General features: G+C 38.7%; 1 protein-coding gene across 2 annotated transcripts; it reads right to left on the reverse strand.

Annotated features, from left to right (window-relative positions):
- Positions 1–31,395: 31,395 nt before the first annotated feature.
- Positions 31,396–33,648, reverse strand: LOC148022967 (uncharacterized). Of its 2 annotated transcripts, none has more exons than XM_087695910.1 (3): positions 33,343–33,648; positions 31,939–32,044; positions 31,396–31,545 (listed from the first exon to the last, which is right to left on the reverse strand). In XM_087695910.1, the coding sequence occupies exons 1-3, from the start codon at positions 33,638–33,640 to the stop codon at positions 31,482–31,484; spliced, it is 468 nt and encodes a 155-aa protein (XP_087552036.1). In that variant the 5' UTR covers positions 33,641–33,648; the 3' UTR covers positions 31,396–31,481. The 2 variants fall into 2 exon arrangements, with proteins under 2 accessions (XP_087552036.1, XP_087552035.1); XM_087695909.1 differs by lacking the exon at positions 31,396–31,545 and adding an exon at positions 31,607–31,855 and having other exon boundaries at positions 33,343–33,642.
- Between the last annotated feature and the right edge of the window lie 38,441 nt (positions 33,649–72,089).

Below are 72,089 nucleotides of genomic sequence, written 5' to 3' on the forward strand. Positions count from 1 at the left end.
AAAACATCAATGTACAAGTGCAAAATCAATCCTTATATTTTCCATGCATACATCTACACGTAATGCTTTGTTGTTGATACACATACTTAAGGTATCGAGACCTCTTGTCTTGTGTTAAGTGAAATTAAATCACATACATGTCCTAATTATACCAAAATACAATAAATTATAGCATTTTAGCATGCAAACAATGATTGTTATTATGATCCTTTTTTACCTTATATACACAATGGATGACATTAAGGCTACCCTTATGCTATTGAACTATCATTTTATGGTATATATTGAAATTTTTTTCACATATCTAGTGTTTAGTGAATGAAATATGATATGTTTGATGTTCAAAGATAATTTTTAATTATTTATTATCTATTGGAAATTTATTAGTTTTCTATATTCATTAAGTATTTTTCATTATTTTTAGCTATTTTCATATGAAAAAAATAATATTGAGAATAATAAAAATTTGATATGAAATTAGAGAACTTAATCATAATCTTTCCATGGAAATGCAACAAATCAACACATACAAAAACTATGTGCAAAATAATAAGTTCTTACATGAAAAACAAATAAATGTCATAAAATGCTTGTTGATCTCGACTCTCCAAGGCCATTGATGCTATGAATAGCCACTGACATAGTTGGGAAGCCTCCATTATCATTCAACATCATGTATCAATGATCAATTTTCACCCTTTGTAACTCCCTTCCTCACAACTCCCCATCCCCCTTCTCTCATATAAACAAACATTTGTGGTTATGGGAGGAGGAGAGAGAAAGAGTGATTTTTAAGGAAAGAGAAAGACTAAATGTTGAATTCTCATTTTCCCATTTCATCAAGATCAAAATATATAGATGCATAGAGCTTTTAAAGGGAACTTTGTTTCATTTATCATATGTGGCAGATAACACATATCACAAAACAATGATCATCAAAAGTCCTCAAAATGTGAACTACTTTGAATTTGGGTTGAAACAAAGGATGAAGAAGATCCTCAGATGGTTGGATTTGATACTAGGGGGTGATCTTGGACTAGCAGCACACCAATGGAAGCAAGAGCTATGGAGAGAGAGAGAGAGAGAGAGAGAGAGAGAGAGAGAGAGAGAGAGAGAGAGAGAGAGAGAGAGAGAGAGAGAGAGAGGACGCGGGAACTCCAATAGTCACAATGTGTGATGGGCCTTCCCTTTATTTAAATGTCACTGAAAGAATAAAGAATGAAGTGATAATGATGGGCACCTGCCACCTATAGTGTACAGGTGTGCCGGAACTATTAGTGTAGTGATATACAAATGGCTAGGCACATGTGCCTTCACCCCCAACATTTTTTTATTTATCTTTTGTTATTTTTTTACTATATTGTATGTACATATAGACATGCTTTTGTTTACTAACTTTTATTACGGTCTCTCTATAGAAAATAAATTTGTATGGAGGATGAGAGATGAGTTTTCTTGTTGTGTGACTTTTTTTTTGGTTTTGCACTATCTAAAATCACTCCCATTTAGACTTCTTTAAAGAAAATATATACCCTTGTATTCTATGAAGAGTCAAAGAATTTAAAATGCTATGTGTAATGAAGATCCATCTTTCTTTTGAAGCCCCTATCACTATAGTGCACACCATTTAGGTGTTTGTTCAAACTTAACAAAGATATCATGCTAATATGATTTCCTAATTAGTGAATTATTGAGCATGTTCCCTCCAATGCCTCTATGAGCACAATGCAGACCATTAGTGAAGTGTTAAGCATTTTTCTTCCAAATACTCTATGTTAGTGATGAACACCATTTAGATATTTGTGCAACCAAAAAAAGGGTATTACATAAGTATGACTTTGTTTAAATCAATTTACACTTATTCAGCTCAAAGTTAATATAACATTAGCTTAGAAAATATAAATAATTTGCATTAGATATCATTGAGTTTGTTAGAGAAATGTCTTGCTACTCTGTAGTCCTTAAAGGGTTACTTTCACATTATTACGATATACAAAGTGACAATACATTCAATACTTATTGGTCACTCTGGGTTGCTTGTTTCCTTACTCTAATTGGAAAGGGGGTTCAAACTTGACTTCCTTTATATAAGGTAAAAGTTTAAATTTACAAGAAAACAACCAATTGAATGACAATAATTATCCCAATGAAAGAAAAGTGGCATTATTGCTTGGGAAGTGGGTTGCTTGTTTCCTTACTCTAATTGGAAAGGGGGTTCAAACTTGACTTCCTTTATATAAGGTAAAAGTTTAAATTTACAAGAAAACAACCAATTGAATGACAACAATTCTCCTAATGAAAGAAAAGTGGCATTATTTCTTGGGAAGTCGGTGAAAGTAGAGAATCTTTGGTAAAGGGAGTAACATCATGATGGTTGTGTCTTTACTACTATGTCTTAAAGGCACATGGTTATCATAATAGAGGCTATGCAATTTTTCATGACCTAGCTTGAACATTCCTTCATTTTTTAAGTTTATGTTATTGCATCATAAGAAATGATGCTCACCTTAAATCTTTGACATTCCCTTCAAATGTTGTGTTTCTTGTTAATTTTTAGTAATTGAAGTATATCATGGTATTTGAAATTCCACATAGAAAAAGCAACAAGATATATAGGTAGAGGAGTCAACAACTTTGAACTACAAGCTTTGGCCAAATAGTAACAACCTTTTAAAAGTGAACAATTGATTATATTGGTGTAGGTTGTTAGTTTGATCACATAGATGCTTCTCAATGCTCACAAAAATGTGAAGTGAGAAAGGCATAGAGCTTGGCAATGATGCTAGCCATGCAAAGCATAGCTAATGATTCTAGTCAACAATGCTATCTAGGCTAGCTTGTAGCATTTAAACATAAATATGTGAAAAAGGTCGACGTAGGAATAACTTGATAGCTAGGCTAAGAGATCGATGAATTGAGATATAAAGGGTCGGTGCACATATGCGCTGCACAAAGACACACATATGTAGATACATAGATACACACATAATAATAATATGTATGTATGTAGTATCACACACACACACACAAAACAAATATATGAATGGTTGCATGTATAATACATAACCAAACATATAACAAGAAATCTAAATTATATATAACTTAGGCTAAATGTTGCTTCTTTTGATGGTTCCAAATGGAATATTAAATGGTTAGCATTACCTTTTTTTATAAAAACAATAACAATTAGCATTCCTTTAGGTCAAAGTACTAAGGTCACACTACAATAATGTGGTAATAGTAAGTATTCTAGCTTCCTTTAGGGAAGGGGGTCACACAATAAAATATGTGCCTATTGCATGAGTTCAATAAAAGGGAAATTTTACTTTATGAACACTAGAAAATGTACTTGTTTCTAAAAGGGATGACAAGTCTCTAAAGAGAATGGGTGCATTTTATGTTTATAGATGGTGCACTTAATAAATATTCCTAAAATGTATGTGAACCATGGGGTTTATGTGTAATGAAGCCCCTAATGTTTCTCCTTATACCTATCAATCCATTTCTATGTTTCAATTTCTTATGGAATGGGTATTGATTTGAGATTGTGTTCTACCTCTAATTGTTCAATAATGACTAACAACTAAGTCTAAGATTGGGAATGACTATTCAAAGATGAAATAATTCCACTATGAATCATGGTTTTTAATGAAAGAAGAACCCTAACCTAGAAGCCCAACCCAAACTCAACATTGTGCTATTGTAGCAAGCTTTGTTTTTTTGGCATCTCTTTTCTCATATCACTCTCATCAAAGGATAATTGTTAGTAGACACATATGCACAATGTCATTTGCAAAGCCATAACTAAGGTCCCACAACCATTCTAGGCACTCATTATGGCACTCTTCTTCATATGTGAGTTTTTAGGTATTACAATATATTTTATTTTTCATGTTACCTATTTCTTGCATGCTTTTTTTTTGTGCTTGTTGATTCATGCAAATAATCATCAATAGTAGGCCTAGCCCCCTAGGGTTGTTAGGCCATTGCATGACACATTCACTTTACTTTGTACAAGAACACATTTTCGATTTTTACATTTTATGTTACATTTTGGAGTTTGGGACATGCGCATGTAACAAGTTTGTCTTTTGCTAATGCGATTGACACTTCACTTGGCGCATCTCTCCATCGTCGACACAAATCCTTATGCTCTTCTTGAAATTGTGGTTTGATACAAACTCGTGTATGTTCCAACATACTCTTTTCCCAGTGAAAAGAACATGAGCGTTCCTAGAACATCATCACATTCCTTTTACCTTTATTGAAAACAGTATGCACTGCAAGCCAATTTGCTTGTGCCTCAGAAACCTACAAACTCTGCACTCTCAAATCCACATTGCTGCAACCTTTCATTCATCAAAGTCCAAAATAAAACCTGTGCATTTTTATTCGCCACCTTGAACTCACCTACTACAATTGTAAGCAATTCTCTGACAAAAGGGTGATAAACATGTGCACTCATTGTGGTCCAGCCACTCGTCATGTGCACATGATCAAAGTGGACAAATTGTTTCTCTAATGGTCCACCTGGCCTCATTTGATTAACCAAGTTCCAGGACGACCCAGATAGGACATCTTAAATACATGAGGCTCCACATTGCTTGCCAACTGGTTTGGAAATAAGAGGCTATGAAAGAAGGGTATCACCTATTTGTTTTCTCCTTAAGATCCAGTAATGCTTCAAGCCCAAGAACCGATCCCTTCACATTTTGATGGACAATATCCATGGATCTTTGAATCCTAATCAAATACCAAAAGTCAACCATTGCAACATGTGAGTTTCAAAAAAATGTAAACAAAGTTTAAACCTAACCTTTTTCTTTGTACAAGAGTTGTAACTCTTTCCAAAAGCTGCTCGACCCCCAAATCTCCCATATCAGGAGTGATATTAGTGTCATCAAAGAGCATGTCCATAATTATATCTTGAGCTACACCTATCTCAACCTTTTTACACTTTGCATAAAGGTCATGGGAAGCTCTATCTTGAACCAAAGTATGCACAAAAGTCTCATTTATTTTCGACACCCCAATTGCCACTAGATGCCTGTGACTACCTTGATGTATGACACATCTTGTTGTAGTAGTTCTATCTATAGGGTAGCAATAATAAATAGAAGACTCACACACAGCCAAGCATTCCGGTAAAATAGAGCAATGTTGACAAACTAAAGTGCCAGTTTTTGAACTTAAAAACCCAATTATGGGCACATGTTTAAGTTTTTCCTTCCATTGAGATTGATTACTTCCCTTCATCCACTCATAATATGGGCACTCCACATTACAACATCTTAGATGCCCCCCACAAGAACTACGCCTAACAACACCATCAAAACATTCCTTTGTACATGTGTTATACTCCACCCACACATGACCATCATATCTTTGATCCATCCTAGCCATTGGCTTACCTTGTGGCACAATAGGGAGCTCAAAAACAATATCCCCATCATTCTATGATGGAAGTTCATCAACTTTGCTAACTTTAGATGCATTCATTAAAGCATTGAGAAGAGTGTTGTTAACAAGCAATCATCTAATCAGAGACAAGATACTGAGAACTTTATTTTCTATGGGTGTCCCTAAACTAGATAGACAGGGTTCAAGGATTGATGGAGTTCTCGAATAGGAAAAAGAGGGATTTTTTACTGATGGAGTTCCCAAATAGGAAAAAGAGGGATTTTTTACTGATGAGAATATATGCCCACCAACATCTCTACCATGCACAACATCCTTGGAATGTAGAGATAAAGTAGACAGTGCATTCCCTTGGTATTGTTGCAGTAAAGTTTAAATGCATAAACACCATCAGCTAGCTTTATCCTAGGCACTACACTGCTTTGATTCTCCATTGATAAGTTATTATTACCTAAGGAGAAGTACTCTTGAAGCTCTCTCTCTGTCAAAATAACATCTTCTGAATCAAAACAGACGGATAAAATTTTCAAAGAGCCAAAGCAAAGAATATCAATAACGTGCACCATTTTGCTTGTGAGATGTAGCTATTGACAAATGTCTAAAAATATATCAAGCAGGCCAAAATCATTCTCCCTTTTTGAGATATGAGTATTGATATTTTCTAGATATGATTGCATTTAAAACCGAATATTTGCACCACTATTTTATGCATTTAGTGACTATATTCACCACTAATATACCAATCTCTATCCATAGCTCTCACTCTAACTCTATATATATCCTTTTCAAATAGCTGATTAATGAGTACGATGCATTTATTGAATATATTCGCCACTAACTAAAAGCATTATTTCACATGAGATGTTTGTTGTACACAGTCGCCCTTAGGCCCTATACTCTCTCTCTCTCTCTCTCTCTCTCTCTCTCTTTGTGCACCCTCCCCTCCCCCCCACCTGCAACGTGGTTAAGCACTGGTTATTCAAGCCAATCACCTCAAGTTCCCATGTGGCTCTAGGTGATCATGCACACGCACTCGACGCAATCCACCTGACACGATGCACTCGAGGAGATCACTATTTGTGATGGCGGTCAATCATAGGGCGGAAATCGATCTCTCGAAGCTTCATGCGGTCACGAAGGGATGGCTGCAGGTAGGATACTCGCAGTGGAGATGGTGAGGCGATCAAGTGCTCATATTGGAGCTCAAGGAGGCCAAGAGTTTGAGAGGGGTGGGGTGGCTTGGTGATAATTGTTTAAGCTCTGAATGACAGTCTGGTCAGAAGCAAGCCTAAGCCTAAGCACCAAGTGTGAAGCTGCCTTTAAGCACTTATCACCAAACTGCCCTTATTGACAAATTTTAGTTTGAATACTTTTCATTTGAACATAGGTTGAACAGGAAAAATAAGAAAGAACCAAAAACGTAGGTCTTTCTCAAAGCAACAAACCTTGAGTTGGGGAAGAAAATAGGTGAGTACCGGTTTATGTTCTTCGTTAACCTATCTTGGTACGTTAATAATGTGCATAAGGAAGGAGCGAAAACACAAGAGCTTCTTGCTACCAAGGGCACAAGAAAGCCCATTTGGTCGCGTATGGGCTTTCTTGCCCTTGGTGGCAATAAGGAAAGGGATTTTGTGATGTTGTGATGTCTGCCAAGGGCTTCTTGCCCTTGGTCCTTAATGACTCACTCCCTCTTTCCCCTTGTTTTAACCCCCACATACACACTTCTTTAACAAGCACCTTTTCTCTCTCTCTCTCTCTCTCTCTCTCTCTCTCTCTCTCTCTCTCAACACACTTTACACTTCACACAGCTCTCTCTCTTCTTCCCTTGTCTTCACACCCCGATTGTTGCTGTAAGCACCTTGTGCTCCCCCGTGTCTTCCTCTTCCGAAAACCCCTTCTGCACTCTGCCACCACACACTAGGTGAGTTGCTACCCCTTCTTCTTCGTGTTATGCACTCCCCTTAGCTCCTTCCCACCAAGGGCAAGAAAGCCCATATGCTAGCATATGGGCTTTCTTGCCCTTGGTGGCAAGGGGCTAAGGTCTCATTGTCTATGGCCTTAGCTTCTTCCCACCAAGGGCAAGAAAGCCCATACGTTGGTGTATGGGATTTCTTGCCCTTGGTGCTGGTGTGTGTGTGCAAGAGGCCAAGCGTGTGTGTGTATGGTGATGTGAGAGAGAGAGAGAGAGAGAGAGAGAGAGAGAGAGAGAGAGAGTGTGTGTGTGTGTGTGTGTGTGTGCATTAAGAGAAGAGTGGTGTGAGGCTCAAGGTGTGTGTAAGAGAGTGCGGATGTGTGAGTTAGAGTGAGTTAGCATGAGTGTAGAGGGCCATGATCTTAATTTTCTGACACCAATATAATCTTATGTGAAATGTTAGGGAATAATCATACCTCCATGAAAGAGACAACAAGCAAAAAAACATAGGGAGTTCGGGTCTCTTACAGTAAGATTTTGCATTCAATTGTTGTAGCTTTGATTTCTTAATATTTCTATGTGAACTAATGATTTATAATTTAGCCAACGAGCCAGGAGAAAGGAGTGCGTGCATCTAGTTCTATGACAGATGAGAGTGGCGGTGATGATTTCTCTCCTATCCAGGTTCTTGTCTGTATGCTTTTTCTAAGGAATATTTTATGTTGCTTATATTGAGTTTTCCAGTTTCTAATTTCTATGTTTCAAATGTTGTTTGTTTTGTTTTTGATTAATGTCTTCCTAGGTTTCTAAAAGAATACAAAAAGAACAAGTATTGTCTCAACCCGCTAGCAACACTATGAAGTCCATGTGTAGTGAGAAAGAAGAGCAAGGGGAAAATGAGATGGTGGAAATTATGAAAGGTGGAGATGTATTGGCTCAATACAGGGTTTTAGATGTTTCAAGGTGCCCACCCATTCCCCTTTGTAGGATGTTTCCATACCCTAGGGTTCGAGGTTTGAGAAGTGACACTTCGCTACTCAAAATAGCCTTAGAGTGTGAAACTTACTATCTAGAGAAGGGTATTTTCATTGTCTCTATTGTCTCCCCTTTGGGTGTTGCAATTCTAGTGACAAGTGAGATGAGGGCTTCATGGGTTTCCCACTGGCAGGCTATAGATAAAGAGTTTGAGAATGAGTTGAGAACCAAGAAGAGGTTGTCTTTTCTTTCCAATAAAATGTTCTATGTATGGGAGGGGAACCATTGCACGGTGGCTTGGATGGAGCTCATTACAAAAAATTATAAAGATGATAAAGAATGGCATTTGAGGGTCTTTAGCACTGTTGTTGATCCAAGTAGACTCAGTGAAGTCTCCTTGCTTGCTGGCTTTCTTCACATGAATGAGTAAGTTCCTCTCAAAACACAATGCGCATGTGATCCTTCTCATTAAATGCATCTATATATATATATTTTTTTAAATTTGGAAGCTTGAATGAGCATCCAATCATAGTCACAAATCTGAAGGATACATTGGTCAATGCTGCAAATATTTGTGAGTATGACATTAAATCCTATTTGCGAGAGCAACCTGCTAATGTGGCTGAAACCTTGGAAGCCAAAAAGAAGCTTGAATCAAAGACTTCGCCCCCATGTTATCCGTTGGCTAGAGAGGATTTGGCCCAGTTTGTTAGTCAAGGTAGACCTTAGCCTAATCTAACCTTACAACCTAATGAGGATTCTCCCCCAACGAGAAGTGCTAAGTACATTTCTTTCAATTTGTTAAGCAAGGCATGAATTTTCCTCTTTTGCTATCTTACCCAACATAAACAAAATTCCTTAAAGAAATATATTGTGCCAATAACTTAACGAGACAATTTACAAGACCTTTAAATAAGATTTCACTTTTTAAGTGTTAGTCAACACTTAACCTTGACGCTTTTGACCACAACTATATCGAGTGTGCATAAACAAATATGTGCAATAACCTCTCGCAATTATTTTCAACATGATTCTACGATTTAGAATCTCAATTAATCTAGCTATAATTCATAGTGATTAATCATTTATGCGTGTACTAGTATGCTTTCTAAATGAAGTTGTCAATTCATGTAAGTGTAGAATACAGAAGCTAATATTTTATGTAATTAATTCTTACATGGATGTTGTCTATGCAATCTAAGAAATAGCTCTTGTACCATGTGATGCAATGGTGAACATTTTATATAAAAATTTGGCATAAACATTATTATTTTATGTGGCGAAATAATAACCTAGTAGTAAATAACCTGGTTTGGCACAAAGACATTGGGAAATTCATATTTGCTCACGTTCGCATTTGTCACACTCCATGTTCCATTGTAATGGCAACTTCGGCAACCTCGAGCACTCCCGTATCTTTGGCAATACCCGGTTGTGGTGGTTCTCATGGTCTTTCCACCTCGTCACTTTGGAGCCATCGTCCACAAACGTGTTCGAGGGATAGGGAAGGCGGAATAAATTCGATATGGGGGAGCATGAGAGAAGATGGCTTAGATGAAGTCTACGAGAGAGGGGGTGAGCTAATTCTCTTCCTCTCTAATTCTCTTACTAACTCTCTCTTTCCTAGCCTCTCGGGGTGACTCCAACTCTCTCTCCATATCACTCCAGCTTTCTTTGGAAACCTCTCGGGGTCTCTTGTGCCTCCAAACTAAGTAGAGGGCATGCCTTTTTATAGGCTGAAGGGAGTGCATCTTTCTCTCCTTCATTATTATTATTATTATTATTATTATTATGAATTTAAAGAAAAGAAAAGTGGTGTTGAGAGGCTGTCAATGCCTGATTTGAAGGCTTTAAGGAGATTTTTTTAAAAAAGATTGATGAGACAAAGAAGGAGATGACGAAGAAGATGGAGATGACGACATAGATGATGATGGTGATGACGATGGTGAAGATGATGTTGATGATGATGAGATGACAATGAGGATAGTAATTAGGAGGAGGGGAACAGCCTTTACAATGGCTGTCAATTTGACGGGCCACCCCCTCCTTAATAAAAATGTTAGTTCTTATTACTTTTTTAAAAAATTGGTAATCGTTAGTTTAGTTAGTTTTAGTTAGTTAGTATCTAACCTACTAACTATTGACTAACTTATCCAACTCTAACTTATCAAACTTACCTATACTAACTTACTTAACTAACTTATCTTACTTACTAATTACTAACCATCTTTACTAACTAGCTAACCTACTAACTTTTATAAATTTCTTGGAAATATTATAGCAAGCTAGCAAACTTGCAACCAAACGGAAAATAAGAAGTCAACACAAACAAAATGAGGCGATACTTGTAAATAACCATCTAGCCTCATTGCATGTGGATAATCTAGTCTCATTGCAATAAGTTTAAGGACCTCCATGGACAAAATATCCTCTTTAGTAAAGTCAAATTGAAGACCAAGAAGACCACAACTTTTCAATTTCAAGAACATCTAGGAGGCTTCATAGAGATATAAAGTTAACTTCCAAGTTGAATCTCACCACCCAAAGAAATTTCTTTTGGCAGCATCAGACTTTGTGTGGTTCAGTTTGATCATTCGACCAATCTCTAACATTGATATCAAATAGGCCTCCAAATTGCAAAGGAAAGGAATTAAAGTTTGGAAAGAACTTTGGAACTTCCAAGAGAAGAGATGAACTCCGGATGAGTTGGATCAATTATATTGGTTGAATGTTCGAGACATGGATCTCATCATGAGAAGGATAAATGCTTGGACACCAACTAATCCCTTGTGTATTCAATTGAATATCCAAGTTAGATTGGACATTTCCATTGGAAGGATAGACTCTGGTTGCTACCCCTTCTAAAACTCAAAAGGAAGGACCATAACCTATTCTTCAAACTCAATTGTTGATGGGGCCTCAATTAGAGTAGTAACCAATGGTATTATAGGTTTGAGAGAATATGGTATGTATCTCTTCCCCCCAAGCACTCATGCCTCCTTGGCTAATTCTCCATAAGGTTATTTGGACTAACAAAAAATTTTCTAAAATAGGTAAAGGAAATGGGAAATGCAAATGATGTAACTCTCAGATGGAGACCCTTCAACATCTCTTTATCACATGTCCTTCTAATCAAAATATGCTCAGAGAACTCCATAGGATTATGCTTCCCTTTCACCCCTCTCCATACACCTAGAGTGAAATCTTAATTGGAAAACCCACTGATATGTCCTCTAATCCTTTGGAATGTAGTCAGAAGTGTATATACTTGTGGACTAATTTTGGAAAGGCAAAACAAGTTTTTTTTTTTTAATAACAAGAAGATAGATGGGGTTTCTAGCTTAAAGATTCTCTTGTTTTGCAATTGGAGACCAACAAGAACATCATCATCAACAAGGAAGAGGTGAAGCAAACAATCCAACCCATCGTCACATACTTGTCTAAGAAGGAGAAGAGGGTTGCCGTGCAAGAGAAGGAGAAGGAACTAGCCGATGCACAAGCTATGTCTCACGAATGGCATCTAGGTCCATGGTAGAGTTGCTTTTTGTAATTTAGCAGCTCTTAAGCTAGAGTCAAATCAAGTTCCACAGAATAGACCCACACCTGCTAAAGCAAAAGAATATTTAGTTCGAATGCTTCTTTGTCAAAAAATCCATAAATACACTATATTTGTAAAAAAACCCTCAGAATAGCGGTGTAATATCCATTATCTTGACTATGTATTTCCCCTCAAATGAGGAGGTTTACCTTATATGATAGTTGTACATTTAAACCACTTTATATAATTCAACTTATAGCATTCTCCAAACTAAAACATATGAAGCTAATGAAGCTATTTTTATTTTTCTAAGGTGAGATTTTATTGTAATAGTAATTATTGATAGGTGTATTATCTTTTAAAAGTTTGATTAAAATATTAGTACTAAAATTTGATAATTGAGTTTAATATGATAAATGACATAAGAATTTTAAAAATTAATGTTGAAAGTTAGTTGAAATGATGTCAATAAAAGACTTATTACTAAAGCATTGCTATTAACATGTTATTTTAGAAGGATTTCATATTACTTTAAACATGATTTAACAATAAAAATATTTTAGCTTTTATCATAGGAATTGATCATCAGTATTTTTATATGACACATAATAATATTTAAACATATAATGTGTGTGTGTGATAGTTTTGAATACCACATTAACAATGCATACTATGTAATATATACTATTATTTTATTAATAAATTATATCGTATAATACTTGTATGTTTTACACAAATATATTAATACACTATTATAAACTTGTTATATATTTATGTATTGTTATAAAGTGACAATCACTACATTAATGCTTTGTTAATAATATAATATGTCATATATGTAGTATATCAATATTTTGCTATTACAAAGTATCACTTATTATATCAAAATGATACTTCATTTTATATTCATATTTAATTTTATAAAAATAGCATATTAGCATACAATCATATGTATATTATTTTAATTAATGCATACTATATGATATAATATTATTAAAATATATAGTATAGTACATATCATGTATATTATATTATATTATATTATATTAATAATAGTATTTATTTATTTTTAATATATAATTTTAATATATAAATAATGATCATATATTTTATCTATTTTGTATATTATTTAGAGCTTTATGTTGTGGATCATGAACCAACCAAAAGGCTCCCAAGCCTATGTGGCACCAAGGAGGAGAAGTTTGATATTCAAAAAATAATAAGGGATTTTTTATTGAAGGATGAGTGGCTCTCTCTCTCTCTCTCTCTCTCTCTCTCTCTCTCTCTCTCTCTCTCTCTCTCTCTCTCTCTCTCTCTCTCTCGTACACATGCTCTCTCTTGCTCTTTTTCAATTTAACAAACATATTCTACTTATTATTTAGAGCTTTGCCTTGGGGATCCCAAACTAACAAGAAGGCTCCCAAGTCTATGTGGCACAAGGAGCAAAAGTTTGGTATTCTGAGGGCTCTTTCTTGAAGGATGAGTGGGGGTTATATTTATTCTCTCTCTCTCTCTCTCTCTCTCTCTCTCTCTCTCTCTCTCTCTCTCTCTCTCTCTCTCTCTCTCTCTCTCTCTCTCTCTCTCTCTCTCTCAATTAAATACACATGCATACACACTCTCTTTCTTTAAAATTGAACACATGTATATACACACTCTCTTTCTCTTTTTAATTTGAGCATATCTATTCTATATAGTATTTAAAGCTTTGCCTTGGGTATCTTGTACCAACTAGAAGGCTCCCAAGCCTATGTGGCATAAGGAGAAGAAGTTTGATATTCAAGAAATAATGAGGGCTTTTTCTTAAGGATGAGTGAGGGCTATGTTTATTTTCCATTCTCTCTCTTTTTCTCATATCAACACATATACACACATGCTCTCTCTCTCTCTCTCTCTCTCTCTCTCTCTCTCTCTCTCTCTCTCTCTCTCTCTCTCTCTCTCTCTCTCTCTCTCTCTCTCTCTCTCTCTCTCTCTCTCTCTCTCTCTCTCTCTCTCTCTCTCTCTCAATTAAATACACATGCATACACACTCTCTTTCTTTAAAATTGAACACATGTATATACACACTCTCTTTCTCTTTTTAATTTGAGCATATCTATTCTATATAGTATTTAAAGATTTGCCTTGGGTATCTTGTACCAACTAGAAGGCTCCCAAGCCTATGTGGCATAAGGAGAAGAAGTTTGATATTCAAGAATTAATGAGGGCTTTTTCCTAAGGATGAGTGAGGGCTATGTTTATTTTCCATTCTCTCTCTTTTTCTCATATCAACACATATACACACATGCTCTCTCTCTCTCTCTCTCTCTCTCTCTCTCTCTCTCTCTCTCTCTCTCTCTCTCTCTCTCTCTCTCTCTCTCTCTCTCTCTCCTAGAGAGAAAGAGAGATGAATTTCACTTTTAATTAGACAAACAAAATGATATGATATTTTAATGGTTGAACATGTATATGTAATATATACATACTATTAAAACATCCACAAATGCACATATACTATAGAAAAATAGTTAAATTTCTTCTTTTATTGAATGTATGGGATGATGTAATAATTTATTAGCTGAACATGTGTATGCAAGGTAACCATATATAAATGCACAGACTAAAAAAACACATGAACAGCACACGCACACATACACATGTAAGTATGCACACATATGTCCAAACACATACACACCTGTATTCATATATACACATATGTATGTATATATGCATACATGCTCACACACACACATAAATATATATGAGAGAAAAAAGTGGAGAGAGAGAGAGAGAGGAGAAAAGGAGAGAGAATGGATACATACTTGATATTTACATGTACATATACATTTGAATGTATACATACATGTGTATACACATATATATGTATGTATACACATCTATTCTACATATTATTTAGAGTGTCTTGGGGATCTTGAAGCAATGAGAATACTCCCAAGCCGATGTGGCATAAGGAGAAGAAATTTTGTATTTAAGAAATAAACAATGTCTTTTCTTGAAGGGTGAGTGGGTGCAATATTTATTCTCTCTCTCTCTCTCTCTCTCTCTCTCTCTCTCTCTCTCTCTCTCTCTCTCTCTCTCTCTCTCTCTCTCTCTCTCTCTCTCTCTCTCTCTCTCAATTGAACACAGGTACACACACACAATCTCTCTCTTTTAATTGAATACATACATGCATATCCCTCCAAGAACTCTGGGATTTCTATCCATCTATTCATAGAATGCAAGCTTTCTTCTCTAACCTAATGACCCCATTTGTTGATTTGGGTGTATATAAACTACCCTCCCAATGCCTTGAGCAACAATTCAATCTCATCATCCACCTAGTTTGGCAACCTAGGAAATGTAACCTAGAGTAGACATTCCTATTGCAAAGAATCTTTGAGGTTGAAGTGGAAAGATGAGGGAAGGGCATACACATAATTGCCGCTAAATCCAATTGCTATTACGAGTTAACACAAAATAGAATCCCCAGCGGATGAACTTGTATTGGTTAAGCAAAGCCCTCCCTTGATATGGTTGCATGAACCATTGTGGAAACTCTTCTTCACCAGGTATCCTGCCTATGAAATATAAGTGCAAACCACACATAGATAAATCAACATACCTCTACTTGATTCTTTGTAGGGACAAGGTGACAAACAAGTGGTACAAGCAATCATATTCGTGTTTCATAAGACAATGGTGAATAAGGACCCAAAACTAGATGCTCAAGTTCTATAATGCATCTTATGAAAAGTGAAATACTAAGAAGAAAAAGTAGTACAAGCCACCATATTCGTGTTTCATATCAATGGTGAAGAATGACAAAAAATTAGATACTTTGGTCCTACAATGTATCTTATGAAAAGTAAAATATTAAGAAAGAAAAGCAATACAAGCCATCATATTCATGTTTCATAAGACAATGGTAAAGAAGGACACAAATTCAGATGCTTCCATCCTACCGTGTGTCTTATGAAAAGTGAAATACCAAGAAGAAAAAGTAGTACAAACCATCGTACTCACTTTCATCAGACCATGGTAAAGAAGGACACAAAATTAGATGTTTCAATCCTTATCTTTAGAAATATGATTTGTTTAACCGATATCATTCACAAATCCCCAAAAAGTATATTTCTCAAGGAAACTAGCTGACTAAATATTAATCTCATAAATGTATAGATTTTTTATCTTCAAACTCACCAAAATCATACTTCTGTAGATTTATTCCACCATCAAAGTTAGCACTAGCTTATTTTTACTAATTAAAAGTAAGATATCCATCTCTTAAGAACGTAAGGTTTGCGAGGATCAAAACCCTAGGTAGCAAATTATTTAGCAATATTACTTAAAAATGTAAGGTTTGCGAGGATTGAAACCCTATGTAGCAATTTATTTAGCAATATTATTTAATATCAAAGTTCCATAATAGATTGCAAGATGGAAATCAGACCTAGAGATTTCTGCTTGTCCTAGTGGTTGATATCTTCTAATAAGTATGCACTTACCAAAACTCGACTTTTTCTTGTGAAAAGTAGGTTTGAAATGTAATGAACTGAGTCTTTGTAAAAGTCTTGTTTGACATAGAGAGCTCTTTTATATAGAACTTCTCAAAGGTGGTCAATAGCCCTAGATCCAAAAAAAATGTCACTTTTTCAAAAAATTGCACACTTTTTAAGGCCAAAAGCTCTTTCTTATACAACTTCTCAAAGGTGGTCAAAAGCCCTAGATCCAAAAAAAGGCCACTTTTTCAAAAAGCTGCACACTTTTTAAGGCCAAAACTGCTTCTTTTTTTCCTATTTTGGAGTCCCTTTGTAAACTCTCAATTTTCATTCTCAACTCATTTCTTCGGGCACTCAATTAACATAGCTACATGCAAACATTCAAGACCTTTGACCTACAAGATATCCTCTTAAATGTGCCTATTTGCTCCTTTGAGATGTTATAAAGTAAAGTTTACTTGTTTTCTAGATAAATTAGGATAAAAATTCACATATTGAAGTACATTGAAGTATATTTTACTAGAATGTATGTTTGAAACTAATGTTCAGAAATTTCTCATGCAAGTATTTCTTGAAATCTTTAGATTTAGATGAAAACTTAGTTATTCATGAAATACAAAGTATAATTGCCCCAGCTAATGGTGTATATTTATATTGTGTATGTCTTACAAAACAATTTGGTCCATTTAGTACTTGTAATCTAGTTTTTTCCCTTGTCTTATGAAATGCAATTCTAATTCATGAAATGTAGTCTATCTCCAAGAAATTTGATTTTCTTACAACAATCTAACTTTTTGTATGGGTTTTTGTTTTGGATAGAGAAAAATCACATACAAGAGGACAAACAAACAAACTTACAAACAATTTACCAAGAATAATTGAAGTAAAAAATGTCTAGGTAAGTGATCTTCCAATAGAAAAAAGCACATTAGCAAAATTACATCAAGAAGATCCAAAAATAGTGATAAGCATACAAAACATAAGGTAGATATCAAAGCACATAGATACCAAACAGTTTCAAATCAAAGACAATCTTCTCTACTACACTTTGCATGAACAAAACCCCCACTTATATGTCCCAACAGCCTTAGTCAACACATATCTAGAATACTGTCATACAAATCCAATGTTTGGCCATTTAGGATTTCATAAGTTACTATCACATCTCTGAAGAGAATACTCTTGGCTATATATGAGGAAACAAATATCAAAATATGTCATAAAATGTCAAAATAGCCAATCGTCCAAAAATCCCCCCCCCCCACACACACACACAAATCAAGGGTATTTTTATAACCAATTATAGCAAGCACCCTAATTGAAATAATAAGGTGGGATCTCATTGGACCCTTTCCCAAGTCAGCTATTGGAAACATATATGTTATTGTCCCGACAAATTACCTGACATGATAGTGTGAAACCCAAGCTTTGCCCAATTTTACAACAAAATCAATGGCCCAATTTTTGCTGCAAAAAGTGATACTTCAACATTCATGCCCAAAAATGATTTTATTAGATCAAGGAAAACACTTTAAGAGCGAAGTACTAGAAGCTTTCAAAAGCAATGGGTATCATATAAAAATTCACATCCTCATACCATCCATAGCCAAAGGTGCTAATAGAGAGATTGAATAAACAAATCAAATAAATGCTAACAATGTATGTGAATCCAGTACATCAAACATGGGATGAGATGTTACCTTATATCACACAAGTATATCGAACCTCAATACAATCATCAATAAGAATCTGCCCATTTTAAGCACTCTATGGGTGTGATCCAATCTTCTCTCTAGACCTAAGTACATAGATTCAACGAAAGCACAACAATGCAATTGAATCTATGACTAAAGAAGACATCACAAGGAATATCAAGAAGGAGATTTAGTAAGCATTTATTTTCCAATATGACACTAAGGGATCTATGAATCCTTCATGCACTGATGGTTGGGACCCTACAAAATAATCCAAAGAATCATATCATACACCTACATGGCACAACATATACAAAGAGGGACAATAACAACAACACATGTACAAAGAATAAAGCGATATTTCAAGCCATTTACAACATAAACATTGGAACAACAAATTAAAAAAGAACCAAAAACAACACATGCCTCTACCATCAAGCTACAACAACAACAACAAAGCAAGCAATCCCCCAAAATAACGAAATACAATAGAGAACCATCGTAAAAGCATACATTGAAGACAAGCTTCCAACAAGTGACCTCAGCTCCAAGGAGACCTCCATCAACCTACAACCAAAACAACGCCAGCAACAAACAAAAGTGACACAAACTAGGCAACCAACAATGCAAACATACAAAGAGACCAAAGCTAATTATAGAAAAATAAGAGAGAATAGGAATGCCAAGTAGCTCACCCAGCATGCAGTCTAGGATAACAAGTGGAGAGCCAAACAAATCTCTAGGCCAACTCAAGTCAACAAATAGGAATATGCCATTAGTTGGCACACTTTCCAACAAAAACTATCCCATCCACACAATCCTTACCCACTTTTTAGGGGGAGGTGGGACATGCCATGTCGGTGACAATAGGAAACCAACTTGACAATCAAGCTTGGAGCATGACATGGCATGAACAGTCAATGGGAATAATGCTGGAAAAACATGTGATGTGCCAGGGTTCTTGGCAATAAACCATGTTTGTATAAGAATGAAGAACAAGAATGAGAAATGGTGTTCCATTGTCTTCTTATTGGAACTCAATGACATTGTCTATTTCTCTTTGTAACCTTCGTAGCCTCTACAAGCAAGAGTGAGTGGGAAAGGCTATGCATTACTATATAAGTCTATTGCTCCTATCAATTGTTATGCCACCCCTCAACTTGAATCTACCCACTACCAATGTTTTCATTAATGCCTCGCTGCTTTTTTCCTCTTGTCTTTTGCTTCTCTCTCTCTCCCACCACCCAAGAAACAATGACCTCTCCTCTTGTCTCCCTCCCTCCCTCTCTCTCTCTCTCTCTCTCTCTCTCTCCCTCCCTCCCTCCCTCCCTCCCTCTCTCTCTCTCTCTCTCTCTCTCTCTCTCTCTCTCTCTCTCTCTCTCTCTCTCTCTCTCTCTCTCTCTCTCTCTCTCTCTCTCTCTCTCTCTCTCTCTCTCTCTCTCTCTCTCTCTCTCTCTCTCTCTCTCTCTCTCTCTCTCTCTCTCTCTCTTATTATTGCATGGATGATGACACCCTTTTACACATGGTAAGGTGGAAAGAGCTTATGTGACAATTTCTCAAAAGTATGATGCACAAGGGCTTTAAATAGAGACAATTAGAGATGTACAACATACATAAGTGAGCCAAGTTTTTTTGGTGCCATTGTGTACAATATGCTCCATAGAGCAATGCAATGTCATAATACAATATCGAAAGACCCTACCATGAAAAGAGAGGGAAATAAAGACTAGAACATTAAATGAAAAAGTAGGTGAGAAAGGGTAAGAGAAGTTGTGGGACTTGAGAGTGGGAAATTTGTGTGATGTGCAATGTCTAAGAAAGAAGGAAGGATGCTACTTGAATTGCTTGGTATGCCCCCTTGGCTACATGCATGCCAAGTGCTCTACAAAGGATGTTGGCGAGCTCTAACCTTCCGAGGTACAAAAAATACTAGTCGATGGAGAAAAGGATGTTGATTCTTATGCCATGCAAGTGAAGGAAAAGTCTACAAGGCACATTTTCCCAACTTTCTTGATAATTGGTACCAATCTAGTCATTTTTCTAAAGCATGTTGTCCAAAGGGGCATAAAGAGGATAATATTGAACCAATGTCCACTAAGAAGGATAAGAAGATTGAATGAGTGACCTGAGTTTGAATTTGATGCATTGGTCATGCTAGCAAGCACTATATGGCCTCCATGTAGGATTGTTCTTAGGCTTATGTGGTCTCTTAATCATATAGTAATATAGATCTTCACACTACTTGTTTAAACTCGATCTGTCCATTTGTCTAACTATATGCTTGATTTTTTCTATGGAAAACCTATACTTTTCTATTTACCTTATTATTATTTCTTTACTATAGTGTATGTACATATAGACATGTTTTTGTCTACTATCTTTTATTAAGAATTTTACTATCTACCTATGCCCCTATTGCCTATCAACCTAAACTATAGAGTTTTTCTAATTATATACCTACCTATCTATTTATCTATCTCATATGGAGGATGAGAGATGAGTTTTCTTATTGAGTGGATTTTTCTTTTGCACTTCCTGCAACTACTCCCACTTAGACTTTCTCAAATAATATATATACCCTTTGCATCCTGATGAAGAGTCAAAGACATCCTGATGAAGAGTCAAAGAATTTAAAGTGCTACGTGTAATGAAGAGCCATCTTTTTTCTAAAGCCCCTATAATTATAGTGCACAATTCAGGTATTTGCTCAAACTTAACAAAGATATCGAGCCAATATGATGGATTGAGCATGTTCATTCCAAAGCCTCTATGTGCACAATTCAAACCATTGGTGAAGTGTCATGCATTTTTCTTCCAAATCCTTTATGTTAGTGGAGCACACCATTTAGATATTTGTGCAACCTAATAAGAGGAATTATAGAAGCATGACTTCATCTAAATTAATTTCCACTTATTTAGCTCAAAGTCAATGTAACATTCTCTTAGAAAAGATAAATCATTTCCATGAGATATCATTGAATTCATAGAGAAATTTCTTGCTATTTTATGGTCCTTAAAGGGTTACTTTGGCATTATTGTAGTATACAAAATGACAATATGATTCATTGCTTATTGGTCAATACGAGTTGCTTGTTTCTTTAATTGAAAATGGTGTTCAAACACGACTTTTTTTATGTAAGGTAAATGTTTAAATTTACAAAGACAACCACTTGTACAAAAATGATTCTCCTAGTGCAAGAAAAGTGGCATTATTACCTAGAAAGTCAAAGAAAGTAGTGAATCTTGGTAAAGGGAGTAACATTGATGGTTATGTCTTTCCTACTATGTCTTAAAGGCACATCGTAATCATAGAGGCTATGCACTTTTTCATGAAGTAGCTTGAACATTCCCTCATTTTCCAAGTTTAAACTATTGCATGATAAGAGATGGTTCTTGCCTTTAATCTTTGACATTTGCTTCAAATGTTGTATTTCTTGTTAATGTTTCTTAATTCAAGTATATCATGGTATTTGAAATTCCTTATAGAAAAAGCAACAAGATGTAGAGATGCCAACAACTTTAAGAACTACAAGCTTTGCCCAAATAGTAACAACCTTTTAAAAGTGTATAATTGATTGTATTGGTGTATGTTGATATACTGGTGTATTTTGTTAGTTCGATTGTTGTGTGATGAAGTGCACTACATTTTTCTTTGTGGGCAAAGAGAAGCAGCCTTGTGATAGTATCACATAGGTGCTTCACATCGTTGCTTCCCTTTTCTCATAAAAAAAATGTGAAGCAATGAGGCATATAGCTTGGCGATGATGCCCATTTCGCAAAGCGTAGTTATTAATAAGTCTGGTCAACAATGCCAGCCAAGCCAGCTTGTAGTATTTAAACATGAATATGTGAAAAGGTGGATGTATGAATAATTTGATAGCTAAGCTAAGAGGTCGATGGATTGAGAAATAAAAGGTGCACATACATATGCGCATACATAGATATGCACATTATACATATATGTATGTATGTAGTAGATACATACATAACATGTGTATATATGTATCTATACACATACATGCATACATATATACATGCATGCATGCTTTCACATGTGCATAAACATATGTATTAACCCAAACACACATGTGCACAACGACACACACATATACATATATATTTAAACGGTTGCATATATAGGTGCATACATGTAACCAACTATATAAGAAAAAATCTAAATTATATATAACTTAGGCTAAATGTTGATTGTTTTGGTGGTTGGAATATTAGAGGGTTAGCATTACTTTCATTTTGAAAAAAAAATAATGATTAGCATTACTTCATGTCAAAGTATGAAGGTCACACTAGAGTAATGTGGTAATAGTAGGTATTCTAGCTTCCTCTAGGGGAGGGGAGTCACACAATAAAACATGTGCATATTGCATGAGTTCAATAAAAGAGAACTTTTACTCTTATGAATGTTTAGAAAATATACTTATGATTTTGAGATTCAAAAGGGTTGCAACTCTCTAAAGAGAATGATAGTACTTTATCGATGAGAAATTTATAGATGATTCATTTGATAAATCTTTCTAAAATGGGCATGATCCATGGGGCTTATGTGTGGTGAAGCCCCTAATCTTTCTGGTTGTACTTATCATTCTAGTTTTATGTTTCAATTTATTATGGAATGAGATTGATTTGATTTTGTGTTGTTCCTCCAAATGTGCAACAATGACTACAAACTGAAACTAAGATTGGGAATTCCTATTCAAAGATGAAATAATTCGACTTTGAATCATGGTTTTTAATGAGGTAAGGACCCTAGCTTACAACCCCAACCCAAACTCAACATTGTGCTATTGTAACCAAGCTTTCTTTCATCTCTTTTCGCACATCACTCTCATGAGAGGATAATTGTTAGCAAAAACATATACACAATGTCCTACAAAGCTATAACAAGAATATTTAAGATCCCCACGACCATTCTAAGCATTCATTATGGCATTCATCTTGATATGCGAGTTTGTAGGTATTTCAATATATTTTATTTTTCTCATTAAGACTACTTGCATGATTTTGTTTTTGTCCTCAATTGATTGTTGTTGAATGGTGCAATTAATCATTAATAGTAGGCCTAGCTTGCAAGGGTCGTTAGGCCATTGCATGATACCTTCACTATATTTTATATAAGAATACATTTTGAGTTTTAACATACTTCATGTTACATCTCATTTTGATCAATGCATCCCACCTACAAGACACTATGTGAGGTAGTTGTTGCATGCCAAGATTGATTTGATTCAAATAGTTCATTGTGAAGGACTATGCATTTCATATTATTGCTCTCTTTAAAATTGGTATTTTACCCATTGGGGGTTGGTTGATTTGCTTTAGATTATTCATTGTGAAGAAGTTTGCATTTCTTATTATGCATCCATTAAATTGGTATCTTACCCATTGGGGTTGGTTAATTTGCTTGAAGATGTTCATTGTGAAGAACTTTGCATTTCATATTATGCCTCCCTTCAATTGGTATCTTATCCATTGGGGGTTGATGTGAAGTAATTGTGGGGGCCCTCTCAACTTGCACTCTCACGTGGTGCTATGATAACAAAGTGTGGTGTGCACAATAATACAATCTATGCTGTATACTATTTGATTATAAGTAGTGTGCTTTGTGCATGAAGTCATAATTCATGCAACAAGAATTACTTTTCAAGCATAATTTCATGCAATAACTTGCTGGACATATATATTGTTCTAAAGTCTCGAATATTATCAATCTCCAAATAATCCTATCATCCTAGAAAATATACATCTTAGCTCATATATGTACATTTATGAGGTTGATAACCTACAAAACATTAAGCTTGGCTTTTTAAAGAGCCTATTCGATACATTTGAGATGGAAAGAGCATGCATATGCACATGCATGCTCACTTAATCACTCACTCACCCAGTCTCACTCTCTTTCTCTCCATGTCGGTCAGTGTCTTCACCTATCTATCTATATCACTTGCCTAAAATCATTCACTTTTGTTAGTGTAGCCACTCTATATAAATTGTTAAAGAGAGACAATAGTTGGCCTTCACTACTTTACATACTATAGTGATACTTTTAGTACATGTCTTTTTGTGTAGATGTACAAGTCTTGGTGAGTAGTCCTATTTAAAAAGCCCCATAAATGTGAAATTTCCACACACAAATTGCATCTTGTTTCTAGCAGTAATTGCAAGATGTAATGATACTTAAAGTACATAACTTTTACATGCATGTAAGTCTGTAGAGTTCACTATATGCAAACTCTCTATATCACCTATGTGTAAGGCCTATTTAGAAAAACCATTAAATGTGAAATCTTCACAAATACTTTACATGTTGTTTCTACTAAAGTATGAATACACAATATAAGTGGCACCCTTTTGTGTGTGTAAAACTTGGAGGAAAAGGATATAATGAATGTATGTCTATATTTAGATTTATTATATATTTTTTACTACTTTGCCTTGGTGAGCATGGGAGCATGGATATGATACCCAAACCTACGTAGTATGCTTAAGAAATCACCCCAAACCTTCAAAATGTCAAAGGTCTATGATCGTGCAGTTTTGAACGTAATGTGATCTTTCTTCTTCATCTCAAAGGTAACACAGAACCTCTCTCTCTCTCTCTCTCTCTCTCTCTCTCTCTCTCTCTCTCTCTCTCTCTCTCTCTCTCTCTCTCTCTCTCTCTCTCTCTCTCTCTCTCTCTCTCTCTCAACCACAATGTGACATGATCATGACATGTACATTGGCTCACTATTTTCTTGTAAACAACGCAATGTATATCTGTGAAACAATAATTGAAGCATCAAAATGTTATATTAGATCGTCTACATACAAAAAAAAAAACACAAGTGACTAATTGATCATTCAAACTTTAAATTTATCAAATGTATACACAACCAAGTATGTGGTTTGGTTATGCTAGTACATAGGCTATCTTTTTACAAGAAACATGCATACAACTCTCTACAATGTGAGTTCAGTTGCTCTTAAGAGGCTACCACAATCCTGAAGTACTTTGATGGACTTGAAAGTATTTAACTTACTACTTACACTTCTTGTGCTTCTCCCAAATATCAAAATATATATGCATCCCATTTGGAGCATAGAGAGACTAAGGTTAAGGGTGTGGTGAGTGAACATGGATTAGGGAGATGATAGGAAATAAATTAGAAACTCTGAGGTGAGAATGGGGAATTATTAAGAAGGTGAAGATGATGATGGTAATGGGGGATGAAGGTTGTATTATGATGGCAACAACGACGATGATGATGATGGGTTGCTACATGTAGCTTTTGACTTGGCAAAAGGGATAGATGTAAGGTTTGATTATTGTGATATGGGCATGATGAGGTCTTGGATGATACCATTGTTGATGCATTATTGACTTCAAGCTCTTTTGATGATGTGTTGGCTTGTGTGGTCACAACAGTTAGATGAATGAAGGCATCTAGCTAAGCCTCCAATGTACGAATATTACCATGGGGGCTAAGATAAATAATAGTTATATTCCATTTATGTCTCTAGATGCATCTACGGTATTTTGCTAGAGTATCCACCATAAGAAACAACCGTGGAGAACACTACTTTCAATTTATATTATGTTTCTTTAGTGCCCACACTTGTATCAAATGCTCCTTTTATCATCCATCTGACTCTAGCCTACATTTATCATCCATACGTGAGTTATAGATATGGTATGATTTAGCATATTTGCAAATTGGCTAGATCCCCCATGAATCTTTTCTATGGGTCAGGCACTCTTGGTTAGCCAAGAGCTTCCACATAAAACTTGAACACTAGAGTAGTACAAGTTAAGAAGAGATGAATGCTAACTATTCTAGTGTGTCCTCCTAGATCCCAACCAATGTTGTTTTAGGTGACCGAAGTTGTGACTATACCTTATGGATAGAGGGGTTGATGTGTGTCACTCTCCCTCATTTCTCACTTTCTTTGAACCAAGTAGGGCAATAGTCTACTTCAATTCAAGGGATGATAACAAAGCAATCACCTCAAAATTGATGCTACATAACACTGATAGGAGATTGTTTTAACAATTTAGGCCCTATTTTAGGTCGATCTTTGTGGGATTGAGGCATATATTTTCATGCAAGCGAGGCTCAAGCAATTTAAGGTTACAATTTTTTTATTATTTTAAGGGAGTTTTGAATGGTTGTTACTTTTTTACCTCTCGATGGACTACCAAAGATACGTGCCATGGGGGTTTTTTAGATAGGCACATCGTGTTCTCTTCAATTTTATGGTGAAGGGTTGCAACATTCAATACTACCTATCATCGCTAAACCAATGGGTAGACAAAGTAGGTAAACTAAGAGATCAAAGACACACTTAGGAATTATTGTAGGAGAGAACCATAAAGGTGGATTCAATACTTGCTCTTTGTGAAATTTTCCAACAATACATGTTATCGCTAGAGCACAAAAATGTCACCTTCAAGGCAATATATGGACAAGAGTGTTTACCCCTTCTACACTTCCTAATCCTACCATCAAGGTGGAGGCTTCTCATGCAATGTTGAAAGACCTAGAGAACATATTAGGGCCATTCTATATGATATTAAGATCTTCCAAGATCTCCAAATGCATTATGCTAATACAAAGAGATATGAAAGAGTTTTTGAGGAAGGTGACATGGTTTTTCTTTATTTGCAACCAAAGAAGAGTTCAAGTATAAGAAGTTTTGCCCTTGATACTATGGGATTTACAAGAGTGTAAATGTTTAGGGACACACTTTTACAAGTGAGAGCTTTTATCTCATATAGAGGTTTATGATGTATTCTGCGTAAGCTTGTTGCAGCTAGATGGGCCTAAACATGTCCACCTTCTAAATGGTCAACAAGTTCTAACACTTAAACAAGGAGTCTTTGGAATGGAAAAACCTACTATAATCTTAGATTCTAAGAGCATGCATCTTCGAAACTACACCATCACTAGAACACCTTTTGTAATCCAGAAGAGGACCCCACATGGGTTGATGATGCCGCCCTTGTAAAAGAATATCCTTGAAATCTTGTCGAGACGGACACATGGCAAGTTTTTTAAGGGAGAGAGGATTAAGTGTCCTCATGTTTGTATTTCTCTTTTTAGATTTTCTCCAATAATATTCAGCTATTTAATTAATTTTTAAAATTAATTGCAACGTCTTTTTATTGTGCCTAAAGTTAAATATACCCATCCACAATTTAATCGGCTAGGCCATTTGTAATCCCAAGTGGTCCCATGCTTTAATTGATCCATGGACATGCAATAATTAATTAATTAATGCCTAGTCCCTAGTGTCACCACAGACACTTATAGGCCAATTAATTGTCCTAGGGCCAAACTGACACCAACTGTCACCTAGAACCCAACTGGTATAACTTGTTACAACTTTTGCCTTTGACATCCACTGTTTCCTCGGGATCCTTGGCCTATTATTATGAAATATGTACTATGTGCATCACATGTGCATGCATATTTGATTATTAAATTAATCAAATGTCTTTAACTAAAGGAAAGCATCCAAAAATCTAACATCCTTGCAATAGATCTCACCCTTCAAATCCAAAGTAGATTGATATTTTTGAAGAATTTAATGCTTGAACTCTTTGTCACATGCAAGCTCTCCAATCACGAATGTCCCATACAATAATTGACAATATTAAGCCTAAGGCTTTAGCAAAGCTACAAATGAGTTTTTTTTATACCTTCCCTCAACTATATAGAAACCAAAAAAAAACACACACACACACACACACGCACAAAACTCAATTCACAAAGAAAAAGCAACTAACTTCCCAATGAGGAGAGGAGGACACACCACTGCTCTAGGACAAGAATGTACTACCAAGAAGACTAGGATAAGTAACCAAAGAGCTATGTCCAGGAGCCAACAACTCTACTCAAGCCAAAACTCTGGTCACCTTATTTTCTAGTCGAAATTTTGTCTAAGTGAGGAATATATTCCCTTGCTCCACCACCAAAGCAAGCAAAAAACCATTTATTAATAAGACCTCATGGTTCCATTTGGTTGATTAAATACTGCTATTAGATACATCTCCACTACTAAAGTTGTAAGCAATGTAGTGGAGATAAACCCAAGCATGAAAATGGTCAATATTTTTTTATTGAACAACCTAAGTCTCACATCACAATCAAATTATTGTAGCCCATATTCAACATTACTATTGATTGATGGGCTCTATTAAAGCAAGTAACTTAATGCTTGAAAAGGAACAATTTCATGCAATTAAAGATGCACTAGTAAATCCTTTTGTTAGCATCCTCACCTATAATGGAAATGATTTTGTCATTGTCTCCTACTGATTCCTTCCCTTGTGCTTGTGCATAGCCAAGGAGGGATCTTCATATAGGTTGGTTATGATGTAATCAAGGCGTCCCTCGAGCCTTGGAGTGGGACGATCAAACCATGCCATCAAAAGTATTAGTCTTCAAGATTGGATGACCTACTTAAAAATGCTTTTTTTCTTGGAAGACCTACCTTGGCTAGTTTTTTGAAACTAAAGTAGAATATTTCTTTCTAATATTATGATACTATACAATTGCAGGTTTCATATTAACTCTTGAGAGTAGTTCCAACCAAGGACAGTGAGAGCTTTAAGGGCCGAGTCTTGTGCTCTAGTGTAACTAGATCATATCATTTGAACTTTAAACTTATAAGGACCCTTGAATTTTGTTGGAACTTGGAAGCTGCATTTGTTAAAAGCCCAATGTCGACCACCCTACTTGCCTAAGCAAAAACTTCTTAACAAATTTGAAATGCCTAATGGCTACCCAAAACTAGCAACTTCAAACTTTCAGGACCGTTAAATTTTGTTGAAACTTGGGAGCTGGCTTTCTGAAATGGCCAATGGTGCCTATCCAACTTGGCGCAGCTACCCAACTTGCCCGAATGGAAATTGTGTGCCAAAGCCAAATGTTTTGGGGAATTCATCCCAATGAATTAATTATTGTTTCAAACGTGAAGACTAAACTTGATTTTTGTCTTCTAAAGAACATTAAGGATAGTCTTCAAATTTCAAACATGGTTCCATCATTATATAGAAAATTCAAATCATCTTCTTGAAATGGGTCGGTTGTGAATCTTCTTGGACCATACCTTTACCCACAAACAAAAGGGTTTTGGGTTCTAACCAAGAATATTCACATGATTACTCAAAATTTTACATGATCAAAAAGCTCTAATTAAAGTGAACAAATATAGAAACTTGAGTTTTCTAAAAACATTATTTACCAACATTTTCTATCAGTTGAAGTGTATCATTATTAAGATGTTAGCAAGAACTCAAATTGTCAATAAATATTCACTCTAACCTTGTTTTGAGTTATTACATTAATTTTCAACCTATAGTTCCAATACCCTTGCAACTTAAAAACCCCAAGGAAACTTGTGAAATCGATGACCAATTCTTGTCTTAGTTGTAAACCTCTCGGTGGAAACAACTTCTAAATATCTCATGCATGAGGCCTAGCTTTGTGTGTGTGTGTGTGTGTGTGTGATGAACCTCTCGAGGCTCCACTCCATATTTCTCACATTTAATGAACTTTTGCAAACTACGCTTGATCATGACATGACACAATATACAACAATGTAGGACACAAACCGAGCATGTATTATATCAATTCTATACATTAGAGGTTTGCCTTGAGAATCTAAAACCAACTAGAAGACTCCCAAGCCTATGTGGCACAAAGAGAAGATTGGTATTCAAGAAATAGAGGCTTCTTTTTTTAATGAGTGGGAATTATGATTACTCTCTCTCTCTCTCTCTCTCTCTCTCTCTCTCTCTCTCTCTCTCAATTGAACACACTTTTATTTAATTGAACACACAATATAGTCATGAAAAAGGAAAAGGTGCCTTTGAGAATTTATATGTGGCTCTCTTTCTCTCCCCTTTTCCTAGAGAGATAAATTTCCTTTTTTATTAGACATGACGTGATATGATATTTTAATGATTAAACATGTGCATATAATGTTTACATACTCTAAAACCATCCACAAATGTACATACACTACAAAAAAAGAGTAAAAGTTTTTACAGTGCATGTATAGAATGAGAATACTTATAATGATTAAACATATTCATGCAATGTATACATACTCTAAAACCACAAACAATGCTCATAAACTATAAACACACATATAAACAATATATACAAATGTATGTAAACATGCACACACATGCGCAAAAACTTACACATATATATACATACATATGTATGCTTATATACATATATTCCCACATAAGAAACAAAAATGATAATTGTGATATATATATTCTAATCATTAATACTTTAATACATTTGATTATATGAATAATAATTACTATGTAAAACGATACAATCATGCAATTAATAAGATAATACTTATTAATACATAAAAGGTTAGTTATTAATAACAATGTACAATTATATTTCAATTGGCATTATACATGTATAATTGTGTAATAACAATGTACAATTATATTTCAATTGGCATTATACATGTATAATTGTGTATATATCATGTCAATTAGTAAGAGAAAAAAAGTAAAAAATAATTCTCAATATAATTTGCATTATTGATATTGATGTTTATAATATTGTAAGATTAGCATATAATGATAATATATAAGGAATGATATATATGCCATGACAATATCATTGTGAATAAGAATCACTATTGAATGTGTTCACCTTTGAGAAAGGATAATAAAGGTCCTTTGGATGATAATAAGTCTTTTGGAGACATAGTTTAGGCTTGTTAATGTCAGTCTTTTCCTCCCTATATACTAATAAATACCACATCTCCATGTATTACATTTGTGTGTATTCAATATTGTTTTAGTGTAAGTTGCCAAACCTATGGAAATTCAGATCCTATTTCTTATATCAACCTTCTATGAACTATCTTCCTACATGAAACATGCTTTTTAAAAAAAACACGAAGCTAAATGAATCTAGGTGCAGAGCACCTTGTGTGTGTGTGTATGTGTGTGTGTGGGGGGGGGGGGGGGGGGGGGGGGGGGGGGGGGGGGGGGTGGATAGTATTAAATATAACTCAAATACTCCTGATTTAATAACTCCCCATAATTCAGACTCTCTCAAGAGGTACCACCTAGTTACCTCAAGCCATACTTTCACAATGGCAGGTTCAATTGGCACCTTACCTAGGATATATTGATAACTTGGACAGATTATAAGGCCTCTGTACTAAGTGTTTTAAAAACTTTGTAAATTTATCTTCTATGCTGATTCTTTGAATCCGATCTTGCTCACCAAGTAGAAGAATGTTATTGTAACAAGACCATGCAATAACCCTGAATCCATTAACTTTCTAGCATAATGTACACATTATATGGGAGGTCCTGTAAGCATAGTGACCATGTGGAGGCATGTTCTTTTGCAAAAAAAAAAAAAAAAAAAGGCAGTATGTTTATTTGGTAGAGTCTTCAAAGTTAAAATGTCTAGGCATGGCAATACCCTAAAGATACAGAAGCTTGATCCCTTTATCACAGGCATCTTGAGAAGATCCAACTTTACCTGCACTGCAAATGCCCGACAATATACAATCATGACAGTTGTAGATGCAGACACGAACACCCAATACACTGGTAAGTACTTTCAAGTCTACTCGACCATTGCAGCCAAATACAAAAACGGTTATGTACATGGTAGTTCTTTATTACAAGGGAGAGAATACATCAAGTGGCCAAAAAATTGGCAGTGTTGTCAACATCAATTCCGCATAGCTATCATGACATGTTTGGATAATGAACTGGCTGTCAACAATCAATGAAGATGGATGGATCACAGCAACATTCATCCAGAAGGCAGCAGCAGCAAAGAGCAGCCAAGCTGCGAAACACCCAAATCCGAAAATCGAGTGCAAGTTGGGAAAGTACAAGGATAATCTTCAAACACAATATACACATACTTACCAGCCTTCAAGAAAACCTGTATTCCGACGAGGCTGCTGTGCCTGTGCGTATTGGGGAGGTGGCACTACAGGAGGAGGCTGCTGATAATACCCTTGTGGAGGATATCCTGTCGAAATAGAGCAGTCAAAACAAATACTCCAAAGTGTATAGTGCGCAAGCGTATAGCACATCATTACATGAACTAATATTTGTTGGTAAGACACCCTTACATATAATTTCAGACCTAATGAGCATGACAATCTTGATTATCAGATACACCAATGCGACACCTCCTTGACTTTGAATCAATGGTCATGGTCAGCATTCACCGTCTACTGAAGCAACGAGGTCTTGATTATCCCATGACATACGAAACTGAACAACTAAAGTGACTGCAGTAAAAGCCTGATGTACAGAGAGGTTATAATAAGCCATCTACCTCGAGCATCTGTCCTCCTGACAACAGAAGATATAATGGACCATCTACTGAGAGGAATTATGCACCTGACCTATGCATTACATATATCAGACCCACACCAATGGCAATCCTTGTCAAGGAATGTACCCCGCTTCAGAGAAGCAAACACAAGCAACGAGAAGAGGCAACATACATGTTCAAGGCTTAGGGAAACACAATCAACGAGAAGAGGCAACATACATGTTCAAGGCTTAGGGAAACAACCAAGGGTTTATGGCAAAAGCCTGTCAGATTATGATACATAAAGACATTACCCCTTCTCTTCCCATGGGAGAAAGTTCGTCTGGCATGTATTGTTTGAGAGTGGTAGGGTAGGTGTGCAACATTGGAAGTCGGAGAGCACTCAGGCAGAGGGTAGGTGTACAACTAAAGAAAGAACTTCTCTGAGGGAAAAAAAACCTAAAGAGAACATCTGAATTCTGGTTGTTAATCACTGATCAAATCTATTGTTCCGGAAAATACAGAGTGGGTCTCGAGCCCTTTTATTTAAGGACAGTAAAACTGGCAATCTAGCTCAATGGGGCATGGGGGTGGTTCAAGTCGGTTTGTGCAGAGAGGCAGGACTAAGCCTGCTCAAACCATGTAAGACAACATATTATAGGGTCATGGGCAGTGATGATCCACTGATCTAATCTATTGTTTTAGCAATATTACAGGGCATGGGCGGTAATGATGCTCTAAAATATGTGTGTATGGTCAGGAACCGAAACGTTTTCAAGGAGTCGATTTTACAAAGAGCTGTCCAGATCCGGCAGCAATCGGGGCAATTAAGCCACTGTTCATCGACAAGGCGCCCCAACCAGACCGGATTTCGTCGCAGGACAAAGAGAAACGCAAAGGAGGAAGCATAACGTCCCTACCTTGAGCTAGAATTCGAACTGCACAGAGACAGACACGGATGCTGCTAATGAAAGAGGCAGGGGAGGGGTGTATGATTTTCACTTTACCTTGTTGAGGGTAGCCATAGGGCTGCTGCGGGGGGTAACCTTGCTGAGGGTAGGGGTAGGCGTACTTGGGCTCCTCGGCCATGACTGCGGCGACAAATGAAGAGTTACGAGCAGGGAGAGAGAGAGGCAGGATGAGGGGGGTTGGGATATGGCGGACGTCGCGTACCGAAGAAGAGGAAGAAATGCAGTGCTGGAACAACTGGCAAAGGAAGACGAAAGGGGGAGGGCGAAAGAGAAGCAGACAAAGGCCGTAACCAGACGAGGCTTTATTAGACGAGAAGGAATGGGGGGAGGCCATAAAGAGGCTATATATCGGCTGGAAAAGAGAGCCGAGAGAGTAGGTCGGATTCCTATCCCTCCCTGCCTCCCCATGTGAGCCCCATCCACACAACACAAGGTTAATGCATTGTTCCCAAACAACTTAAAAGAAAAAACAAATGATTTTTTATTAATTAATCACAGAGTTCTTTTTTATGTGTCAATTGCCTTCCAACTTCCAACTTCCAACTTCCAAGCAAAGATTATTATCAGGTCATGCCCACTTTTTTCATCCTTTGCAAGTCCGAGCCTTGCACATTGCCCCTCCATCCCCCCACCTCGAGCGCCCAAAACCACCGACCTACACACACGCGTGCTCGCACACATACATCACATACCCAAGCAATCGGGCCACCACTTCAAGGTTAGTTTTAATAGCAGAGTTTCAACTTACCCAACTAAAAAAAGAAACCATTAACTCAAAATCTTGGAGAGATTGTCAAACAAAATTCCCTGTATTTGCCACACACTTGTATCACTCATAATTCTGTAAAGTTCAAGGATTTGGACACGAAAAGATTTTATATCATGATAATAATAGAAAATATTTGGTGCTTACAGCATGATGTAGATATTACGTGCTAATCTAGAGAAGTGTAGGTACATCCCTACCATCTAGCTTACCCACCATACAAAAGTATATTCCAAAACGACCTGGCTCTATGGAGAACAGAAGTCCAAGAAAAGTTTGTTACGTTGACTTCCCTAATTCTTTGGATCTGACCTCCCAAAGTGTTTAGAGGGTGATAAGCCTAATCTTTTGTGAGACAAACAATCTAATACTATTTTGACTGTTGAGCTGCCCAAAAATACAAAATTTCAGTGGCTCTTCCATTCTAGGTTGGATATGAAGGCAAGGAAGGATGATATTCCAAGCATTTTGTGCTAGGCATCCATCCCAAAGTACGTGTTTATTGGTCTCCTCTTCTCCACAAATACAATAAGCCTTCACAATGCGTCTACTCTTAATCTTCTTGGCTATAATGAATGCACGCATTGGCACTCTCCATACAAAGTCTCTATCACACAAGGACACACTAGAATTCCATAGGCCTTTCAAGGCTTGCACCATCTAGTCTTGAGTCATATTAACATTCCAAATTCTTTGAATTCTTCCTATTTCAAAGGCATTGCTCACTCCAAGAACAACAAAAACTTTGGCACTTTGAACACTTCTTATTAGTTTTTCCCCCATGTTTAATTGCTAGAAACTAGCACCCTTCACATTATCAAGTGTTGTATTTACCTTAAAAATTTGCATACAAATGGATTCCCAATACATTTTAAGAGCTTTGGTTAATCCATAAATCCTTCTAGCCTCCAAGTCGATCATCATTGTTGAACCATTGACCAACTTTGAAAATACCTTTCTTTGCTAGAAATCTACCCCTCCTCCCAAGTAAAGCAACTAAAGGGGGGTTTAAAAGGCCATGCCTAGAAAACATTTTCTTCACCATAAAGCTTAGCATGCTCTTGATCCTATTTTACTTTGCAAAGAATTCTTCTTCAATCCTCAAGATCAACACATAGTCCTTTCAATTTCGTATTCAAGACAACATGAGACGATAGTAGATTTAAACTATCAAGACCCCATGCAAGATAAAGGACTTATTCTTCTCCCAACATAATTATGTCAATAGTAACTAAGTCCAAGGGACCTCAAATTCCCATAACTTCTTCAAGAACTTGACTCTTCCCATTAAGGATTCTCTATCAATGTCTAGTATATTCACACCTCCATGCTCCTTTTCATTTTTTAGAGTCTCTATAGCCAAAGGGGCTAAGAACTTGTTGAACTTGTTTTGCCCCACAAAAACTTTCCAATGGGGGAATCATAATGTTCAAGGCTTTACAATTTAATGGTTTTTTGGAACTAATTGTAATTCGTCTTACTTTAAATCTTGATTCTTCATAAACACTATAGTAGTAGCACGCACACTAGGAAGTAGACAGAGTATCCCTTTTGACAGGCACTCAAGTTGATTTTTCATGAACACTAAAGTAGTATCACACACATTAGGAAGTAGATAGAGTACCCCTTTCAAGGGCACTCAAGTTGCTCTAAGTAGTACCATTTTTCACAAAGTGGAAGTTTGATGTTATAGGCTCTAATGGGGGGGAAGGTAAAGCCCCTCCCTTCACAAACATAGTGTCATGTTAGTAAAAATAAGGGTGAGTGGGGTTTGGTTAGCCTTGCACAAAGACCACAAATGCTTGCAAAAAGGGGAGGTTTAGCACAAGGTTAGCAAGGTTAACAATCTACACTAATTCCTATTTGTTCATTGCGAGCCAAAGTTTGACAAAATGTCAACAACTTTTTCCATATGAGTGTTACTTCGAGTCCTACAAACATTGTGGTGCAACCACACTATTGTGAAATATTGAAAACACTCTAGCCAAGGACTACTAGCTTGGGCGCAACCCACTCTCCACAAAATAACTACAATGACCAAGATGACTTGTGCACATCCAATGAACTTGCACATGTTATGGTTCTAGTTTTTTAAGAGTAGTGTCGTACAATGATTGGACTTTCTTGAAGCAAGCAAGTGAGGTTAAGAATTACAAAAGGGATAAAAGTTAAAGATCATGCGACATGAGATTGACTTTTCATGTGAGACTTCCAAAAAAGTTCTAGTCAAAGTGATGATGTATAGTCATACCGATTACATACACAGGTCAATCAACACACATGAGTTGACATGGTCAAAACTTAGGAGGATATGATCGGTTTTTTAATCATATACTTTAAGTTTTTGACAATACCAACATAAAAAATCAATAGGATACCCTCACTTTTGATGGTACATTTATGTGGACAAGTCCAGCAACACAACGGCCATAAGTATACCCCTATTTGCTCCTATTTTGTCTATCTCTCCTTTGCAACACATTCCTATATAGGACCCATGATAACTTGTATTTATGCATGGACAATATACTTTCAAGTCTGGCAATCCCCAAATAAGTCAATGTGCTTGCGAATCAAGGGGTTTGGTATTTGGTGGGGCACTATTCTTACACATATGCATGCTTATTTTTTGACTCTAAGAAAATGAGGTTTTACCAAGCAAGCAACCACGTAATTGACATATTTGCAATAGGCAGGCGTGGATATCTAGAGTCCTTTTATCCCCCATGTTACAACAAGTAAAAAATATGGGACGGATCCTTTTTATGATCTCATGATGTTGTATTGGCTCTTGAGCAAGCTTTTTGTGAACCTATCATAATGTTGTATTAGTGCTTAAGCAAGATTTTTGGGAACCTAAACCATGATTAAAGCATGTAATTGTCCTAATGAGACGAAAAACAAGGCACCATCTCCTATATCCATTGATGATGGATAGGCCTCCCATAAATTTGTGCTAACTAATAAATATTCATAGGATTCTAAGCCTTGCATTCATCAAATGCTAAAGTGGTGGGACATGAAGAAATAACAAGCTACCAATCAACACAATTTATTGTGTGCATTCATGCATGTTCTTCTAACATCCACTAATGACTTGATGCAATGGTTTAGGTTAACAATACAAGTATACAAGAGGCCTCCCAAATGATGACCATGCACCCCACCTCTTATTCAAGAGGTTGATGCTTTTTCCCATTCTTAAGTGATGGTCAATGGAGTGGATGTTGCTTATTGTTGAGTAATACTGTCTCGTGATCTTCTTCTCACACAGTAAGAAAAGCTAAAATTGTGGAAACTTTATTGTTGAGTACTTTGAAATTTTGCTTCAAGGAAACAAGGAAAGTTTTTTTAAGGGCACGAGCAATATATGGTAGTCCAATAAGCTTTTGCATTTGCAACACCCCAAAAAGTAAGGTGACCTTATACTAGAAAACCCATCCTAACTCTTTAGTACAAATGTGGTTGTAAGATACCACCACCTAGCTAGGCTAGAGGAGGTAGCCCTCAATGGTTTCGTAGACAAATCTCCAAGAGTAGCACCATCTAGCCAATAGGATGCATAAACTTAGCCAAGTTCAATGGCTTCAAGTTCTACACTATAGCAAAACATTAATGTCTCATCCCAAGGATCTAACTTCTAAGTCATCCTAAACAATAGTCTAACGCATGTGCTTCTAAAGAGACAACTTGGAATTCTCTCAATGATAAGAGTAACCAACATTGCATTTGGTCTAAGAAGTATGAAACAAGGGGGGATGATAAATTAACCCCTTTATCATAACATAGTCGCACTTCTTTCTCCTATGAAAATGCCGGTTTGTATTCCATGTTATAATGCAAGCTATCATAGGTAGTCACCCCCTATAATACCCCGCCTGCGCAGTTCAAATTTTTTTATTATTTCCCCCATGCCATCACCGAATAGGTGGTGGGGGGAAGGAAGAAGGAGGATGATAGTGACGATAGCTTCAAGGGAGGGAAGGGGGCGATGACGTGGAGGAGAAGGAGATATCGAAGAGGGAGAACGCGGTGATGACGACAAGGTGGGAGAAGTAGGTGATGATGATGATGATGGAGGAGGGAGGTCATGGGCCTACTAATCCCTCTCTCGACCAGCCCACCATGCAAAAGGGACGACGGGTGGTGGCACCACTCCACTTCCTCCCCGCACAACCCCCCAATAATACCCCCCCTCTCGACCCAGAGAAAGAGAGAGAAGAAGAAGAGGGAGAGAGAGAGGGAGAGAGAGACTCTCTAAAGTATCTCATTCTTTTCCCCCCCTTGAGGGTGTCCACACGCATCCTTTCTTCCCCTGTTGGCCACAAATTTATACCCTGTCTCGCAAGATTATCCTCACTCACAAGCTCAATTCTCTCCCCAATTGGCCCCCACTAATCAAGGAAAAGGTGCAGAAGTCTTGTGCGATTTGCGTCCAGGGGAGACGAAGATCGAGGATGGCCCCTAGGCAGAAAATGTCACATGTGGATGGCAATCCTACAATGAAAGCCTCGAGTAAGGGCATCACCACCTATCCAACTACGGTACTGGTCATAAGTAATGTATTTCCAAATTGATGAATGGTTGCTTTGATTCCCATTGTAAGACAGGGGGATTTAATAATGGGAAAATACTAGCTAAACTGGCTGGTATATAAGGTGTTAGGGACTTGATTTTTCACCATTAGATTACAATACAAGTCTCCTTTCATCTTCACCTCTCTCTCCAAGCTTTCATGGCTTATTTCTCTCTTTTTGTCTTTCTCTCTCCTTTTCTAGTCTTTCTCTCTCCTTGTCACTCTCTTTCTCTCTCTTCCTGCAGTCTTTCTCTCTCTCTCTTCTTCTCTCTCTCTCTCTCCTATCTTCTTCTTGACAAGTGGTACCAGAGCCATAGGTTCTTGATCCAGTTGGCCAACATTCCATTCAATTATCTTTTTTTACTCACATAGATTTAAGAGCCACACGTACACAAGTACAGACATGACATGGAGTAACAATGCAATTATCAAGGAATTTTGGACCACAAGGACTACAAGTCTAGTGCATTAATGGAGTCTTGGACCAAGCTTTTGTTGGTCATTTTAGGCCATTTTCTGAAGGCATTTTCCTAAAAACAATGGTAACAGGAGTAGAGGAAGGTGTAGTTAGTGCTACTTTTTAGGGAGAGTCTTTCTCTCTCTTTCTTTTCAAGCTCCTCTCAAGCTTCTATGGAGGATATCAACCCATTCTTCCTTCCATCTTCTTCCTTCTAGCTTCAAATCCAGGTCATACTCAAAGAGATTAGACTTAGAAGCACCTAAAAGCATCACAGAATAGATTGTTGCTTTCACTTCCCTTCTTTGCTAAACCTACTTTGGCATCATCCTTCTCCCTGAGAATTCGGCATGGCTCCTTGAGCTTACTCTACTCTCCTGGCTAAGTGTGCAGATACATGTCCATTTTGCTGCTACTCTACGAAAAGCTTATACCTTGGCCAAGGTTTCCAAGGAGTTATTGCTTCATCGCCATTGAAGAGAGAATGATTTTGAAGGCCTAAAAGTTCATGCTTGTGAAGTATCCTTTTGCAACACGAAGGTTGTGAGCTTCATACAAGTTCCTGGAAATACATGCCATTTTTGAAGTTCACTACTAGCAGAGACATTGCAACAATGACAAGGAAGAAGAGTTGAGAAGCTAGCACATGTCGAAGATAGCCAAAAACAGAAAAGGGAGAAATTAGAAGAAGTAGCCTGTTGCTTTTGATGCTCTCCACGTGTCAAGTACCTCAGCCAGGGTTCTCAACAATACGCCTCTCTAAAGTGAGATCACTATTCCTAGAAGACGAATCAATGTACCAAGTAGTAGAAATGATGCTAGGATGAAGAAGATTAGGTAGTGATTTGATCATACAGTGTGGGAAGGAAAGAGGCATTCCTTGGTAGATTGAACATGATTATCCTCCAAGAGGGCCTATTTCAACTGCACTATACTTGGGATACTCCATCTTGATGGTGTTTGGAATCTTGCTAGTGAAAACTAGCACAATTGGTTTCTTTACATTCCAAAGTGGTTCTGAATGTGTAGACATGGCTAGGATTTTTGTAGTCACATCTCAGAGCAGTGATGAGTCTTCTATTGGTGAGGGTATTATGTCAATCAAAAGCAATTCATAGTGAGCCATGTCAAATGCTCAGGTGGGATATGGAAGATGTTGAATTACTGTGCTTGTGTGGTGGTATGCATACAATGATGTTGGAACAAAAAAGTAGGTCAACTGGATATTCCTAGCTCAAGTTACGGGCAAAACAGTGATAGGTGGTCTAATAGGACTGCACCTAACCATGGCAGGGAATAGGGGAAAACAAAGGCAAATGATGACCTCCAGCAACAAATAAGGGATCCACGCACCCCGAGGGCTGAAACTAACCTTGAGGTGGAAGATGAAGATTACTATCATGACATGGGGAGCCTTACTGTACTCACTAACACCCTTAGTTCGCATGAGACAAGGCATGCTGAGAGGCATAGAGAATTGATAGAAGGCATTGGTCAAATGAAGACCACTATGGACACCCTTGTTGCCCAACTCACTAAGTGGATGGAATTCCAAACGAAGGGAAAAGAGAAAGAAGATTAGTCACATGTACATGTTGAAAGAACCACCTTCCCATCAGTTAATGCAAATTCTCATGGGCATTATGCACCCGATGCTTATGCTTATGGCCAACATGTATATGCTGATGGTACATACTATGACCTGCATGCATCTTATGAATATGAACAACAACAACATGCAAACGAACATGAGCAATATGCAAGTACATCTAGACATCATGTTAATGCTTATAGATATGATGTACCATGTCATAATGCAAAGTATCACTCCATTGAACCTTGGCAGTAGAATGGCTATTATGGGCAACATGCTTATGCTTATGAGTATCCACCTTTTCAGCAACATAGTCATGATTCTACATGTGAACCTTTCTTAATTGAGTAGCGCAATTCTTATGGACGTGACAATAATGGTCATGTTTATCAGTACTCTTCTAGCTTTGATCAGTAGCAAGTTCATAACTATCATGGTATCATATATCCCAATCAGTTCATACCTCACGATTACCCAAATGCAATGATGAGTTCTTTTCAAAGTGCCAATGATGAAGAAGAGAGCAATGAGCAAGTTGAACAACAAGATTGGGATAATGAGCAACATGATCAACAAGAAGATGAGCAAGAAGACTAAGAAGATGTACAAGAAGGGAACAGTGAAGAGCAAGATGTACAAGCTGATGACATCTTAGCTGATGAATCACATGAGGCACTCATAGGTGTAGATGGTTACGCTAAAGGTTTTAGACTCTTGGAGAAACCTCATGATGATATTCTTGAGCATCAATTTACACTTAATCAAGGTTTACAACAACCATTGAACACATTTGATAATGAGTACCTTGATCATGGTTATGATGGCTGGCATATGTTCGATGATGATATAATACATAATTTGGGCATACATGAATATGAAGATGGCATTGTGCTTCCCTATGATCCAGGAGATTATGGATGTGATTATGGACTTGATTATGGGGATAGTTCATTGTATCCATTTGATCTGGGTGGATTGGAGTATGTGGTTGATGGGCATTCTCTTCTCTTGGACAATCGTTAAGATGGAATACCTTTTGATCCAGGAGGTTAATGGATTGCTTGGGATCTCATTTAGACCAGCATCCATCTTCTTTTTTTGGTAGACTCTTTTGGCTAAAGATTGGTTATCTATGGCCATATTTTAGTGCATAGGGAAGATTGCAGATAGCTCACTATTTTACACCAGATTTTACTCAAAACTTTGAACGGCCAAACCCAACCTACATGGGCTGAAAGCACTCACTAAGAGCTCCATTTTGATGTGTAGTATGCCTCGATCAGAGTATCCTAAAGAAAGCTATGACAAATTTACTACAGCAAGGCCCTATAGTAAACAACTTGCTGTCCACTATCTAGCTCACATTTACTCAAGATATTTGGGTCAAAAATTCATTTTTATAATTCCCTAATAAGACCCATGTATTGTACATACCCCAATGACCCATCATACACGATCATGCCTCTTCATTCATTAGTATACCCATGTAATAATGCAGCAGAGTAGTACTTTGATCTGCTCCTGCCCAGTTATCATAAGTGCCCAACTTGTTTTTGAGGGCAAACCTTCGGGTGGGGATGGAATGTAAGAGAGGGGGATTTAATAATGGGAAAATACTAGCTACACTAGTAGCTGGTATATAAGGTGTTAGGGACTTGATTTTCACTATCAGATTATAATACAAGTCTCCTTTCATCTTCACCTCTCTCTCCAAGCTTTCATGGCTTCTTTATCTCTCTTTCTGTCTTTCTCTCTCCTTGTCACTCTCTTTCTCTCTCTTCTTGCAGTATTTCTCTCTTTTGCACTCTCTCTCTCCTCTTCTTCTCCTTCTCTCTCCTATCTTCTTCTTGACACCCATATTATGCCGCACGAGAATAGGACATTGAAAACGATAAAATGCATGGCAAGTATTCAAAGGATTGAATTCCCCAAATGCGAGTATCTAGAGAAGTAAATTGTATTTAGAGGCTATGCGATGAATTCATAAACAACATATAAGGCTTCAAGCATTGTCAACTTCCCATCCTCGCAATTGTAGGTGCATTTTCCTCACTTCGAAGGTATATGTTGCAACTTGCATGCCTAATGGATTGCATGCAAGCAACTTAGTCTAGAAGAGAATCATTTCCAAAGCTCTAGACCTTTTCCCAAGCTCTTGCTAATAGCTCATGTTGATAGATTGGGAATCTTGATGTTGTGCTTAGTTAGTACAAACAATGATCATAAGGATTAAAGACTAAGATGCCTTGGGATCCATTTGATAACCACTACATTTGTCAATCCAAAATTGGGGATTGGGCTTGATACAAACAACAACTCCGGGCCTTAAAGGCAAGTAGAGAGCTCAAGGGGTTAGGAAAGCTCGAGTCAAGGGAAAGACCGATGCTTTTGTACTTGTTGGGAAGAAGGCAGGGTTATCGACCAATGTAAGTGATTAATAGAACTTATGTCTTGGACAATGTTTGAAACCGTAACATATGCCTCAACTCAAAGAGGGGAATGTTAAGTAAATTCTACACAGAATGGCTCTTTGATCCCAAGGGGGAGAGCAAATACGTGATGGAAATGTTATCGTGACTATTCTTGCAATGTTTGAAAAAGGATGTCGTTGTTTTTGTTGATTGATCAAATAATGTCCTAAATGCTTTTGCATTAAACTAATTGTTGGGATGTGATTTGGATGATTATTCCAAGTGCTTGTGTTTGATGATAAATGCATGGCAAGGGTCAGTGATAACAAGTTGCCATGGAAAATAAATGAATGTTTTCTTGGTAGATGATATCACGCTGATTGCTTTGATTGTGCTTGATTCTTAATTGGATTAATTAAGGAAGGATATTTTCAGCAGGTGGATCATCTCCAAGGTCATACCACGCTTCAACCTGAGAGGGCACTGCTGCTCGATTCATGGGAAAGGTTGAGTGGTGAAAAGGTCAACCACGGAAGTTGTGTCTCACTCCTAGGCCGCTTGGGGTCAGGTGGAGCTCTGGACACCCCTTGCCTAGTTTGGAATGGAGTTAAAGACTACCATGAGCCCAATGTCTATGGCGTTGGAAGATCCTATTCTAGATAAAGGATGGAAATTATGGTGCCATGTGATTTGGACCGATTACTTCTGTTGGATAGAAGGGATACATAATTTCTCATGTATGGGCAGGAGACAAAGATTAACTTGAAGATAAGTTAAGGAACTTGTTTGTCAAAAGGACTGCTTACTCTGTTTTCACATCTATGGTGTAAATTACGCGAACAAACCCTGTTCCCTAAATACTTAATTAAGGAAGCTAGTTTTAAATGTCACACGTAATTGTGGTAGGACCTAATTAGAAAACTAAAGCTATTAAGGGAAGCAGGTGGACAGAACCCCTGACGGGTCTGGTCTTGTGGCAGGATGGTCCCAGAGAACTAGGAGGCTTCTCACAAGGTTTTACTGTCATTTGAGCTTTAGGTATTGTTAAGTTAGAAACTGATTCATGCCATTTTAGGGGATCGGAATGGGACTACGCCCTACGGGTAGAGAGGTTGAGTGGCACATCCCTCTCATTTCCCATTCTCTTTGAACCAAGTGCAGCATGGGTTTGCTTCAGCTTGGGTATCTCTGCGTAAAAAGTAGGATGTCCAGGACCCAACACTAGAATGCTGTCAGGAGACCTTGATCACTAGGAACCCAGATTTCAAGTCAATCCTAGTGGGTTTCTACGGCAAATGTTTCGTTGCGAGGGCGTACTCGAGAAACCCTAGGTGACAAACCCTAGAACATTCCATGGGAGTGCCACATGCGATGCTTAGATTAGTTTCTCGATGGACCGCTAAAAGTGCTTGGACAATTGATAGGTGGGCACGTTACACCCCCTAATCCTAAATAATAGTGCAAACAACCACTTGTCTGATTGAGTCCACCCATCCATAGGATGGGGTCATTGGGACCATCCACACCCTTTCCACCTCACACTCCCGAAAAGCTTTATTTATTTAATACTTTCCACTACCACACTATTTTGATGTATGGAAATAGATTTCTTAAATAACCTATAACACAATGTCTATTACACAACCATTTAGGTACAATGTATAATCTATCAATAATGCACAAATATCCTTTGTGCATTTTTAAAAGGCATTGCTCAACTGATATCCCATTCATCCCATTGATGATGGATACTATTTTTTTTAAATTACTTAAGGTTCAACTTTCTAGTCTTATTGATTGGGTGTGCCCTAAAGGATCAAACACCTCATCCTAGGCAACCAATATGGCATTAAGCTAATTGATTGCCCTCTTTGGACTCAACACTTGAACGTTTTGTTTTCTTTTAGGGATGTCACACATTAGGGGGCCTTCAATCACTAGCTAACTTGTGCTTTAAATATTCTACTTTGCTTTACTCTCAAGAACACTACCCAACCAACACATCATCACACTTTACCAACAACAAACTCTTGTTTCCAGCACATGATTGGTAGTTTAGTTCACACAATTGGCATTGAGATAATTGGGAATCTAGAGAGGATATGGCTGTTATAGAGACAACATGCTTTGAATATGTCTAAAAAGCATGGCATGATTGATTCTAAGCCAATTCGTATGCCTCTAGATGTTAATGTTAAACTTAATGCAAATGAGGGTGACTTGGTTGAGGATGTCACTATGTATAGAAAGATTGTGGGTAGCCTTGTTTATTCGATTGCGACTGGGCCATACCTACACTACACATCTAGTTTATAGAGTCAACTTATGTAGCTTCCATGAAAGCCATGTTTAGATGTAGTGTGGTACACATTGCACTATGTCATGTCTACACTTGATTATGCCTTATTCTATGTTGTAGGTATACTATTGGTCTTACATGGTTACAATGATGTAGATTGTGCTACTGGTATTTCAAGTAGGAGATATACCAGTGGTTTTATGTTTTCCTTTGGGAGTGCTATTGTCACTTGGAGCAACAAGAAACAACCTATAGTTGCATTGTCTAGCAATGAGATTGATTACATGGGTACTACAGTTGCAACATGTAAGGTAGCTTGCTTACACAAGCTACATAATGATTTCAAGTTGTAGGTGGAAAAGAAGGTTATTATCTATTGTGATAAACATTAGTAGAATTTAGTTAGCCAAAAACCTAGTATATCATGTGCGGATAGAGCTCCACTACCATTTCATTCAAGAGTAGGTTTTGGCTAGGGGTAATGATAGTTTATGTTAGTATGGAGGATCAATATATAGATATTTTCACCAAGGCTTAGTAGCTGAGAAGATCCCCCATCTCAAGACTATGCTTGTAATTCATGAGCTCAAGGAGGAGTTGAGATGTCAAGCTTCACATGAAGATCCCCCATCTCAAGACTATGCTTGTAATTCATGAGCTCATGATGAGCTCAAGGAGGAGTTGAGATGTCAAGCTTCACATGAGCTAGCATCCACTACACTTCTTGCTGATGTGGTAGGACTTTACTCATTGTCACATTAGGTGACTAACATAGAGGATATCTATTGATTCTATAGTTGGATTGCACCCATGTAGTCTACTCTTGGTTGTGGGAGCTCTTGCTCAATCGCCAAGACCCACGGACCGCTTATTGCTTCAAGCGTTCCAAGCCAAGCACTAATGGCTACCTCTCACATAGTCGATGCGCTACCTATCCATGAGTGTAGTGAGCTTACCTCCATGCCGATCAAGTTACCTCCTCTCCCGCGCACTCCGGTAGCTCCACGATCCAAGTGCAAGCTTCAAGCAAGCTCCATCCTCAAGCTCCACGCTCCAAGATCCATTGCCGCAAGCAATACAAGAGAAGAGAAGAGAAGAGAAGAAGAGAGGAGAAGATGAAGAGCTTCTCCTCCCTAGTCCCTCACCCTCACACACTCCCTCCCTCACACTCTCACACTCCCTCTCTCAAGTGCAAGCTCAAGCAAGCAAGCAAGAAGAAGAAGAATGAGAAGAAGAAGAAGAAGAAGAAGAAAGCTCCATTTGGCCACACACAAGAATGAGCTTCTGATTCACTTTTCAACTTTATATACAAAACCCTAAATCCCTTTTGGGCGGTCATCCCCTTATCCCCTTTTTTACATGGCCAGCCATGGCCTAGGCCCTTTTTCCCCTTGTCCTCCTATCTTCCTAGCTTCCTTTCCATTGCCCGTCTACATTTACAAATTGCACGGGTGAGAGCGCGACACTCTTAAAATAAATCCTGGTGCACCTTGCACTTTTTTACAAAAGTATTGACTTGCGATTTTTCTTGTGCACTTTTTTCATTTATTTAGGACTTTTATGCACTTCTTGTATATTTTCCTTGGTGCGCCTTCGTCTTTCGTTTCACTTTTTCCTTGACATTGTCTTCTGCTTTAGATTTTCTGGATTTTTCACCTTGTTCGAGGGTTAACATTACCCCCTTCTAGACGAGTACTAGTCTCACGGCACTCACAGTCGTAGGTAGTAGGCTTTAGCATGCACCGAAGATGTGGGTGGCAAGGACATCTGTGGTTTCCTTGGAGGATTTCTGGTGGTGGGCAGATGAAGGTTGTTGGGGCCACATTGTTGTATGGATGGCTGGTGGTAGGGTGGTTGGAGTTGGGGATAGGGCTATTCGCTGTTGGAAATTGCGCTGGGCTGGCACAGGTATTGGTTTTTTGGGGATTCTACTCATGACAAGTCTTGGCAGGCTTGCACGATGATAAAGGATAAGAATTCAGAGTTGAGTGTCGATGAAGAGAGAACAACACTTTTGTTGGAGTTTCAATACCTGCAATTGAAAACCTCTCATATGTGGTCTCTCCCTAGGGGTAGTGCTAGTCTTCTTATAGTGCACAAGATGTAGTTTGATTAGTTTGGGAGACAGGTTGACCTCTAAGCGAGCTGAGAGTATTATCCTGCACTTGAGGACCCAAACTACGTACATATTCCTGTGCAGATATGATGTGAGTGCTCGTGCATACTTAGATATTACGTAGTTAGAAGACCGCGGGTCTAGTTCCTCGTAACACTGTGTGGATGAAGCAAAGTTGTCCATGTTGAGGAGAAGTATACATGAAGGTGTATGAGATATCCTTTGCATTGTGATAGCACGATGTAGCATAACTGAACACATTGACACTGAACTTTTGGTAGATGGTAGCTACTTGTATTGCTTGATGAGTACAGTGTACTTTCCATGGCTGTTCATGCCTTACTTACCACGATTGATTGCAACAGTATTAAGGCAGAGTGCAAAAAATGAATCGTACACATGGGTCAGGGTGACAGGTCTAACCATAGGCGAGACAAGCTCCCTAGGTATGTTCTACCCTTGATGTGCCCTAAACAATTGTGGGGAATGTGTAGAGGGCTAGGGGACTAGGGACAGGGCTAGCCAACCAAGGTCAATGGGCATACCTAGTTTGAGGACCCCTAGGTGTCGTGCTGTGATTGTGAGTGCTTTTTTATTTTATTTTATTTTATTCTTTTTTTCCCACACATTAAAAAAAAGAAAGAATAACATGAGTATGACTATTGTAATACATTGAGGCCACAGCCTTTCAATTGGATCAGGAAATGTCAAGATTCAAAGGCTGTGAAATTGGATATTACAGCGATGATTGTGTCCCAGCCTCATTGCTAGAGGAATAGTTGTTCAGATGGGGAGATACACTAGACATTTTGCAAAACCTCTTTGTAGCATCCGATGTTGGTACAATTGAGGTAACAACTGCTGTGAGTGCCAGGTGTAGAGTTTGAACTAGAAAGAGAAAGTGGCCACTAATCATGTTGTGGGCCATGCGATGTGGATGATCGCAAGGGTGATTTTTTCTTCCGGCGGTGAGGCTTTCGTCATGGCTCTTGTGGGGTTGGTGGTCTTGCCGTGACTTGGGCATTGAATACTTTCGTACACAGACCTGTGTCGTCCTGCATCCACTTGATGCTTCGTGAGAGTATATGTAAATCACATGTCAATTATGATGAACAGTTGCAATGAAAAAATATATTACTTCATCTAAATCCTATGGTGTCGATTGCGATGCATCTCATTTGAGCTTGTTAAAGATGTGCCATGCATTAGTAGTAAGGAAGGATTGTACAATTGGGGGAGGCTTGCCCCTTTAACCACTTAAAGACAAAAAGTTGTGGCAGGATGGCACTTGGCAAGTAGCTCATACATCATAGGGCCTACTCAATTTGTATGAGGCGGGGTGAATTTGGGTGGTTAGGTGATTGGGGCTGTGTTGGTGGTGGGCTCCTAGCATGCTGGGCAGGGAGGAAGACGTTGGCTAGGACCCAAAAGGTATAGTCCCTGGTCGCCTCGATCTCAAGAATGTCTCAAAACAATTCATCAAATTCCTTCTTGAATCGAGCTTCCTTCTCCTCCTTTGAGCACCTAGTGCCCGAGCTTCTGGGGAGGGCCCGCACGGCCGGGGTGGCCACTCCTTGGGCATTCCCTTGAGCTTTTGCTTTCCTAGCCTGGGAAGTTTTTGGCCTGTGTCCGGGGCGGTGTCGCTTGGGGCCTCATTTCTTTGCATGTCTCTTAAGGGTAGGCATATAGTGTTCTGGTGGAGGAGCTTGTGCCGCATGCTCCCTCCGACGGCAAATAGCGTCCTTGCAAGCTAGCTGCATAGGGTGCTCCATGACGGCTACTATAGAGGAACCTGCAAAATGTGAATTGAGGTTAGGCTTTGAGGCAGGGTAGAATTATTTGCATGAAAGGGATTAAATAGTGGATTGTCAAGCACATATGAGGAGGAGTGCGGTGAGGTGAGTCATGCAGTGTTTGTTGTAGAGGGACGACCCTCGTGATGATATTCGCTTTGCTTCGACTACAGGGCGTATTCCTACCATTAGTAGATCTTGGCTTATGCTAAGTTGCACGGACTGGTCGTGATGGAGTGGAGCAGGGCTCATCCTCAGAGGACAGGCAGACCAAAAAGGGGGAAGGTGTATAGAAGGGGAAGGCACCCTATCTACGCCCTCAGAGGTGTCTGTCAGGGCTTCCTATGGTGGTAATGAGGGTTGCATGCGCTCCACCTAGAGGTGGGAATGGTCACCCAACTTCTGGACGTGTGGTGAGAGGAGGACCTGAGGAGCTCAGCGTCTCAAACCCAACTCTTCTCCCTGCGCTTGACTATCATTACTTGTGTGTGTTGATATTATCTATACATGGTCACAAAACTCATTGTTTATTTATGTATATATTTACAAATCCATGTCACTTTGTGAGGATAAAAACCATTTGCAAAACTCAGGATTGTAGTGGAGTGTGGCACACACATCTAGTACTCGTGGCAGCTTACTCAATAACAATAGATATTTTGCAATATCGAGTATCATGGTACCTTGTCCGAGTCTACTGGCAACATGTAACTCCTCCTCAGTGAGAACCTTATCAGCCAGAGAGTTCTCTTGGCTAGTTCTGGCTAAGTCCATACCCCGAATGGCAATCAGTACTCGAAAGGAAGTCGGCGCCACATAGGTTGGGTCTCTTTGAGAACGCCATTTAGCCAATCGCTCCTCTAAGACGAGCTCCTAGTTCGGCCATTGCAATGCAGTTTTCAAACCAACGTTTTTCAAATTGACTTTGACCCTCTGATTATCGCTTTAGTTGCTCTATCTCTAAGAGATTTGGTCGGCAGAGCATCTCATTGAATGTTATAGTTAAGTGTAGTTCATCGGTTTCCTCGTCAGAGGTAAGTCGCATGCGTTCATGCAGGAGACTGTCATAGTGCTCGTCAAGATGTTCTTGCTCTTCCTAGGATAAGGGAAATGGCAAGTATTTCCCAAGCTACTTCTTGGGGAATGCACCCATGTCCGCATGGACATAGACACATGCGAATACTTTGAGTTTAGCATCCAACTCAGTTAAGCATTCTGTGACACTTCTATGTTCAATGAGGGCTTGCTCGATTGCTATCTCATGCAAGGTTCTAAGAGTTTCCCTAGGCTTTAGTATAACTGGGGGCTCAGGCCTAGATGAGCACGATTGGACAACGCTAGGATTGTTTATGTTCTCGGGGTTTCCATGTTTCTCCTAAGGCCTTGCTGCCATTGTGCCATGGTTCTCCTTGGATGTGATCGGTATAGTCTTGTCACCTTGTTGTGACAGTGTTGTATCCACTTTTGATTGGTCAATGCGAGTTCTGTTGTTGGTGGATTGAGGGTTGCAAGCAACTATTGATGGAAATGGTTGCTTTGGTTTTTCAGAGCACATGGATGCGTCTGAGGTTTCACCATTGTTAGGAGATATGGCAGTGGGTTCATTTGTGGGTGGACTCGATGCTTTATTCCTTAGCTGTTCGGCACTCTTGATCTCAATCTTCTTGGGGTCTACAACCGTTTGCAACTGCTGTTGTTGTTTTCGTTGTTTTCTCTTCTTTTTCTTATGCAATCGAGGTGTATCCATGGAAGACTCGGGACCTTGAACTAGGTCAGTCATTGATGTGCTTGGCTGGGCCTTAGCATTCTCTTTCTCTAGTGTGTCCTCATGGGACATAGCTGCGGCCTGTTGAACAGCCTTGCTAGGTTATGAGGGTACAACTGCCTCTCTTTTTGGAGAGTCTAGCTCTTTAGCTAGTTCCCTTCTATTTAGCTCCTCAAGTTTAGGCTTTAGGTGCTTTGGAAGTGCTGGAGTTGTCAAGGATGTTGGTTGTGACACCTCCTCCATAGGTGAATGGCTAAGAACGCGTTCCGCAAGGGGCATTTTCACGGCCAAGGGCTGTGACTCTTGTGATCCCTGATTGGAAGTAGTAGTAGCTAGTTCAATGGATTGGCTACTCTTGGTGGATTGTGGTGTCAAGTCCTTAGGCCGATCGGAAGTGTGGTTGTGTCTTTTGTTGCCCTTTGAGCATTCATTTGTGTAGATCGAGCATCAGTTGATCTAGTCACATTAGGTTGCACAGGCATATCCTTGGACCGAGTGCTATGGGTAGTGTCATGTCCCACCTCTTGGACATTTGGAAGCTTAGATGGAGATAGAGATTGGGATTGAGCAGCTGCACTTGATGACTATTGTTGTGCTTCCTGTGTCCATTTCGAGAAAGAGGGTGTAGGAGATTCGGGACTCCTAAGGGGCTTTGGCACTTGCTGGAAGATTTACTCGTGGCTGTTAGATGATTTTGCCATTTCCTTTGTTGAGCATTTAACCTTGCCATGAGTAATGTTGTGCCTATGATGCCCGTTATCCTCTTGGAAAATCAAAGGCTCCTCCGGCACTAGTGACTTTTTCTTACCCTCAACGATTACATCTAATATCTGCTTGTCAAGCACGCTAGGTTGAGGATCTACCCTTCGAATAGTCCCATTTGGTTTCTTGATTTTGACTGTGAGGGGTTCGGTCACTCCAATGTCTTTGACTCGAGACTTGGTTTTTCATTTAGATTTCCTCCTATGCTTCTTTGCTCTTGATAAGATCTAGCCTTCAGCTGATAAAGGTGGTTTAGCCAGGGGGTTTTGGCACCCAAATCCATAAATTGCCTGCATAATACCCTTGAGTACGTAGCAATGCTTTGGAGATCCATCGCGCCGTTGTGCTAGCTCTCCATCGATAGCTTCATCTATAAGGCTTGGGCTTCTTTTGTGGTCTTCTACTATAATTGTAAGTCCAAAGCCTATCCTTGGCATTGTATCCTAACCTTCTTGTTTCAAGCATGGCCTTGCTCACTGGTCCTCTCTATTTAACATGCACTTGTAGCAACTCTTTCAACAGCTCCTTGCTCTCGTTACTAGGCTTTCTTGTTATGTCAGCACCTTTCTTGCCTTTCCCTCGAGGTTCGATGAGGTCACCCTTGCTAAAGGTTGTGACTATACTCATTCCTAGTAGTGTCAAGTGTATCCTTTGTGCTACATAATTGGCCTCACACTTGGTCGCCCTTTTGAAGGGTCTTCCTAGGAGGGTTTCCTTTCCGCAATTAGCACTATTTGGAGGAACATGAAATGGGATAGGCACGCTCTCAGTTTCAATTGTTGCAAGGATTTTACACTTCCCTATAAGTGCTTGTGGGTGTCCCCCGTAAGGACTAAGAGTTGCATTAGTCAATGTGAGATCTGGTTGGCCTAGTAGGGTCCATGCTTCATAGGTCAAGATATTAAAATTTGCTACTTCATCGATCAGAGCATCAATAGTGTGCTCTCTTTTCGCGGTGAGTTTAACCCTAAGATAAGCAGGTGGTACTATGTCTTCATCTTCCGGGTCTTGGCTTGTAAATTTAAGCCTTCTAACAAATACCCTTGAGTCCCCAACTACATGACCAGATGTGGGTTCTCCACTGATGTCTTGGATCGTCTGTGCAGTGCTATTCAAGGTGCATCTATCATCAGGATTGTCATATCTAGTCATCCTCGCAGTTTTAGCTTGATGTTATTGATTTCCGCTTTGACTATCTGCAGTCCAAATGCAACACATACGTGTTTTCATGGTGTGACCTTTTTGCCCTTGTTGGCTAGGTTGGCACATTGAGGTTCTAGGGTCTTTGTTTGTCATTGTTCAGTTATGGACTTTTGGTTTCTCCTTTGCAAGTGAGAATCCATGCTTGTGTAGAGCCATTACTACACTAGGATCTAATTTGGAGGACCTATCACATTGCGCATTTTCTCTCCAACCTACCTGGGGGAGGTGCGGAGAAGCCCCCTCTGCGGGGGTCCGGGGGGGAGGGGAGGGGGCAGTCCCCCCAGCCCACAGGGCCGTTATGGTAAATGCCATGTGTGATTTGAAGGACTGTTCGTAGTGAAATCTTGAATTACTTGCTCTAAATTTCAGCCCAGTGTGATCGATCTATGATATGGGTTCGGCTTTATATTTTCTCTTGGTCAGTTTCAAGGTCTACATGTTAAAATTAAAAAAAATCCAAATTCGGCCCAACAGGTCTGAATTGTAGGGGCTGAATGCCCAATTTGGCCCGTCCGAGGGCCGAGGGCTAAATGAGAAAGGGCCGAATGTAATTGGTCCAAATGTCAAATTTGGCCAGTCCGAGTGTGGTTGTCCAAGGGCTGAGTTAGGTGGGCCGAGTCAAGTGGACTGAGGCCCGAATGGTGAATTTGGTCGGGCTGAATGGCAACTTGTCCGTGGACTGAGTCGGTAGGGCCGAGGGTCGAATATCAAGTTGGTTCGAACGCTTGATTTGGATGGGTAGAGCGGATGGTGTTCGAGTAAGATAGGCCGAAGGGTTGACTCGGCCGCCGCTGAGGGCCGAATGGCCGAGTGGTCCGAGGGTCGATTCTGGGACTCGACCCAAAATCATTGTTACTCGAACGGACCGAGCGCGACGCATTTTTTCGTCAGACTTCAAAGAATTCGTCGTGCCTAGCGATCAAGGCCTTCCTACTGGTTGAGCACCTCCAAATCCAAGCTACTCATGTAGGGGACGGTGTGGAATTACCTGGGCTAGGCAAATAACTCCTAGATGACCAGATCGAAGTAGGTCCACGCGATGAAGCTCTCTCCCTCTCTCCTGCTCTCCTGAAACCTTGTAATGCAAAATGTGGCCTTTCTTGCTACTCCAGGCCCCTTATCACCTTGCTCCCTTACTAACATTTAACCCAAATTTTTATTTTTTGCCATTCTTTTCCCTGTTTCAGCCTGTTATATAGCAATAGAAAACCTTACTGTGTGCTCCAATGTTTTGCTCCTATCCTTCTTAAATGTAAGAAAAAATCATAAGGGAAATACCTACACTACTCCATCATGCTTTTGTAAGTCCAAAAACTAAAAACCTACTTGTTAAGGAGATCGAATATCTCTTCAAACTCCCTCGCTTCCTACCTACCTACCTCAAGCATCGGTTCAGGGAAAACCCTACTTCGATGCTCGATTCGAAGTGCGTAAGCGCTCAAGGCTTAAATTCGTTGGCAACGGAACCAAAATGTGGGAGCTCTTGCTCAACCGCCAAGACCCACGAACCGCTTATTGCTTCAAGTGTTCCAAGCCAAGCACTAATGGCTACCTCTCACATAGCCGATGCACTATCTATCCATGAGTGTAGTGAGCTTACCTCCATGCCGATCGAGTTACCTCCTCTCCCGCGCACTCCGGTAGCTCCATGATCCAAGTGCAATCTTCAAGCAAGCTCTATCCTCAACCTCCATGCTCCAAGCTCCATTGCCACAAGCAAGAGAAGAGAAGAGAAGAGAGGAGAAGATGAAGAGCTTCTCCTCCCTGGTCCCTCACCCTCACACACTCCCTCCCTCACACTCTTACACTCCCTCTCTCAAGCGCAAGCTCAAGCAAGCAAGCAAGAAGAAGAAGAAGAAGAAGAAGAAGAGAGCTCCTTTTGGCCACACACAATAATGAGCTTCTCATTCACTTTTCAACTTTATATCCAAAACCCTAAATCCCTTTTGGGCAGTCACCCCCTTATCCCCTTTTTTACATGGCTGGCCATGGCTTAGGCCCTTGTTCCCCTTGTCCTCCTATCTTCTTAACTTCCTTTCCACCGCCCGCCTACATTTACAAATTGCACGGGTGAGAACTTGGCACTCTTAAAATAAATCCTAGTGCGCCTTACACTTTTTTACAAAAGTATTGACATGCGTTTTTTCTTGTGCACTTTTTTCCTTTATTTATGACTTTTTTGCACTTCTTGTGTTTCTATATTTTCCTTGGCACGCCTTCGTCTTCCGTTTCACTTTTGCCTTAGCCTTGTCTTCTGCTTTAGATTTTCTGGATTTTCCACCTTGTTTGTCTGAGGGTTAACATTGGTTATGCCACATTCATTATGCCATCTCATCTATAATTTTGCAGCTACTACATGTACATATGTTTTAGTATTAAATATTCATATTTGTCTTTCATCATGTTGTAACACTAAGTCTTTTGTGTGGAAGAAGAAGAAATAATAAGGAGAAGCTTTCAACCCTACTTCTCTATGTGCTCAAGTCTCCATTGTGTATGTATGTATATCTATGGTTGCTTCACCTCCCTCCCATCTTGTTTCTTTTCATTATTATGTGGCCATAATTGAGTGGATGCAATAGATGGATGATTTCATAAAAGGGAAGAAAAGTGTATTGTTAATTACTTTTTATATAGGTTTAAAAGTATATTTGAGAATATTTCCACTTTTGTTGACTCCGTTACCTATCCTAATAGAGCTTGAATGGTGTAAGGATAGGGAGCATCCAAGGTGTCTTGTTGGAGAATATTGATTGCTAGTTGGATGGACCATGGTCACCTCATTTACAAATATAATGATGACCACAATACTTACATCATCTCACGTACATAAAGTAAGTGATCCACATGTGCTCTACAAAACTCAATATTAACTAGGTATTTTGCAATCCTATCATACATTGGACTGGGTGCTTGCTTTAGCTCATATAAGGCATTATAAGACTTGCATGAATAATTAGGATAATTCTCATCCACATAACTAGGTGGCTACTCCACATAAATTTTTTCTTTCGAATTTCCATACAAGAAGGCATTTTAAATATCCATTTGATGCATGATCCATCCCTTTGATAGTGCCACTAGTATAAAAGCCCTTATAGTAGCCATTTTAGTTATTGGAGCAAAAGGCTCCTCCTAATCAATGCCATGAGTCTATGCACACCCTTTGGCAACTAGTTGTACCTTATAGTGCTCAATAGATCCATTCATTTTATGCTTTATTTTGTAACCCATTTGTAGTTGATTGCTTTCTTGCCTTTAAATAAAGGCACTAAACTCATCTCTCATTTGCCTTAAGTGTTGTAATGCAGTAGTTTCCATATTAGATGTTTAGCCTTTGGGTTTGGTATATAAGTGGGCATTTAGCTTTGACCACATCTTTGGCCATTCATTTATAACTTGTTCATCTCAAGGATCTTGGTCTTCTCCCACTTAGCATGATAGTGAGTAATCATGTATGGGATTTAGCCCCATCGAGAGCCACGGGAGTCTTGGCCTCCTTATTAATGCCATGGGATTTTGGCCTACTTAGTGCCATCAATCAATTTTCATGGTTTTCTTCCATGTCGATATATCTTCTTGATTAGAAGAAATGCAAGCAATGATTGCGGTTCCTTGGCACATTTCTATGGTTTTATGATATTGGTGTTGTTCTATTTTCTACAATAGAGTAATCTTAATTCAGTAGTATCAAAGCATTGGTTGATTGTTGTGACAATTTTCTTCAAGAAGTTTATTAGAATAATATTTCTTTGTGTTTATTGGAGATGGAGGAGATTTGATATAGCAAGTGGAAGCTAATTTGGAGTAGCAAAAAGTGGAAAGTCCGAACATGGTAGCCTATCACTATTTTGGAGACTATTTTTAAGGTCATTTTTACTCACATGTGAAAGAAGACACAGAGAAAACATGTGTTCATACTCCTTTTTGAACTATGCTTCTTCTCCTTCTTCTTCTCTTTTCAAGCTTCCATGCTGGATTTAGAGCTCATATCTCTCTTCATATTCATCCTTTTAAAATCTAAACATATAGGCAGTTTCTCCATAACGTAAACAATACATTGAGTAGCATAGTGGAGAATAAGATAAAGCAAATAGTCAGCATTTAGCACAAAATTAGTGCTGAATTTTCAACATGATAGCACCACATTTTGGGCTAAAGAGCTATTGAATCTTCACTCTCTACGCTCTATCTTGTCTGCTGGTTGTTGGCATCTCTACCAATCTTATATACCATTCTTGTCTCATATTTTTGCCTCCAACAAACCCTAATTGGTAGCCATAAAAGCTTATTAAAATCTTTCTTGATTCTCAAAGAATTTGAGAATTCCCAAACAAGAGCTTCTCTACATTAACTATATTGAAGAGTATATCAGAAGGGAGCAAGAATTGGAGCATTCTCACACATCCTTTCAAGAATTGGGAGAAACTTAATTCCAAGAGAACTAAGCTTACTAAGCATTCAGGAATGAAGATGGAGCATCCTTGAAGTAAGAAGCAACCATTCATGAAGTCTTGTATTCATTAGATTGGATTACATCAACTATTGAGCCTTGGAAGCTCTCGTGGATCATGATATCTCTTCAACGTTCTCTTCATTTTAAGAGAGTAAGTGGAGATTCTATCTCAAATGATTTGTTAGATTTCCAGAGATGTTCAATCTACTTTAAACCCTTCAAAAGCATTTGGTATGGCCCCACAGAGATTTTCATTCAAGCTTTCTTTCAATCTCATATGAGAACATGCGCTTTATCTATGATTGGCTAAAAGTGTAATTACTCCAAAAATATATTAGAATCATGAGTAAGCATATGAGATATAAAATCCTTACCCTTCCCTAAATTCTATTCCTTCAGAGAATTGTATCATTTCAATTAGCATCAATGGCTATATGCCTTTTGTGAGCCTTTTCAATTCCACATCAAATAGATGTGAGTGCTATTGCTATCATGATGCTTTAAGGCATCAAGAGTTTATGAAAAGTAGGTCTCCATGGTTTCATTGTTCTCAATTCATCAAAAAATCAATAGAAATCAAGCTCTATCAATGGAAGTTGGATTGCACAAACAAGGTGATATTGGTGTTCTCGTTTGGATAAAGTATTGTGGGATTTTATTGATTCCATATTATAGATTGAATCCTCTTATTTCATTATTTCAATGGACTATTCTGAGCATCAATTGGATCTTCTATGTGGGACCTACCTAGGGTCTTATTGGCATTATTATACTAGATACAATATCTTGGACAACATGATAGTGTACTCCATTTTGATCTAGTTGATCGATCTATCCATATTGGATTTCAAATATTATTGGATAGCATTTTTCCTTAATGAGCCTTTTCTCTAGGTATAAAGCCCCTTGCTTGGCCTTAAAGCTCTAATTAAGAGATTAGCAAGCAAAAAAAATCACGAAATGAAACGATGGGGGGAGGGGGGGTGTCAGTTTTTTGCGGCCCATTTTTCCCCCCTTCATCATGATTTTCTGACCGGCTGAGGCAAGAGGAATGCTCCTGGCCCTGAGATGTTGCTATCCTTTGCCCTCCATCTCCACAAATGGATCAAGGAATGATGCACTGAGTCAAGAGATCAAAAACCATTCTTTCTCTCTCCTCCCTCCCTCTCCTGCATAGAGGCAATTCCTGTGCAAGAAATCAAGAAGAAGAGGGGTTGAAGAATGCTTGTCTGGCTGTGATCGGGATTGCTTCAAGATGAAGAGGAGGCTGAGGAAAGAGGTTCAGCACTGAAGAATGGTTGCTGGTCGGTTTGTGGGCTGCTCAGAATAATTATTAAAAAACCCGCAACACACAAGACATGCGGTATGCTCCAATTTTACAAAGAAATTTGATTGTTTTTGTTGTTTCATGGTCCAAATGTTGTTCATATGCGATGAATTTTTATTTGAACCTTGTTTGCATCATGTTTGAGGGCTGCAACTACAGAAATACAGAACCCGTATTGATTTAGAGCCTTTATTAATTCTTTAAAACCCATAAAATGTCATTTTTAATGGAAATTAGTGGTTTTTTTCGATTTTGAGTTGGAGAAAAGGGGTGGAAATGAGATAAAATCAGAGAAAATGTTAAGTTTCAGTCAAAATAATAAGAAAATACAAATAAATCAGAAAATACCTATTTTCCATGAATAATAAATAGGAAGAAATAGTGAAAAATAAAGAAAATTGAGATTTTCGCGCTCAAAAAATATGGAAAAATAAGATTTATGTGTGTGAATGTTTGACAAGGTTAAAGCATGAGGTTAAGCCTCAGTTTGGCCTCATCCTTTGTGTTATAGTACATGTTTATTATTTTTTACATACAAAAATGATACAAAACAACCATTTATACCTATGCACCGCAGCAACACCTAAACGGTGGGGGGGGAGGAAGTTTGTGCGACGATCTAATTACTGAAAAGATAAAAATTTTGATTTCCCTCTTTGTGCATAGCATTTAGGGATCCTTCCATTATTATATATAGGTGATTAGTAGCACGGAAGTTCCGGTGCTAGTCCCTAAAGCAGCGAAGCACGCAACACTTAATTAAAATTTATGAAAGGGTTGTTTTCCTCACCTCACATGGCTATTTTTTTTAAATCATAAAGTGATTGTGCACAATTGTCATACACCTTGCATCAAGCATGCCATGTGGTATCTCCTGGAATGCATTGCACATGTTTGATAAACTTTGACCAACGCTGAGAGGACAGGAAACCCAAGTTGTAGGTTAGACGGGTGCTTTCGTTAGGAAAAGTTTTGTGAGGCAAATCAAAATCTCCTGGAACGCTGAATTATAAAAGAGTGGAGTTTGTGCGAATGTTATATATGTTAGCGACGCATCTTGGGGCTAATCCTCGAGGTGTAGGAGAGTCACACAGTGGAGCCGCAGCAATCAACCGAGAGGTGCTTCCTTATGTGTGAATTATGAGGCATTATGCATATATGTTATGGGATCTCCCTCTGAGGAGAAGGGAAGGTAAACGTTGGACTACATATTGGATACAAACGCAAAATAGTCATAAGTATTTAGTGCAAAGTGAGTTTTAGACGCTCCTGGCCCACGAGGCCGTGTGTTGGGGTTGTCTGTCGCATGCATGAGGTCCGGATAGTGCCATAGCCAGTGCCGGCCCATTTTAGGTCTCATCAGTGGTGCGTCTTTCGGGAGCTGTCTATAAGTGGCGGTCTCCGAATCTAGGTTGTAAAGGGACCTAAGTTTATAATTTTCATTAGAAGTATGCTAAGCTAACCATAAAATGGGGTTTGTTCAAGGATGGAAAACTTTGGCTTTTCCTATACAAAACTTACTGATGGACTTAGTTAGTTATGTAGAGCATGAGTCCTCTACAGAAGATAATTTAGGTGATGAGAAGAGTAACCAGTTAGTAGTTACCCCATCCTCTAATGTGATAGCATGTGCCGAGGTTCGCCTTGGTGTGGTCTCTACCTAAGAGAAATAATGTATAACCATCCATCAACCTAGAGGGCATGGAACAAGTATGTTGGGAGCTATGGCGGTCATGGCATCAACAAGTGATAATGCTAAAGCCATAGTGCCATGGGAAAAACTTGACACATAGTGAAGTGCAATTATGGCTGAAACATCCCATGTGGTGGGGCATCATGCCAAAATTTTAAGTATCACAAGGATGTTAGAAGCCCTTGATGTAAAGGGAAAACCATTGCTTAAAAGACATGGTCCCCAGGTTGCTTTTGATGAGGGGCAGAAGCTCCTAGATAAAGCCATCATGGAACTGCCTAGGAAGGGGCAAGATATGGAAGATCCTCTAAGAAAGGATCGGAATGACATGCTAAGAGCTATAGGTCTCCTTAGACCACTTTATGAGTTGGCAGAAAGGGACATTAAGGATAATATTAACCTCCCTACACGAGTAAAGGTGGAAATGGGAGAGGTTGGAGACCCTAAGACACTAGGGTTAGGCCATGATTATGAGGATTTTAATGGCCTAGTGCTGATCCCGAAGGAAAGGACTAAATGCCCTCCTCCTTATAGGGATTTCACAGTGTTTCATGGGTTGGTTAATGAGGATCCGATGGTGCATTTACGAGAATACGACCTAACTTGCCTTGCAATTGGGTTCAATGATATTCATCGGATGCTCGTATTCTCAAGTACCCTAAAGGGAGAGGCTAGAAAATGGTACTGGAGCCTCCCAAGGGGGTCTATTAAATCCTTTGAGGAGTTGAGTGATCGATTTTTAGATGAATATGAAAAGAAGGTGCCTATGACCCAAGTTTAGGGCACCTGATGCAGATTAGGCAAGAGTCCTATCCTTTTGTTAAAGAATACACTAGAGCCTTTGATGCTATTCAGAGGCTTTGGCCAAGAAGAGCTACTGCATTGCCAGGTGATGTGCTATGTGAGCTCTTTTTGAGTGGCTTAGAGATTAACATGCAAATCCAAGTGGGATTGTGGAACCTAAGTCGTTAAGGGAAGAAAATATGCATGCCATTGATTATGAGAGACATATTCAGAGATGTTGGGAAAACTTTTGGAGTTTTCCCCGCTCAGTACAAGTGCATCCTAGCTTCCAACCATTTCTACAAGGAGATAGCTCACTTGTTGATACCAAGGCAACCTATGAGAGGAACCTTGGTAGCCAAAATCTCCAAGCAGAAAATGGAAATAGTAGGGATAATATACCCTCTGGGGATAAAAAGATTCCAAGCCCAGTAAGTCCCATCAAGGCTTGCAACACTTCCATGAGAGGTAGTTGTGACGGTGGAATTGATAGAACCATTCGGTCTACAAGCTTAGATGAGCATTCTATTTGTGGTTCTAGTTGTGCTCCTAGTAAGGCTCTTGAGAGACCTTTGCAATTTGTAGATTAATCATGCTTTCGAGTAGATGCTATTCCTTTTAGTAAAAGCATGGTTCCTATGGCTAAGCAGTTGAGTGGACAAAGGAAAGGGAAGACATCTCATATGAAGAAGATGCAGCATGCCAAAGGTCCACCTGTACTAAATAGAAGCCATAAGGCAGTGAGGCCATCTAGTAATGGTGATAAATCCACTATGAGTCCATTGGACCAATGTGGGAAGATGAGGCAGTCTGAGAATATAAAAAGGAATATGAGATGGGTTTCGAGACCCAAAACCCCTAAAAATACTGTTGGTGTGTCAGATGAAGGGCCAGGAATCGCATGTAGACATGCTTTGATGGATTCCCAAGAGGATGGACTAAAGGTCATAATGCGACATCTGACAATAGGGACCGCCGCCCTGAGATGCATCTATGTGATGGGTCTAGGCTTGAAGCTCTGTCTAGTTTGGATCTTATCATTGACATATGGAATGGTCCAATTAGAGAAGAGTTGAATTATCATAAATCCATGATTCTCCATGTAGGAGGAGTTACTAGAAAGTTGGGACAAGCGATCCGTTTGAATGACGACCAAGGGGATGAGATATATCAACCTAATGATGTCATTCATTCAACTCGTAGTACCCAAGAAGAGATGGCCATTATTATTGAGATATCAGTAGAAAGGCTTGGACTAGTGGATCTACAAAGAGTATAGATCAAGCTTTTAGCTAACTCGCATGAGGAGCATGAGGCTAGTCCTCCTATTTTATGCTATCCTTGGTATCCTGATTAGTTTGATAGGATGTGCTGTATATGCCAAGGAGATCATATATTGCATGGATGAACTATCCATTTTAGGCCAAGAGGGCCAGTTAGTTTGTAGTGAAATGTGTTATTAATTTAGGCCAAGAGGGCCCTATCTTTGTTTGGTGCAGGTAAGTTTAATGCTTTGTTGTTTTAGTGATTACACCATACAGGTTGACGAAGTCACTGGAGGGAGCCTTTCCTGCGAAGAACCTTCTTGTGGCCATTTCAGGTGGTTTCATCCCTTTTTCTAGTTTTTCCCTTAAGCAATTAATAATATATGTGTGGGTGAGGGTTACTTTCTTTCTTGTTGGGGACCGGCAATCAAGGCATGAAGTCCCAGGTTTAGGTTAGGTATGTCTAGGGGAGGTCTGAGTAGTCCTTGCCTCCTGCAAAGCATTGGCAGGCATTGAAAGACATGTTTTAGATTGGAGTTCTAGTGACCCTGTTCTACTGACTTGCTAGGCGGCCGCTCTAGGAGTTCCTGCTAGTTGTGAGGCAGTTAGCAAAGCCTACTAAAATAATGATGGAAAGAGACAAATCCCTAAAGATCTAAAAGACAATATATGAATATACGAAGGTATGTAAAAAGGGGTTTTAACCCCTATAACAAAAGGAAAGAAAGAAAAATCCTTGAGTTGTTGTTTATCGCCTTGTGAAGGCCTGGTAGGTTCCTGGGGACGAGTAAGACCCGGGGCCGATGCCTTGTCTTCCTTGGGGTGACATCTTGCTATAAACAAAAGAAAATAAAAGAAGGTTGGAGTGAAAATAAGAGTGAGTGTTAGAAAAGGATTAAGTGTCGCCTTGCAAGGGCTTGGTAGGTTCTTGGGTACCGAGACAGGACTTGACGCTGATGCCCTATTCTCCTTGGGCCACTACGCTCGGCTCCCTCCTTTTTACACACCCGATCATGGAAAAATAAAGACCTAAAAGAAGAAATGTACTAAAAGAAAATATTTCTTAATTAGGCTATAGGAGTCCTCGCCTATTAGAAGGAGCTCCTGGTTGAGTTGTTCTTAGTTAGGTAGGTAGTTCAAACCACCACTTCGGGCGACCTCTTTGATAGTTATTTTTAGCTTGGCTGTGTTGGAGCAGTTGGTTAGTGACTAGCTTTGGGCCTTCTATCAAATTATGCTAGGCCTACTCCTCATGGATTTCATGCCTTGGTTTTGTTAGGAGGTAGGGTATGAGCTGTGATGTGTTGTGTTGTGTATTTTTTGTATCAGCTTGATGCTCCTTTTTGTTGTTTATGTGCAAATCTTTTCGTGGGATTTGATGGGTTGAGTCGCCCTATCCCGTGGTCGCCAATGACAGATGATTTTTGATGTCGAGAAGTGCTTAAAAATAGAAAAAATTTACAAATATTAGGGGAAAAATAAACTTTGTCGAAGGCGGCGGTGGCAATCAATACGATTTTAAGCGGCAAGTCCCTAAAGCGCTAGTGCTAATCTTCATGGAGAATCAAATGATGGCGGATGGTCAAGTTGGAGTTTTCCTAGATGTAAAACGACGTCAGGAATCCAACGCAAGTCTCGGATCTCCATTCCGAGGTCGTTTGATCCCCCATTTAATCCCCGCAAGGTTCGGGGTTGTGAAGCGGCTACTAGATTTGGAAGCCAGGAACAGCATGACGGGCCCCAGCTTTGTAGATTTCGACGTCACGGAACCACCCGTCCATACGGATCTTGGATCCGATGTCTTTTTTTGCCCCTCCAAAAGTGAAAAAGCCATTATTCAGAACTGTGAATGCAAAATTCATGAACTAGATAATTGGGGATTAAGCCTTGAAGCTCTAATTAAGAGCTTAGCAAGCAAAAAAACTCACGAAATGAAACGATGGGGGGGGGGGGGGGGGGGGGGGGGCGTCAATTTTTTGCACCCCATTTTTCTCCCCCTCATCATGATTTTCTGACGGCTAAGGCAAGAGGAATGCTCCTGGCCCTGAGATGCTTCTATCCTTCTCCCTCCATCGCCACAAACGGATCAAGGAATGATGCACTGAGTCAAGAGATAAAAAAATAGTCTTTCTCTCTCCTCCCTCTCTCTCCTACATAGAGGCAATTTCTATGCAAGGAATCAAGAAGAAGAGGGACTGAAGAATGCTTGTCGTCTGTGATCGGATTGCTTCAAGATGAAGAGGAGGCTGAGAAAAGAGGTTCAACACTGAAGAATGGTTGCTGGTCGATTTGTGGGCTGCTCAGAATAATTATTAAAAAATCCGCAACACACAAGACCTTTGGTATGCTTCAATTTTACAAAGAATTTTGATTGTTTTTGTTGTTTCATGGTCCAAATGTTGTTCATATGCGATGAATTTTTGTTTGAATCTTATTTGCATCATGTTTGAGGGCTGTAACTCATAAAATGATTTAGAGAACCCGTAATGATTTAGAGTCGTTATTAATTCTTTAAAACTCATAAAATGTCATTTTTAATGGAAATTAGTGGTTTTTTTTCGATTTTGAGTTGGAGAAAAGGGGTGGAAATGGGATAAAATCAGAGAAAATGTTAAGTTTCAGTCAAAATAATAAGCTAATACAAATAAATCAGAAAATACCTATTTTCCATGAATAATAAATAGAAAAAAATAGTGAAAATAAAGAAAATTGGGGTTTTCACGCTAAAAAAATATGAAAAAATAAGATTTATGTGTGTGAATGTTTGACAAGGTTAAAGCATGAGGTTAAGCCTTAGTTTGGTCTCATCCTTTGTGTTATAGTACGTGTTTATTGTTTTTTACATACAAAAATGATACAAAACAACCATTTACACCTATGCACTGCAGCAACACCTAAACGGTGAGGTGGGGAGAAAGTTTGTGCGACGATCTAATTGCTGAAAAGATAAAAATTCTGATTTCCCTCTTTGTGCATAGCATTTAGGGATTGTTACATTATTAAATATAGGTGACTAGTAGCACGGAAGTTCCGGTGCTAGTCCCTAAAGCAGCGAAGCACGAATGCTTAGTTAAAATTCATGAAAGGGCTGTTTTCCTCACCTCACATGGTTGTTTTTTTTAAATCATAAAGTGGTTGTGCACAATTGCCATACACCTTGCATCAAGCATGCCATGTGGTATCGACTGGAATGCATTGCACTTGTTTGATAAACTTTGACCAACGGTGAGAGGATAGGAAACCCAAGTTGTAGGTTAGACGGGTGCTTTCGTTGTTGGGGAAAGTTTTGTAAGGCAAATCAAAATCTCCTAGAATGTTGAATTATGAAAGAGTGGAGTTTGTGCGAATGTTATATGCGTTAGCGACACATCTTGGGGCTAATCCTCGAGGTGTAGGAGAGTCACACAGTGGAGCTGCGGCAATCAGCCGAGAGGTGCTTCCCTATGTGTGTATTACAAGGCATTATGCCTATATGTTATGGGATCTCCCTCTGAGGAGAATGGAAGTGAACGTTGGACTACGTATTGGATGGAAATCCAAAATAGTCATAAGTATTTAGTGCAAAGTGAGTTTTAGATGCTCCTGGCCCGCCAGGCCATGTGTTGGGGTTGTCTGTCGTGTGCATGAGGTCCAGATAGTGCCATAGCCAGTGTCGGCCCATTTTAGGTCCCATCAATGGCCTAAATCGTGGGTGCAAGAGCCAAGATAAGATACAAAGTCACGAGCTTGAGTAGTAGATACAACAAAATATACAAGGGACATATTTTAGACTAGCTTAAGATAAGAAATGATATCAATTATACCTTTAGGGAGATATGGAGGGGCTCTCATGTGAGTAAAAGTGTCTATCTTTGAAAAGGTGAATACATGCCATATAAGAAACACCCATTACATGGATTTTCTAGACCCATGGATCTAATTATACAACATAAAACATAGATTTTCCTTTCAAGACCAAGACCATGGCTTGGGATCAAGTTACTAGCTAGTTTATCAGGCCAAACCCACTAACTACACGTTGTGTCGTTTGTAGGCTTGTAAAGCTTTTTTGCATTGCAAGTTGATAATTTTATCTTCTTTTTTGGGTTTTGTAACATTTTCTTGTATGTCATAACTAAAAAATTGACCAAGCAACAAGATACAACCAAATCATCAACTATCCTTAATTGAGAGTCTAAGCATAGTACACATACCCCACAAACCAATCTACATATGTGTATGGGGGTTGGAATGTGAAGTATTGAGATTGTAAATTGTGTCATGGATTGTGATTTGTATTACAACTTAAACAATGACTGTAAGAGCATATGAGATATTCTCCCTTTTCTAGCATTAAGCAATTTAACATTCTGGCTAAAGTGCATGATGCATCTTAGGCAATATTTGTAAATATTCATGATATTAATATCAAGTTATTTGCATAAAAGAAAAATGATCGTAAGCACTAAGATTAGCATATATTTTCTTTTCTCAAGAAACAAGTGATGAAATAAAACATAAAGAATACACATGAATTTTCAAGATAGCCCCAATAAAAGCTTGTGATTGTAACCTCCAATCCATGCTTGTAGTTCTTCCATGTGGTTGAAGACGCCATCTCTAGTGTACTTGCCCATGTTGCTTGACAAAGGGGAAGCCTATTTCTTTCTATTTTTTTTACTACTGATAGTTGTGGTGCTGCTTGAGATTAGAGTGTCATTGGGTGGGCTAGAGGCATGCATTGTCCTCTCTCTTGTCTAAGCCATGATTCTCTGCCTCATAGGTGGACTACTAGAGAAAACTCCTATTTGTAGGATTAGAGATTATGTCTATACAATTGAAACAAAAGGGTTCTATGGAAACAACATGTGTAAAGATGCAGTCCAAAGTTCTTTGAAGAGGGAAAACGAGACCACTGTTCAATCAGAAAAAGGTCTAGAATTGGTCATGCTAAGAGTTTGAGGTTTGATACATATACACTGCCTTAACAGTATTAACAAATGTACTAGTTTTCCAACCACCGAACAAATTAGAAAATTCACAATATTGATTGATATGTAAACTGCTTCACTTGTTGGCTCTAGAATCTGCAAGACTGCCTAATGTTATTAGATAGAATTTGATGGGTGTCATAGGGAAGAAGTCATTAGTGATGACGACAGATGTTGAGGTTACTAAAGGGGCTGATTGTGGATTACAACACAAAAAGGGACTGCAATTCGATGAGGCCAATCAGTTAGTAGGTTGTAGTTAAGGCGAGCCACCCTCCTTCTACACCCTCTCTGCCCAACTTGCAAGTTCTCCAAAACCTAACATCCCTAGATTAAGGATGTGTAGCATCCAATGAACCAACCCCCTTTGGGAGAGGGGGGTGTATGGAAGCAGACTTCAATCCACATTTGTATGTCTAATGTGATTGACCATAGGTTAATCATGTGGATCTTTGATCTTGGAATATTCCATGTGATATACAAGTTATTTAAAGCCAAAGGGGATGTCTTGCATGTATGTGTGTCTTCTTGGTCAACTATCCAATGGATGTTTGACCAAGTAGGAGACTATAATGGAAAAGCATGGCTGAATTGAAGATGTCTAAAATTGTTTTGATTGGGAGAGGATTAATGGTGATCGACACATCCAAAATGGGCTTTTATACCTTGGGAAGGGTCCTACAAAGTTTGGTTAACATCTGCTTTTGTATGCAAGAGATACAAAGTCGCAAAGGTTGATGTCTAGTTAGGACTACATGCTGTAATGAACTGTTATAGGTTGCGCAGAAAATTTTAGGGGCTGAAATCTTTAGAATTTGGTCCAAGTATCTTTAGATAAGTTGTAGATCACAAGTAGGGCTACATTTTTTCTTTTTAAATCTTGGTGATCTGAGTTATGGTTCAAAAGATACGAGCAATTTTTGTGGGGCGGTCCTGTAGGACAGTTTTCTAGACATGATCAGATTGATGAATGTAATGGTTGGATATAAAGTATTGAATGTGGCATATGCTTTGATAGAGGCATTTGAGACGTAGCCCCCTCCCCTGCCAACCTATCACAAAAGTGGCTCCTATAGAAGAATCTACAACAAAGAGGACTAGCTCGATGTAGACAATACGAGTCCTGAGACTAGGAAGACCATGAATTGAGAGAAAAGAGAAGCCCAAGTCAAGAACATGTAGGGCCTCAAAAACAGAGCTCAATGACCAGTCAAACAATAGAGGCAAGATACCAACATCACTAAAGGCATTACAAGAGAATACCAAAGATATAGAGATTTCGACAAATGCATTAATGGTAGTTACAGATGCCATATTAGCAGATGGAGCACATGACATGTAGGATGCAGAAAAACTTGATGATGCAATGGAAACTATGGAAGAGCTTGCAGATGATATAGAGATTTAGGATGAAAAAAGAGCTCGAATATGACGTAGAGTTTGTGGATGTGGATGCTATAGAGTTTGATGATGCAGAAATGAAGATTGTAGATATAGATGCTACAGAGTTTGAAGGAATGAACGATTTTGAGAAAGAGAATGTGGATAATGTTAAGGGTAAACAGATAATAGAAAATACAAGAGAGACATTGATGCATACAGAGGATACCATCATTCGAGATGCAAAGAAAGACGACCTAAACAGATTAAGTGGGCTAATGACGTGGATCTTTGATCTTTGCATATTTTGCATTATATACAAGTTATAAGGGATGTCTTGCATGTATTTATGCCTTATTGGTCAACTATCTAGTGGATGTTTGACGACCCAAGAGGGCGATATGGTTGTTGGAGACTATAGTGGACAGACATAACTAAACTGAAGATATGTACAATTTTTTAATTGGGAGAGGATTAATAGTGTCCGATGCATTCAAAATGGGCTTTGATGCCTTGGGAAGGGTCCTACAAAGTTTGGTTGATACCCATGTTTGTATGCAGGAGATACAAAGTCGAGAAGGTCGATATCTGATCGGGATAACATATTATAATGAGCAGTTGCAAGTTGCGCAAAAAATTTTAGGGGCCGAAAATTTTAGAATTTGATCCCAGTGTCTTCAACAAAGTTGTACATCACAAGCGGGGATACATTTTTACTTTTTAAAGCTTAGTGATTTGAGTTATGGTTCAAAAGATATGAGCAATTTTCTCTTGAGGGTAGTCTTGTAGTACAATTTTCTAAACAAGATAAGACTGCATTTGATGGATGTAAATTATTGCATGTGACATATGCTTTGACAGAGATGTTTGAGACTGACATGACGGTACCAAGGATAGAAAAGAGGATCAAAATATGTGAGAGAAGAGATGGATCAAAATATGCGAGGCCAAGATCTTAGACATGGATTTAGCTTTGTGTAGATACGAGCCATGTCTCACCTCTTTGTTAGTAGCCTAGCATACAACATTGATGAGGAGTCCCTCCACAAGGCCTTCCAAGCACACAACGAGATTATTGACTGCCATGTCATCATGGACTGCAAGACGAACATGTCAAAGGGCTTCAACTTTGTTGTAGCATACAACATTGATGAGGAGTCCCTCCACAAGGCCTTCCAAGCACACAACGAGATTATTGACTGCCATGTCATCATGGACTGCAAGACGAACATGTCAAAGGGCTTCAACTTTGTTGCCTTCCTTGAGGAGGCTCAAGTAAATGTCACATAGTAGAAAATGAATAATCAATTCTTGGATGAGCGTATGATTAGGGTGGACCACATGATGCCTTGTCCAAGCCGCTACCTCCCCGTTGCTTGACTTGTCCCCCCAGTATCAAACTTGTTGCAAGCGCCATGGGAGGATTGGGGCTCCATCCCGTCTTCAATTGCTTCGATTCCTCAGAATGCAAGCATGGCATATGCTTCTCCCACATGAGGAAGCTGTACTAACAAGGGTTTCTAGAAGGGAATAGTTTTCCAAAAGGTGCCCAGGACAAAATAGCTTCTAGCCAAAAAACAAGGCCACATGGAGGGTTTTTAAAAAATCTCCCACCCCCATCTAAAATATTGTTCAAAAAGCACCAAATCTATCGCCTCTTTCAGCCCAACAAATGACTGAGACCAATAGCATGCTCCTCCTCTTCTCGCCCTTCGTTACAGCACCAAATCTGTTGCCTCTTTCAGCCCAACTAACCAACAGCCTACTCTCATCTTCACTTCAACATTGTTAGTGTTCTCCCGCCAACTTTTCCCTTGCAGCTTGCAACTCCTACTATGGCCCTTCGAACAAAAAATTCTTCTTTCACTTTCTCCCTGCACTTTAGCAATGATGGAGGGGAGGTCAGCATGGTTGGCAATAATGTATTTACCGTAGTAGATATGCAGTTCAAAAGATCTTGTGGCCGCCACCCATTGCAAGCATAACAAATCTAGACTCATGCATAAAATTTCCTACTCTTTGATCAAAGTCTATGTGAAGCATTTCATCCATCACATCAAGGAGCTTTCCTAATTGAGATAAGGTCCAAGCCCAAGATATAAGGCTAGCCCTCTCAAACACCTTCATAGGTGACACTATCACCTGAACAAGGTGTCTACATGACAAAATAACTAGCATAAGAACTCAAAACTGGAGATGTCACTTCTCTTTGAAAGTGCTCCATTCCGAACATACTCAGGAGCAACATAGCACACCGTTCCTTACATGCTAGTTAGGCTGCTTGCATCCCTGCTAACCAACTTACCACTTTTTCTCAGAACTCCACTCCATTGGCATACTTCACTCTTTTATGGACAGAAAAATCATGCTATGGTGACAAATCACAAGAACTATGGGATGTAGAATCATGCTTCAATCTTGTATGGTCAATGAAGAAAGAATGTAACTCTGAATTTCACTTTCACATTTTCATGGCAGGCCTGCATGTGCACAACTCTTTGATAGTTGTAATGACTATGAAAACAAAATCACAAACATATTTCAACAAACATTTCTACCATTTTTGGAAACATGGAACCAGAATAAAATTGGATGCATATGCAGAGCATCAGTTAAACGATGGGATGCCCCTTATGAAATCTTTGCAGTAAGTATTCTAGTATGGATGGTGATGGAAGAAGCCTTTCAAAGTATTGCTTTCAAAATAACAAATGGATGAAAAGAAGTGCAATGATGCATACTAAAATTTGAGTAGAAAAACCATGGTACTAACATCCAAGTTCATATGCAGGAGATATAGAGTCGTGAAGGTCGATGTCTAGCTAGGACTACATGCTATAATGAACAGTTGCAGGTTGCGCTAGGGGCTGAAATCTTCGGAACTTGGTCCATGTGTCTTCAGATAAGTTGTAGGTCACGAAAGAGCAAAGAGAAAAATGTGAAGAGCAAAACAAAGACAAAAATAGCAAAACATGACGTACGCCAACTCAACACAAAAAGGACTGGACATCAGACTTATCTCCCAACCGTAGAGCCAAACAAGCTCACCCTCGAGCCTAGGAGCTACCATGACCACATCCCAAGGGTTGGCATCCCATACCATCAACCCATGCCTTGCCAGTGTACAAATGCAAGAGTCCAAGAGGATGATCACACAATGGATGTGC

Source organism: Lygodium microphyllum, chromosome 16 (assembly GCF_053477565.2).
Source record: "Lygodium microphyllum isolate KBCC chromosome 16, Lygodium_microphyllum_v1.1.10, whole genome shotgun sequence".
Classification (NCBI taxonomy): domain Eukaryota; kingdom Viridiplantae; phylum Streptophyta; class Polypodiopsida; order Schizaeales; family Lygodiaceae; genus Lygodium; species Lygodium microphyllum.

Coding starts and splice junctions, on each gene's coding strand:
- LOC148022967 (XM_087695909.1), bottom strand. CDS start 33,640: ATGGCCTCCCCCCATTCCTTCTCGTCTAATAAAGCCTCGTCTGGTTAC. Junction 32,045..33,342: donor CTATGGCTACCCTCAACAAG/GTAAAGTGAAAA, acceptor CTATTTCGACAG/GATATCCTCCACAAGGGTAT. Junction 31,856..31,938: donor ACAGGTTTTCTTGAAGGCTG/GTAAGTATGTGT, acceptor GGTGTTTCGCAG/CTTGGCTGCTCTTTGCTGCT.